Source organism: Rhineura floridana, chromosome 3 (genome assembly GCF_030035675.1).
Source record: "Rhineura floridana isolate rRhiFlo1 chromosome 3, rRhiFlo1.hap2, whole genome shotgun sequence".
NCBI lineage: Eukaryota > Metazoa > Chordata > Lepidosauria > Squamata > Rhineuridae > Rhineura > Rhineura floridana.
Genome location: NC_084482.1, coordinates 68,114,113 through 68,186,201, shown reverse-complemented (window position 1 = coordinate 68,186,201; position 72,089 = coordinate 68,114,113). Strand labels below are relative to the sequence as shown.

Sequence of the window (72,089 nt, the reverse complement as noted above, 5' to 3'; positions counted from 1 at the left end):
ATTTTTTTGTTCTTGGCAGAGATGAGGTGAGAAGTAGGGTCCTTGCAGCTCCTCCTCTCAGTCCCCCAGCTCTCAAACTCATGTTCTGTGAGAAAGAGAGAGATTCCCAGTCCCAGAGAGAGATAGACTGTTGACAATCTCTGCTAATATCTATACAAATGTACATAACATGCATCACCTGAACTCACATGATCTAGAGTTATCTTAGATCTTGCAAGATTTGCAAATGAGAAGCAATAGGGTTTTATATTAGTTCTGATTGTCTATTGGGCTATCATAGGTTATATGTTTTTTTCATTTTCTATGGCAAAAACTCCAACTTCAGTGGAATTTATGTGATGTGTACTAATCATTTGAATTTGGCTAATGAATGCTTTATTCTTTCATCAGAACTTTAGCAGTAGTACTAAAATATTAATAAAAAAGAAAAGGGAAAGAAAAAATACTTTACATACATCATTCAGCTGTATTGAATGTATAATTGAATTTAATTATAGATATAGATATAAAAGATAAACGGCATTTTGTCAAAAGTATTTTTGTCTACATTTTATACCTCATCCTTGGTTTTCCAAGCTTGGCATGGAATGCTTCTCATACAGAATTAATTTGAAATGTTGAATATTTATTATCATAATCATCATATTCAAAATAAAAAATATATGTACCGCCTTCAAGTTGATTCCAACTTATAGTGACCCTATGAATAGGGTTTTCATGAGGCTGAGAGGCAGTGACTGGCCCAAGGTCACTCAGTGAGCTTCATGGCTATGTGGGGATTTGAACCCTAGTCTCATTTTGTTCTCACAACAACCCTGTGAGATAGTAGGTTAGACTGGCCCAGGCAGGGTTATTCAGTGAGCAAAAATGATGCAAATAGGATCTCTTTTAATTGTGCTATCGACCTGCTTACTTCCACTCTGACTGGGGCATCTTGCAGCATGGGGAAGAGATGGGGGCACATCACAGCTGAAGTTCACCCATATAGGAGCATTATCTCTTGTTTATTACAGAGACGCCTGTTGCAGGTTTTGCTGCTGAGAGCAGCAGTCAGTTAGTGCGGCCACTTGAGTCACAGCTTGTTGATCCTGAGGAGGCAAAACTAGAAAGTGAGGTTCAGAAAGGAGGCCCTGTGCATGAGGAGGAGGAGGGCATGAAGCAGTGCCAGTTGCCCACAGCCACATCTGCAGAACAGCAAGTACCATGGTTCGGCTTTGAGAAAGCTTGTACATTTGTGAGCCAGAGTGGGAAAAATGTTGTTGTACGATGCAATTACTGCCTTCCAAGGATCAATTGCTCATATTTTAATTGTGATTTTATTTGTTGTACACCGCCCTGAGAGCTTTCTGCTATAGGGCGGTCTAGAAATGTAATAAAATGTAATAAAATAAAATAAATAAAAAAATAAAAATCTGAGATCAGCTGTTTCCTCTTCATCCAATGTGAAGAAACATTTTGAGGTAAGCCTTTGTCATGCTGGTCCTCAAAGAGTGTCCATTGTCTATTTATGTTTAAATTGTGAAGTTCCTCTTCCATTTTTTCTTGGATTCATGCTTTGTTCTTCTTCCTCAGAGGGCACACCCTGAGAAGCTGAGAGCAATTGAAGAAGCAATAAAGGCAAGGAGACGTGGCCTTCCTGAACCAATGCATGACACCCCTCCTCCCAAAATGCTGAAGCAGCAGCAGACAACCCTTGAGAGGTGGGGATCTGGCAGGGAGCCTGTCACCCAGAGCAATCTCGACAGGAGAATCATTGATTTCATTGTAGAGGAGACATTACCACTTCAGACTGTGGACAAACCATCATTCATTAATCTGGTTCGCATTGGACTCCCCAAAGATCTCACCATCATATGTGCCAAGACTCTGAGAGACAGAATTGAGAAGAGAGCATGCCACATGAGAGAAACTCTTGCAAACCGAATGGGTGCTGTGGCATATATAGCAACCACTGCAGATTGTTGGACCAATGGCAAGAAGAGTTACTTTGGGGTAACAGCCCACTGGATCTACCCAACTACCCTGAAACGTGAGGTCGGGGCCTTGGCTTGTAAGCGTCTGAAGGGGCGCCATACATACGATGTCCTTTCAAAAGCACTGTATGATGTACATGTGCAGTACAGGATCCACAACAAAGTTATGTGCACTACTACAGACAATGGCTCCAACTTTGTGAAAGCGTTCAGAGTTTTCATGGCCAAAGAACCAGTGGAAGCTGCAGGCACCAGTGACGATGATGGTGATAACCAGGAGGAGGAGGAGGCTGAGGTGGAGTTTGTGCCTATCTGTGAGATCCTGGACACAGGACCTGAGGCAGAGGAAGAAGCTGCAGACTCAGGAGAGGATTTTGTTTTACCACCACACCAGAGATGTGCTAGCCACACCCTCAACCTTGTGGCAACACAAGACATAGAGGCCATGCTTTCTGACTCCTCCAAAAGTAGTCTTCTTGGTCCTTTCAAGAAACAGTTTCGTTCCTTGATGGGAAAGTGCAGCAAGTTGTGGTCCAAGCAGAACCAGTCAGCCCAGATTGCTGAGTATATCCGTGTGCAATGTGGTGTGTATCTGAAGGTACCGAATAAGACCAGGTGGAATTCAACCTTTGATGCGTTGAAGCAACTACATGAGCTCCTGTCAACTGTGCCACTAAAAATGCATGCCATAATGGACCGCTGCTCCTTGTCCAGGATCACAGCTGCTGAGATTGAAGTGGTACAGGAATACACAGAGATTATGGAGCCACTAGCCCAGTCCCTAGATATCCTGCAACGGGAGAACGGCATGTTCATGGGGTATTTGCTACCAACGCTCTGCAATCTGGACTGCAAGTTAGAAGGACTGGAAAACAAACCTGAGAGGTACACATACTGTTTTCAGCTGCTGAGAGGTGTGCGCGAAGCCCTAAGAAAGCGGTTTGCAGCTATCTGGGAGGACAAGAGGCTTCTTCTGCCAGCCTGCCTACACCCTCGCTTCAAACTAGATTGGCTGGAATCGTGTCAGGCCACCACCCATACCAACAAGTAAGAACGTTAGGGAAGCCCTTTGGGTGGATTACTCCAAGGGAAATGTTGTCTCAAGGGAGGCATCAGAGGGCTTAAGGTGATAGGCAGGGGCTGGGTCTTTTCTTCCTGGGGCTCCTCATCACAACCTTGGGTTGCTGCAGGTAATCCTTAAGGGTCTGCTGTGCTGCCCCATGAGTGTGGTGACTTGGTCAGCTTCCTACCTTCCATGTCATCATCCACAGGCTCAGGCTGGACCCTGAACCAGGGGACATGACAAGCATCAGGAAATGAAGAGCAGATGATGGTTTCCTAACATATATGTGTTAACATATCCTCTCTCTTTCTTAGATACACAATGGAAGCCTTGTTGAAAGCTGAAATAAAGATGGGTGTACTTAATGAGGACAGTGATCAGTCTTCAGATAAAGACCAGGAAGGAGATGACTTAGAAGATGACTTCTTTAACTTTCTGCCCCAGGGCAAGAAGTCAGCAGTGGACACTGCTGAGGAGGAACTGGTGAGGTACCTGAGGTCTCCCAGCAGGGAAGTGTCATCACTCCATGGCTTTCCACGTGTGCTGCGGTGTTTTTTGCAGCACAACACAGGCATGCCTTCAAGCGCCGCAGTAGACCGCCTGTTCAGTACTGGTGGCAACGTAATGACTGTAAAAAGACATTCCTTGTCTGACATGCTCTTTGAGCATCTTGTTCTTTTGAGACATAACAGAAACATATTATAAAAGCATTTCAAGCGTAAAATTTGATTTCAAGAGTTGGGGTATCTTCATTGCTTGGGGGGATGTGAGATTCTGTTATGCCATTATGTTAATCTTATGGATAATTTTTTTATTCTACTACCCCCTGTGTGTGTGTGTTTATTTTTAATATTGTTTTAGGCTTCTTAGATGTGCAGCAGCCAAGGCCAGCACCTTGTAGGAGTTTTTTTTAAAAAGTAACTGAAATGTAATTGTAGTGATTACTTTTGAGAAAAAGTAAAGTAATCAGTTACTTTCAGAGCAATTGCAATTGTAACGGTAATTACTACTTTTTTGGGCCAAGTAATTGTAACTGTAATTTATTACTTTTTAAAAGTAATCTTCCAAGCTCTGGCTCAGAGGCACATCTTACCAAATTCTTCCAAGCTACATAGGATGTGAAGTTTCATAGAAATATCTATGGGCTATAGGTAGGTTCTTAAACCGCGAGGTTTTTTGCCTATTAGTGATTTTCTCTGCTTTTTAATCAGGGAGATAAGAACTGGGATCCTGTGCACGTTTGCTGAGAATGGATTGACAATTTGCATGCTTATTCAGTGAGATTTACTCCCCTGCAATTATGCTTTGGATAGGTGAGACTGACCACAGGGGGGGGGGAGGGGAGGGGGGGGAGGAGGGGAGGAAGGGCAGAGGGGAGGAGGGGGAGGGGAGCAGGCAGGAGGGGAGGGGAGAAGGCAGGTTTGATCATTTGCATGTTTATTGAGTTCAGTTGGATTTACTCCTGTGCAGTCATGCTTAGGATATGTAAAACTGACCAGGGGGCAGGGAGGACTGGAATGAGCAGGGGAAGAGCAAGAAGGAAGAGGGGAGGGGAGGAGGAGGGGAGAGGAGAGGAGAGGGGGGAAAGGCAGGTTTGATCATTTGCATGCTTATTGAGTTCAATGGAATTTACTCCCATGCAATCATGGTTAGGATAGGTAAAATTGACCATGGGGGAGGAGGAAGGGAAGGCGAGAGGAGAGGGAAGGAGAAAGGGAGGGGAGAGGGGAACGGAAGGAGGAGAAAGGGGAAGGAGGGGATTGGAAGGGGAGGGGCAAAGGAAGGGGAGGAAAGGGGCAAAAGGGAGGTTAGTGGAGGAGGGGAGGGCAGGTTTGCATGCTTATTGAGTTCAATGGTATTTACTCCCATGCAATTATGCTTAAGATAGGTAAAACTGACCATGGGGGGAGAGGGAGGGGAGGAGGGGATTCAAAGGGGAGGGGGAGGGAGGGGCAAAGAAAGGTGGAGGGAAGGGGCAAGAGGGAGGGGATAGGAGGAAGGAGAATGGAGGGTGGGTTTGATCATTTGCATTCTTTTTGATTTCAGTGGGATTTATTTATGTGCAATCATGTTTAGGATAGGTGAAACTGACCTGGGGGGCAGGGAGGGGAGGGGGAGGGGAGGAGATTGGGTGGGTGGGCACTGGGCAGAGGGGAAGCCCATTTCCTTTCCAGAAGGAAAACTGTGAACAGTATAATTGCTTTTCAGCGTTTTCCCCACTTTTTTATTCTACAGCAGGCACATGTAGCCTCCCACTAGGGTTGCCAGGTTCTTGGCCTGAGACTGATCCTGTATCTTTAGGAGAAGAGAAAGTCAGCCAAGTGCATGTGTTCTTGCAACCCTGTAATGAGAAAAACCACAAGGTGGAATTCTCCCTTCTCCCTGCACAACTTTTAAAGATACAGAAGACCTCTTGGTTGCCAGGCCCGGCCTCCAAGAGGGCTTCTGTATCTTTAAAAGTTGTGGAGGAGGGAGAGAGAATTCCACCTTGTGGTTTTTCCCATTACAGAGTTGCAAGAACACCTGCACTTGGCTGACTTTCTCTTCTCCTAAAGATACAGGATCAGTCTCGGGCCATGGACCTGGCAACCCTACCTCCCACCCAAATTTAAACCAAAGCTGTCCCTGGCCACATCTACACCAGACCTTTATTTCACTTTGGACAGTCATGGCTTCTCCCAAAGAATCCTGGGAAGTGTAGTTAGTGAAGGGTGCTGAGAGTTGCTAGGAGACACCCTGTTCCCCTCACAGACTTCAATTGTTTTATATTGTTTTAAATTTTTAAATTGTGTTTTAAATTGTTTTTAAAATATGTGTTTTAAATTGTATATTTGTTTTAATGTTTTTGATTGCTGTAAACCTCCCAGAGAGCTTCGGCTATGGGGCGGTATACAAGTGCAATAAATAAATAAATCAGAGTGGCTGACTGTGAAATCCCTCTGGCCACTGGAGCTCTCTCAGGGGAAAAGGAGTCTCCTCTCAGCACCCTTCACAAACTACACTTCTCAGGATTCTTTGGGGAAACCATGACTGTCTCAAGTAAAATAAAGGTCTGGTGTGGGTGTGGCCCCAAGATTAGCCAAGCCAAGCAGCTGTGAGTTTGGCTTTTAAAACACTGACAGATGGTTCTTACTGAGCATGCCCGACATTATCATTGAATTCAATGTAAAATTTCTTAAATTAATTAAAAATGAGCCGGGCATTTTTTTAACTTTTAAACTGCAGACAATGAAGGTCAGAGTATGGGGCAAGGTCAGCAATAGGATTACAGGTACTCTGTGAACATGGCTGATTTTTAATTAATTTCTACAAATTATAAGAACTGACAAAAAAAGTCCAAAAGGGGTCTGGGTTTTTTCTCTCTCTTTTTAGACTTTGAACTCTCTGTTCTCTTTGACTGTTTTGTGTATCGCCATGAAAATTGACAGGGTTGTTAAGCAAGCGTTTCTGACTTCAGGATGATAAGTTTTGTAAAGTTTTGTTTTGAAATGACCTTATGGGAAGCATCAGAATGGCATGGGAGGTATTTTCAATTTAACATTGCGGAATGCGAAAAATCCATGCTGGCTATAGCATACAGCCACTCTTGTGGCTGTATAATTAAGTTAACAACACTGGATTTTTTGGTAAATGATTGTGCAAATGAGCAAGGATCCATGACACATTTCCAACATGCCGCACACCATATACCACTAACTGATGTACCCAGTGCTGAGCAAAGACGTCTGAGGATGTGAACACTTGGCAATATGACAAAATGTGACTTGCTTTCACTTCATAAGGAACTGATGGAAGCATGCTGTAAGGAAGCAGTGGGCTCAAACCAGGGGACCTGGCAGGGCCCAGGCGCTATACTCTCCACACCGAAAGCATATAGGTGGAGGGACTGGCTGCCATCTGCCTTGCTGCTTCACAGTGTAACACAACACCACCCAGCAGCGGCAACAAGGGCACCTCAGATAAAAGATGACTTGAGAGTCAATACGGGTCCTTGTGGCCTTTTATAAGAACCCTTATAGGCTTTTGATAGTAGCAGATGCCAGAAGGGTAGCCTTGTCCGTCTGTTGCCGCAAGCACATCAAAGAGTCTTGCACACCTTAAAGACTAACACATTTATTAAGGCATAGGCTCTGACTCATGAAAGCTTATGCCATAATAGATGTGTCAGTCTTTAAGGTGACACAAGAGCCTTTATTGTTTTTCCTCTAGGCTTGGCTCCAATATGAGCAACTCGTCTGTGACAGAAGGTACAAAACAGATCCCTTTTGCCCTGTTCCCCACCCCTCAGATCTGAAACTTGCTCAGGAACCTGAGCACCACCCCATCTTAGATTACATTATCCGCATGTGACCCTCTAGATCCTTGTCTGCCTGCTCTGGAACTTGAACACCGACGTCTTTGGGCCATACCATTTGTCTCTGACCCCACTGGTCCCTAACATGCAGACAGAAGATTTTCAGACAATGAGGTTATCAAAATGGCTAATTTGGGTCCAACTAGCCCACCAGAGTAGCCAATGTGGTGTCCTCCAGATATTGCTAGACTCCAAGTCCCATCTGCCCCAGCCAGCTTGGCCAATATTTCAAGGAGAATGGGAACTGTAGTTTGGCAGCTTCTGGAGAGCGCCTGGTTGGCTACCCCTCATCTAGCTTATTATCATCCTGCAATAGCTGGAGCTGGTTGCTTTCAAAGAAAATGCATGACAACTAGGAGAGTTATGGAGTGATCATTTCCTACTCATGTTAGAGCCCAGATACCCATACTCCAACAAAGTCAATGGCCAAAAAAAGGGGGGTGGGAGTGGCTAGCATCACACCCAGCAAGAGGCTATCTGCCTATAGCTACCTCACCAAAGAAGGCAGGGTGGGAAAGGGAAAAAGAAGAACAAAAGAAGCCAGAGGGAGACAATCCTGGTGCCAACAGGAGCCCTGGAGCATCTAACAAATATAGCACAACAGTCAGCAATGGAAATGCAGATTCATACTGTTGATGCAAGCTGCCTGGCGCAGAGAAGCACACTGGCACTGGGCAGCTAGAACCAGATGGGTCTCAATCCCACCCTGGAGCAGGATCAGCTCTTTGCCAGCCTTTACTTGCCCTTTTCATCTCAAGCAAAGCAAGAGTGCAGAACCAGAATTCCCTGTATTTGCGGAGCCAGATTCTTCGGTCCACCTACATGAGGCAATCTGTTGGGAGTGCAATGAGCTTCCCGTATTGAGACAATGGCTTACATTCTAATTATAAGGAGAAGCAATGCTCACTTTGAGGTGTGCTGGATTGATAGTGGATAACAATCACTTGTGGGAAACATAACCATTTACAAATACGACATTTGACACCCAATGTTCTGGTTCTTTCACCATCTGCTCAGTGCTAGCCTAGGACATTTTGCTGCCTGAATTGGAGCCAGAATGTACCTCCCTCCTGCTATGGCCATCACTTTACAGTAGGGATGAGAAACCATCCTGATGTTGTTACACTACAACTTCCCATTATCTCTGACCATTGGCCATGCTGGCTGGGGCTGAAAGGTGTTGGGGAAGGGACACAGCTCAGTGGTAAAGGAACTGGTTTGCTTACAGAAGACCTCAGGTTCAAACCCCAGCACCTCCAGGTAGAACTGGAAATGTCCCCTATCTGAAACCCTGAAGAACCTCTGCCAGTTAGTGTGAACAGTACTGAGGCAGTTGGACGTGGACTATCTGACTTGGTATAAGGCAGCTTTTTATGTTTCTGATAGCTAGAGGGCCAGAGATTCACCAGCCCTGATTTATAAAGCCTTGCTGCACAACTCAGTAATCCTTACTAGGGTTGCCAGGTTCGGGGCCTGAGACTGATCCTGTATCTTTAGGAGAAGATACACAAGGTGGAATTCCTCTTGCACAACTTTTAAAGATACAGAAGACCTCTTGGTTGCCGGGCCTGGCAACCAAGAGGTCTTCTGTATCTTTAAAAGTTGTGGAGGGGGGAGGGAGAATTCCACCTTGTGGTTTTTCCCATTACAGGGTTGCAAGAACACCTGCACTTGGCTGACTTTCTCTTCTCCTAAAGATACAGGGTCAGTCTCGGGCCCTGAGCCTGGCAACCCTACTCCAGATGTTAGACTCCATCACCCATCAGTCCTAGCCAGTATGGTCAATAGACAGAGATGATGGAGTTATCGTCCAGCGGCATCTGGAGGGCCAGAGGTTCCCCATCCTTTTTTTTGCAGAAGCATGTAAAAATCTTTTTTAAAAAGACCTAACAGAATGGGGGACCCAAAAACTCCCAGTGGGGACTGAGCATGTTCACTGGCCACAGAATGCTGACTGTATGGGAGGGAAAATGGAAAACTGGAGGGCAGAGAACAGCAGATTAGAATGGGGTGGCTGGAATCCTGAACAGCAGCACCCCACACTGCGACTTTTTGTTGCAGGTCTTACCAGTTTATACAAAATGTCCTTTTGGTTAGTGTAGAAAAAAATTAATCTTTGCTGCCTCCACCATTGCTTGCATGTATCCTTATTCTAACAAAATGAATTATTTTTTTAAAGAAAAAAATTCAAATGAAATCTCAGTGTAAACTGGTTTCACTTTGTTTGACTCAGCATTTCCCTAATTAACTGGAAAGACCTGTTTTGGGAATTGGCTGCCGGTAGCTGGCAAATCCCACCTACCCATCCACCTCCTCTCCTTGGCACTTTAATTACTACTGTCAACAAACATGACTGCACAGGAAAACTTGTGCTTCTGGCTCTGTTAAGCATATAGACTCTCCTAGTCACCAGCTCTGCTCCACTAGTACATCATTCTCAAATTCTCTTTTGTGTCCAACACAGAGTGTTGCGGTTGAACAGCTCTACATTCAGTTCTAAATATTATATGTTGTGATAAACTCTCCCTTCTATGAATCTATTAAAGGAGCAGAAACGTCTGTGCCCTTCAGAAATAGGAAATCTTCTCTTTGTGTATGTTAACGTCAAATATGTCTAGTGCCCATTAATAAAAGTTGTGCAGGTGCTCAGAATGCCTAATAATTTCTAGGTGTGAGCCACATGACTGCATGAAGAGTGGACATCATACTATTTTGAGCTGCATCTGGATGGTAGTCATGAATTCTCCCCTAAGAAAACATTCTGCATGCAGTTAGTCATTGACCCATTGTGAAATATGCCACAGGTTAGCTCTGGCCCCTTTGAACTAAGCTAATCCATGGGACTTAGTCCTTAGAGAAACAGGGAAGGTCTGAAACACCGAGCAGAGTGCTTTGCAATTCTCATTCTAATTACCCTATGTGGTGTATTATGCTGAATGAAGAAGGCTCTTCAAGACCAGCCTCTAACTATCTCAGCTGGACGGGGATTTGCTCCCATTGAAGTGTGACATGCTACCCCCTACCTCACAATGCCCCATTAAAACAATTGCTTCAGGTTCTTTCAGTGCAGAATGTAGTGGCTAGATTATTAACTGGGACAAGAAGGCATGAACATATAACCTTGGTTCTGGCATGACTGCACTGGCTGCCAGTTTGTTTCCAGGTGCTGGTTTTGACCTTAAGGCAGAGATGGTGAACCCATGGCCCTCCAGACATTGCTAGACTACAACTCCCATCATCCCTGTCCATTAGCCATACTAGCTGGGACTGATGGGAGTTGGAGTCCAACAATCATACGAAGGGCCACAAGTTCCCCTCGGGACCCTATACTCAATGGTAGTGAGTGATGATACTCACTAGTAGAATACCATCACCTCTTTTTATATTGCTGCCTATGGCAGCCATTTTGTGCTGGCACCCACAACACTTTGAGTGTTTGATATGAGTGCCGGTATCTTATTGTTTACCAAAAAAGCCCTGCCTATACGTAAAGGACCACCTTTTCCCATATGAGCCTGCCAAGACTCTGAGATTATCATTTGAGAATCCCCTCTGCATGCTGTCTTCAAGGAAGGCCCAAAGAGTGGCCATGAGAGAATGGGTCTTTTCTGTAGTAGTTTCCCCTCTGTGGAATGCTCTACCCAGGGAGGCCCACTTGACACCAACTTTGTCATTGTTTTAGTTCCAGGTAAAGATGTTTTTGCTTTCCCAGGCATTTGGGCAACACCAATGATTGGATGTTTGTATTCTATGTTTTTAATATGTTAGTGTATTTTTATTACCCTGTTCTTTCTCATTGTAAATCACCTTGGGACTTTTTGTTGTGGGAAGCGATACATAAATTCAGTAAACCTAACCTTCCTAGCCTTATAGGTCTGTGAGTCTACATGCCTACACACTTTATGTTTCAGACACAGGTATCCTCCTGTTCTTGAAGCTGTGCTGTGGCTAGTGCATACCGTCTCTTGACTCTGTAGATGAAACTAGGTGGTTCCAGCAAGTCTTGAAAATCAAAGGGAGAACTTAGTGCCCTGATTCACCCACTAGCTTTAGGGCATGTTACATCATTCAATATATTGCTCCAACCCTGACTTGCCCAGTAATTAAAGTTACTGCAGGATGGGTGGTGGTGTGTTCTGCTTTATGCAGTTGTAATGTCTGCAGTCCCAAGTATTTGGCAACTGGACTTTTGCAGAACACAGAATGCTTAACTGTTCTGGCTGCATCCCATGCTTTTCAAGCAGCCTTGTAAATTAGCCCACAAAAATTACTAGACTGCTAGCCTGCTGGCAGAGAAGGAATGAAGACCCCCTCCTCTAGTAGTCCCCTGCATTTCTATACTAGGCATGGCGAATGTGGTTTCTCTCCTCTAGCAGCCTGTTGCAATCTTCCTCTCCAGTCTACTCACCCACCTGCATGGGATTCCTTGTTACCTTTGGCTACCAGGCGAGTGTTTAAATGCAAGGCTGTTTTAGATCCATGGGATGTCATACTATTATCTTTATTTTGTAGGGCAGATCACTGAGCTGCCTGCTGAAAACATCAACAGTGACACATACAGCATTCTCCACCAAGCTAGGATCCTTCCCATCCTGTAGAAAATAATATATTTATTTTGCTATAATAGACTTGTTGCAGCTTCATAAATGTTCATAAGATGTGTGCACATCCTGTTTGCATACATGTCCATCTATATAATGGGACTACTGAGTTTTACCATCTGGAAGGTAAAGAAAGGGTGGGATATAAATTTAATAAATAAATAAATATTTGATGGAGGATCTCCCTGGCACTCATAGTCCCATTGTACAATCCCAAGCCTAGAACTCCACATTTCATATGTGCATAGACCACCACAAAGAGATTCTACAGTTCCAGAACATCTCATAGAACTATAGGGCCTAGTTTTTTAAACAATGGTACTGGCTGCTCCACACAGCCTCTTTACACTCCTGTGAGGTCATACAGATGGAAATGTTATGACAAATTTGTGGACCCATGCAGATTTTTCATGGATTAATTAAGATCCTTTGTGTGGTTTTTCTCAGGGACTCACATGGGTACCCAGTTCCATAGCAATGCTCATGAGTTATCAGTTCTTGAATGTTCCAAACACTTCATTGACTTTAGTCCAGTTAGAGCAATATATAATACGATGTTAATATATATATGGCAATCTGAAGCAAACTCCCCCAGCCTTCCAAGACAAATTCGTATGTAACATGATCTACACATCTATTCTATGCTAAATATGACAAACATTTTTTCTTAGATGCATCTTAAGTCCACTGTCTCTTTGACTGCAACAACAATCTCTGGACTAAGCATGCACCCAAGCTGTGATCCAAAGACCAAGTTCATCAAACTGTACCTGTCCCCACCTTGTGAGCAGGTGCAAACTTTTTATGCTATATCGTATGCCTGTACGCAACCATCTAGTCACCTGGGATATAACTGCTGAGGGCATCCCACCAAAGCTAATGATAAATTCACTAATAAGCAAAAAAACCCTTGTGGTTTAAGAATGTACCTATAGCCAACAGATATTTCTATCAGACTTTGAAAAGCAGGGAAATTGGACAGCTATAGTGAATGCATCAGGGGAGCAGGAGACCTGACCTCCTCTCTGAGATATTGTACTGCCCTACAAAGTTGTCAAAATGCAAACACAATTTGGGTTGGTCTTTCACAGTCCAATCCACTTCTTGTGGAGCTTGGAAGAATTTGATGATTTGGGAAGAGATTGAGTGGGTGGGCATTGGGCAGAGGGGAAGCTCCTTTCCAAAAGGAAAACACTGCTAACGGTATTCTTTTTCAGGGTTTTCCCCACCTTTTTATTATACAGCAGGCACATGTAGCAAAGCTGTCCACACCAGACCTTTATTCCACTTTAGACAGTCATGACGTCTCCCAAAGAATCCTAGGAAGTGTAGTTTGTGAAGGGAGCTGAGAGGCCCTATTCCCCTCACAGAGCTACAATCCCCAGAAGAGGGGCTGACTGTAAAACCCCTCTGGCCACTGGAGCTGTCAGAGGAATAGGAGTCTCCTAACAACTCTCAGCACCCTTCATGAACTACACTTCCTAGGATTCTTGCATGCAGAATATCCCAGGTTCAGTTGCTGGCATCTCCAGGTAGGACTGGGAGAGTCTCCTGCCTGAAACCCTGTAAAGCCACTGCCAGTCATTCTAGACAATGCTGAGCTAGAAGGACCAATGGTTTCTATGTTCCTGTGTATATGGGGATTATCCTATTTAATCCTCACAACCGTGTGAAGAAGTTTAGACAAGCAGAGAGTAACTGGCTTTAGGAAGCTTCATGACAGAGCAGATTCAAACCCAGGTTTCCCCCAGAATGAGCAGATTGAAATTCAGGTTTCCCACACACAAGCCCAACACTTTGCTGGTCTCACGTCACTTTCTTTGTATGTTGCTGTAGGCTTTTTTTCCCCCCAGTTAGCAAGCAGCACAATAAAGGCAGAGGTGTAGGGCAGCAAAGAGCTGGGGATGAAATTGCAAAAGATTTCATTTGTCCACTCATCCTCTTTGGTACTCAGTAGCTACAGAACTGATCCTGTCTTCATAATCCCTCACATTTAGCTTTTGCCCATCAAATAGAAATTGCCAAAATGGAAGTGGACTGCCTTCAAGTCAATCCTGACTTATGGCTACCCTATGAATAGGGTGTTCATGTTAAGCAGTATTCAGAGGGGGTTTACCATTGCCTCCCGGGCCTGGCAACCAAGAGGTCTTCTGTATCTTTAAAAGTTGTGCAGGGGGAAGGGAGAATTCCACCTTGTGGTTTTTCCCATTACAGGGTTGCAAGAACACCTGCACTTGGCTGACTTTCTCTTCTCCTAAAGATACAGGATCAGTCTCAGGCCCTGAGCCTGGCAACCCTAAACAAGATGGATGCTGGCAGGATGTCTTACAACACAGAGACCAGAAAAGGAATGACAGAACAGAGCAACATTTTAGAAGGGCAACACTCAACTATCAAGAAAAACAGGACTCTCCCAAACATGGAGTTCTTAAGAGTATTAGAACCCCATTTGGCAACAGCCTTATTCTTATCTTGCAAGTGGAGGATACTGAACCCTTTGCTAAAATACATGAGAACTGGGTTTTTTGGGCAGAGGTCAAAACTCTTATGAAGGTGCTTGCAGGAAACCTGTCCCTTTTGTAAGCAACAACTGCAGTAGTAGCTACAGTACACAAAAACAAACTCATAATGCTATGCTCCAAACCTTCCCGCAGGGAAGTGTTGTTTACCACACCCTTACTATTCCAGTTCAGGGTGTGCACACACAAGTATCCCAGTCCACACAGCCCACTCATCTTCTGCAATGCACTCTCTAGACTCCTAATCAGAGAGCTAGCTAACTAAGGAGGAGGCTGTTTCTCTGAAGTATGATTTTGGCAGAAGCCATATTGAATTTACTGTTACTGGGAAATGGAACTGTTCCTTCATCCTACACTTCCCAGTTAAGATGTCCCTTTGCCTTCAGGGGAAATTACACTCATTTGAATCAACCAGAGGAACGAAGGTGAAAATGTGTGGATCCTACAGTCTCTCTTTATCCCAAGTGGCATTCACTTGGGGTCATTCACCCAGTCACTTTCTCCTTCAGATGTGTAGGCACAGCTCATATCCAGTCATGCACAAGTCCACAGCCACCTGATGGTGTGCCCACATGTACATAGATCACACTGAGCTGATCCACACAACATGGTAAGCCAAACTCTGGCTTAGTGAGACTGTACAAACATGCAGGCTCCCAGAAAGGAGCTTAAAGCTGCTTTATTCCTCCCCAGTCCTTTCTGTTCTTGGGCCACTCTAAGCTAAGCCAAGGTTTGTCTTTACATGTCATCCAGACCATGGTTAAGCTCTATCCTCACTAACAAGGAGCTGTAGCCAAGGTTTATATTCGAGATTGTTCCTTGACTACAGCTTGTGGTTGGTGAGAGAGAACTTAACCACAAGTCTTGGTTTAGACCACACTCAAAGTGTGGTGCAGCAGTAAAAAGTACCAGGGAAATGTGTGTGTGTGTACTGCCTTCGAGTCTATTCCGACTTATGGCGACCCTATGAATAGGGTTTTCATGAGGCTGAGAGGCAGTGACTGGCCCAAGGTCACCCAGTGAGCTTCATGGCTATGCGGGGATTCAAACCCTGGTCTCCCAGGTCGTAGTCAGAGCCTGCACATTTGCACAGCCTTGCTGAGCCATAGTTTGGCTTAACATGTAGTGTGAACCAGGTCACAGATAGCCATTTCCCCAATTCCAGCATCATCCCTCCCTGCAACATTTCTCATTATGACTACAGTTAAGATCTTGAGTCTAAAAAATGTGATACTTATTAACATTATTGCTTTAAACCCATTAACTACAACTTTGTGCTCAAATGAACAGTTTGTGTGCATTTTTTAAAAAATCCATCACTCAAATTCTGAAAGAGAAAATATGATCAGGTCCTAAAGTGTTGCCATATTTTGAATCCAAGCAAGAATCTATTTCCATTCTAGTACAAAGGAGAAGGAGGATTCATGATAGCCTCGCTTTCACCACTCTTCTAAGTTAGCATTCCCAAATAGGCTGAATACCATGATTTCCATCTCAACATCATCATACCCTTTTTAACTAACTCAAGTTAGTACTTACAGCCTTTGACAAGTGTATGGAACTAAGTCAAGTATAGGGAGCTGCCTTAGACCATATCAGACCATTGGACCATCTAGTTCAGTATTGTCTATGCTGACTGGCGGCAGCATTCCAAGGTTTCAGACGGGACATTCTCAGCCCTACCTGGAGACGCCAGGGATTAGACCTGGGACCTGCTGCACGCAAAGCCAATGCTCTAGCACTGAGCTATGGTCCTTCCCCATAAAGTACTAACCAGGCCCAGCCCTGCTTAGTTTCTGAGATCAGACAAGACTGGGCGTGTGCAGGGTGGTATGGCCAAAGACTTTGTATGTGTGGTTAGGAGATACCGTAAATTAGACAACATGCTGTGAAGGACAGCCTCATTTGCAATCCAGGATGGCCCAAGATCAAGACCAGGATAAGTCTTTTAAAAAAATAAAATAAAGACTTGGGCTGTGCATTAAATTACTGTTCCGTCAGTTCCTCTCTTACACACACTGTAATTTTAATGTGTGCACCTGCCAGGATTGTGATAAAAGGCATGTAGCAATGCATGTCAGCAATCTTTTTAAAAAAAAAAACACTTCCCACACAAAAGAGAACTTGCCATGTGGCAAAGCATAAGACGCAAGGAAAGATGAAGACCTCAGGGACATTGCTGGCAGCAGATACACAGCAGGCAGTGGAGCGTGCAGGGTGGCTGGCAGCATCAGGCAGAAAGCCAGACTCCAAACAGAGTTTATAGGATAAAGAAAGGAGCCAGAATCCTTCAGATCACAGAAGTGTGCAATGGACGAGGCTGGTCATCTTTGGAAAATGGATAAATAACTGGGAAAGGTGCCCCCTTGTTAAATGGGGGGGGGAGGGTACTGGGAAGGGATAGAGGGAAAATTCCTCAAAGGAATATTTAGTCAGAAAACCTGATAGGGAGATTTAAACAACAACCTGAGTAAGTTAAGTATCCCTCCTATCTGTAACTGTTTAGGTGCTAATTAAAAGGTAAAGGTGTCCCCACACCTATAGTGCGAGTCGTTTCCGACTCTTAGGGTGACGTCTTGCGACATTTACTAGGCAGACTGTATATATGGGGTGGGATTGCCAGTTCCGTCCCTGGCCTTTCTTTACCCCCCAGCATATGCCGGGTACTCATTTTACCGACCACGGATGGATGGAAGGCTGAGTGGACCTCGACCCCTTTTACCGGAGATTCGACTTCCTCCTTCCATTGGAATCGAACTCCGGCTGTGAGCAGAGCTTCGGCTGCATTACCGCCTCTTACCACTCTGTGCCACGGAGGGTCCTAGGTGCTAATTAAGGATTCACTTTATTTGCCTGTGCTTCAGTAGCACCAGGTTGATTCTAATCATTAATGCTGAATGTTTATTGGCTGTTAACTTGCTTCAGGTTGTTCTTGTAATCCAGGATTTAAAAACACAGCCTAGGGGTTAAATGCAGGCCTTCGGGCCTCTCTATCTAACCCTGAGAACACACTCCTCATGGGTGTTTTTGCCTGGCAGGAATGTATCCTTGAACTCTGATACGGAAGGTGCAGGTGGCTGATAGAGAGGGATGTGTGAGCGGGTGTAGAAACTGGCCTATGGCACAAAGGTAAATGTTACCCTCATTAGTCTGTTCACTTTTGCCTGCTGACCTGCTCAAACACTGGCAGGTTGCCCCTGGAAGACTGTTCACAAGGGAATGTGGCCCTCAGGCTACCAAAGATTCCCTATATCCATTTAAGAGGGCCCCATTCTATCTTCTTCAGTGGAACAAGCGTGCGCACAGCGTAGCATAATCACTATTAGTTCACAGGGATCTAAGGCTAAGTCTACTTGGCCATGACTATGCTACAAAAACACACAACTCCGGGGCTTCAAATGATGTCCCAGGGCTCCAAGTTGCCACACCCTTTCCTATGGAAACTGAAGATGCTGACAGCTAATATGAGCAGACAAGAAAAAAACCCAGTCCCATTTTACAGTATGAGGCCTCTGTCAAAGTCTTGGGCTCTTAGGCCCAGCAGTGAAAGATTCTTGGCAGGTAGTTCAGATCAGCAGCAGAAGCTGCTACTTCTATTTTTATAGCTATTAAAAGTGGCCACACACAACCAGATGAAACATATTATGTTCCGTAGTTGGGAAGCAGCGTACAGTTCAAAGGTAATCAAATCAGCTGGCGAGGATTTCATCCAAATCGTTATTTTTTAACACTTCTAACACTTATTACTACCCCATTTCACATGTAAATAGGACTAAGAATTCAAAGTAATGTCTGCATAGCATCTGCTGATCAGAATCTAAGATTTAATGTAGGTGTACAACTTTTCTACCCTTACGATAGGCAGAGGAGGAACTCGGGGGGAATCTACTGGAAGTTATAAAAGTGGGACATATGGCTTCCTCCTGACAGATGGTAGTAATGATACATCTGGATTGGTGAGGTGAATTAGAACTTTAATATATTTACATTTCCATTGTTCAAGCACACTTACATCCCCGCCCTATGCTGGAAGCTCAAGTAAGATTATTAAAAATGTCACTGCATACAATAAATGGCTGTTCCCTACAACACAAAACCCCATCTACAAGCTGTCTCTTCAGGCCAATTCAAATGTCAGTGCTTTTGAAATACACTCAAGAGTAAGGACCTGGCAAACCTCCAGCAAAAATCAAGTTCCATAAGCGTGGGACAGCTATCAAAGAGTCTTTGATTATATGTCTTTGATGATCAAACTTTTTGCAGGACTGGTAGAGTTAAGGTGGCATTCTTGGCTGATGTTGGGCATGTTGACTAAGGCACAAGATTGAGTATGAGTAAAAATATGTGAATTGCTTCTAAAATTATACAGCCACAAGAGTGACTGTATACTATAGTCAGCATGGATTTTTCGCATTCCATAATGTTAAATTGAAAATACCTCCATGTCATTCTGATGCTTCCCATAAGCTCATTGCAGAACAAAACATTACAAAACATGTATTGCTGAACTCAGAAACCCTTGCTTAACAACCCTCTATATTTTCATAGCGATACATAAAACAGAGAGAATCGAGAGTTCAAAGTGTAAAGAGAGAGAAAAACCCAGACCCCTTTTGGACTTCTTTCTGTCAGAGTTCTCATAATTTGTAGAAATTAATTAAAAATCAGCCATGTTCACAAAGTACTTGTAATCCTATTACTGACCTTGCCCCATACTCTGACCTTTATCTTCTGCAATTTAAAAGTTTTAAAAAATGCCTGGCTGATTTTTAATTAATTCCAGAAATTTTCCATTGAATTCAAAGATAAGCCCGGGCATGCTCAGTAAGAACCAACTGTCAATGTTCTAAAAGCCAGACTCACAGCTTCTGGGCTTGCCTAATAAGGGGGCCACATCCACACCAGACTTTGATTTCACTTGAGACAGTCATGGCTTCCCCCAAAGAATCCTGGGAAGTGTAGTTTGTGAAGGGTGCTGAGAGGAGACTGTTATTCCCCTGACAGAGCTCCAGTGGCCACAGGGGTTGAACAGTCAACTGCTCTGACTGAAGCTCTGTGAGGGGAACAGGTCCTCTCCTAGCAATTTTCAGTACACTTCACAGGATTCTTTGGGAGAAGCCATGGCTGTCTAAAGTGGAATAAAGGTTTGGTGTGGATGTGTCCAGGGACAGCTCTGTTTTAAATTTGGGTGGGAGACTACATGTGCCTGCTGTAGAAGAAAAAGGTGGGGGAAATGCTGAAAAACAATGATGCTGTTCACTTTTCCTTTTGGAATGTTTTCCTTCTGGAAGGGAAAGGGGCTTCACCTCTGCCCAGTGCCCACTCACCCAATCTTAATATTGTTGCTTTCTCCCTGCTAAAACAAGATGAGCATAGCACATGTCTTGTTTCTGTTATTTGGGTTGATTGCAGGTGTTGCCACTACTCACTATCGCTCAAAGTCACATGTTACCAAATTCTTCCAAGCTACACAGCAAGTGGATTGGACTGTGAAAGACCAACCCAAATTGTGTTTGCATTTTTATAAATTTGTAGGGCAGTCCAATATCTCAGAAAGGAGGTCAGGTCTCCTGCTCCCCTGGTGCATTCACTATAGTTGCCCAATTTCCCTGCTTTTTAAAGTTTGATAGAAATATCCGTTGGCTATAGGTATGTTCTTAAACCACCAGGTTTTTTGCCTGTTAGTGAACATCTATAACAACTTTAATATTTCCAGCATGGATATAAAGTTTCTAAAATGCAATCATTATGAACACAACAATATAAAATGATATTTGAACATTAAGTTCATGTGACCAACAATAATAATGAAAAACAGATGTGTTTCAGCCCAGAAGGGGTCTTCCTTAGTAGTCAATAAATGTATAAATATACATTATCAGAAGTAAATCATTTCATTGGTCTGTAAAAAATGAGCTGACCTATCTTATCCATAGATTTTTTGTGTGCATACAGTAAGTCTGGAGATAGTATGTATGCTAGGGTGGTATTTTTCTAATGTCCAATCGTGTATATTTCTAGGGATTTCTCCACATTTCTAGTTATCAAATGTCAGCCACACAAGCTGAATTATATTTTTATACCTATTTTAGTAGCAGTTCATACCCAACGTTGTGCCTTAGTCTACCTGTTTAGATTGGTTTTTTGTATTTCCTTATCTCTGAATCTTGCGATCTTGGGGATGTTACGCAGGAGATAGAAAGGCAGCTCTTTATCCAGTCCAAGGTGCTACAGTTCAAGACCGTCACTGTGAGTTACACCTAGATAGCAAAAAGAAGCCTGTGCAGACATCTGGAGTGTGTGTGAATACAGTGCATAAAACAAAACAAAAAAATCGAGTGTTAAAGTAGTATTTTTCTGACCTCCCTGATAGAAGAGAGCACCTTTGCGTCTTGAATTGTGAGGTTTAAACTGGGAAAGGGGAGAATGTGTGGAAGTCACAATAACATTGGCTCAAATCCAGGAACTTTTTATTTCTCTGGAAACAACTCACCAGCCTGAGCAAAAATTGCAGGCGGCAATTGTACATTCTTTTAAAAAAATTTTAAAAGGAAAGCAAGTGTTTGGTTCCATAAATTTCTGTCATAAGAAACAATTTCAATATTGTACACCAAGCTTTTTACAAAGCATCAATGTTAAGATGGTTTCACCGGCTTCTACCATGCTGTTGTCCTTTTATACCATGCAAAAATGCTACATCTGCTTAACACATTTTAAACATTAGTATTACAAAGATACAAAGTTTCATCGATCGATTGATATTTTTAAGACATGGAGATTGTGATGCAATTCTTCTTTCGTCATTTTCCTAAGCAAATTACAAAAAATAATAATTTAGTTCATGTGGACAAGATGTGGGATTGAATTCCAGCCTTGGGTGATTTAATTCGTACCTCAGTCACTTCCATTAGTGTAATAGTGCTACTGGCCACAAGGATTGGCTTGTGTGGTTCTTGTATTTAATAAGATCATGTACGGTACCTCAAGGTTCATGGAGTCCAGCCTCCTGCAGCAGCAGGAGTCCCTAGACTTGAACCCTCCCTGATAGATGCTCATCCAGTCATGTCTTAAGGGCCTCCCAAAAAAGGAGAACATTCACTCCTAACATCAGATTGTTCCACTCTCAGTTGTTAGTTCCATTTAGATCAGCACACCTGCAGCAACTAAGAATTAGTTCTGGCTGAGCCCCAGGAGTGACCAACAGTTGAGGAATGCCATTTCAGTCTGGGCCAATTTCACATGGATTTAGCCCTTTGTCCTTGGCCTCTTTGTACATCCTTTGGAAGTCTTTGAAACGAGGAGCACAGCCTAGCCTGGCCTCCCCAAAGTGCATGCGGCCCATGAAGAGGAAGTCTCCTTCTCCTGGTCTCACCCCACATTGCAGCAGGGTCTTGATCTGTCCTTGCCACCTATCACTCTCCTCTGCAGACTTGAAGATCTTGGTCTTCTGCCTGTAGATTCTATTCACACTCACTTGTATGATGGAATCTTGCTGTTCCTCCTCATTGATTACATTTTGGATGGTACCTCTGACAACTGGAGGGGGAAAAACATATATAATTAGATTGAGGGTTTATGCATGCAAATACCTTTATAGTACACACAGACACCTGCCATTCCCTTTAATCTCAATGGAATCCTATATAAAGAGTATGTTTGGGGCTACTGATTCAATAGCATTCTAGAAGACAAAAGAGGATAGCAGCAGCAGGATTCTAAAATCCAATAGAAAGCAAGGTACAATTCAGGTGGTGTTATCCTCAAAACACATTTCCTATAGAGAACTTGTTAGTCTCTTTGTATATTCCTGTACTGAAATCACAAAATCTGCATGTTTAGTTTAGGATTTAAAATGTTAAATGTATAATGGGTGGCCAGATTTGTCTTTTCTGAAGATGCTTTTACAGTTTTTACAGTCTACATGTGAGTGTCATATAAAACTCAAAATGCATGAAGCATAGCAAATTTTCTGCAGTGCTTCAGTAAATGTTCTCTCGGCATCCTTTCAGATTGAGTTGACTGCTTGTTTGTCAGTCACTAGGTCCCTTTTAAAATAACAAACCTCACAGTGTCAATAAATAATCAGGATTAAGAGTATATGTTTTAAACCTATATATATTGACATATATATACAGAGAGAGAGAGAGAGAGAGATCTTTCTGCTGCAGAAGACCACAAAATGGGAAAAGCAACAATTTCCTCCCTTTGCATATCACTAGGAATTCATCCTACAAAAGGTACCATCAAATAGGGTATGCATTGTTAAGATCATAAAACACCCCCAAGCAGAGGGACATTTCAGCTGCATGCTATTAATGGCCCAGTAAGATTTAAGTTGAATTCTCTGGCACTCTGCCATGGGGAAACATTTGTCACCTGTCTGGGCAACATTTTCCATCCAGAAAAAAATAGAGCAATCCCACTGCAATTTCTGAATGCTGCATCCTCTTGCCCGTGTTCAGAATATTGCCCATTCTGTTCACAACACTGGTTGGCTGTATTTATATCTGTAGCATATGTCCAAGACCAAACATGCCCAGCTGTTTCATTACAACATTTCCTCTAAATTCCAAGCGTGGGAAAATTGCTTTAATGCTCTTTAACTATCATTACGAGGAAATCAGCTACCTCACAAGTCATACTGGGCACAGCCACTTGTCTTTTTCAGTGGTGCCATCAGGATAGGACTTTAGGGCAGAAGTCTAAGGATCCACTGAGCAGAATGAGGAAGAGGGACCCCAAACACATTAGGCTTACCACATTTCGAATTAGTATCTAAAGGACAGGGGGCATAAGACCATTGTGTCCAAAGTGAAAATTACCTAACTACACCACTAGTCTCTTTGGGAGACACAGAACAGAAAGATGATACTGTACCTTTTATTGGCCCAACTCTTGAGTGTTTGCTACTATTGGGAGTTTGAAAATTTCTGTCAGGCACTCTTTTCAGGCAAAAGATATTCAGAGCAAAATAAAGGGAGCAAGCTTACATATCCCCCGCAAGCTCTCTTCTTACAAAGCTGATCAGGGCCATTTATGTCACAGCATTTCATATCTAGTCAGTACAGTTTCACTAGATACACACACACATGAAAGAGATGTGATTTTTCAGTGTTCATGGCTCAAAGACAATTCTCCAAATTGGATCTGTTTTGCTTTCAGCTTTCTGAGTCCACTTTTACCTCTCATAATGGACTTTTGGCATACTGAAAAGTGAGCCTTGTTGCAAAACTGGTCCCAAGATGGGGGGGGAAGGCCAGTCCTGTGGACCAATGTAAACTGCAATAGCACAAGGGCTAGGCTCAACACTCCCTGGCCGTCAGAATGTTATCCTCTTCCTGGTGAAGTCCCTCATGTCATATTCTGTTATACCTGATGAACCTTGAGGGCTGGCCTATTCTTGATCCTAGGAGGCAAAAAAGCCTATAGGATAGAGAAAAGCCGTACCACATCCACATCATAATGGGCTAACATGTAGAACTCATCCGTTTCTTAAAAAAAAAAAACCAACAACTTTAGATGAAACCAGGCTTTTGAGTATTTGGGCTTTTGTCAAGGGTCCATTTAGGAACATCAAGAGGATAATTCCTATTGCTTGTCCTTAAAAACCTTTGAACTTCTACCTCTATTATTGCCGCCTGCCCCTTTGCAGAAAAAAGCTAGCCAAATACAATGGCTTTAATTGAAGTTCTTCAGAGCTAAAACCCATAAAGCTGTTTCCTCCCTTGTTCCCTTTGTACTTCTTGGACATACTTTGTTTACTCCGAAATGGGGAGAAAAAGAGTCCCTTGTTTGTTGCAACCTGGGGCTTTCAGTTTGTTCACTGTTTGCAGAGGTTTCTGCAAGCCAAGTCCAGCAGGTTGTTTCAATAAGAGAAGAAAGAGGAGCTTGAGAGAGTGATGGCAAATGCAACAGTAAAATCAAGTAAACTTACCGAAGTCACTAGTGCAGACAGCCAAGAGCACTTCTGTGTCACTGCAAGGTCGGCAGGGAGCTAAGCAAGACAGAAAGGGCATCTCAGTGTCTCAAGAATGTAAATGCCACAGAAACAAAACATTTCCAATAGAAACTGCCCCAAAACCAATAATGTTAAGTGTTACTCCTGATGATGCACCACTGAAAAGAGCAGGCAGTTCAAATCTTTTGGTTGACATTAAGAAAGCCCTTTAAAGCAGGAAGGAGGGATCTGTTTTACCTTTGTGCAGTTGTTTCTGCACACACACCCCTCTGTCCTCCATCCAGGTAAGCAAAAGGCATTGTTAGACAGACTTCAAGAACATATTCCAGACTAGCAAAAACAATTAAGGATATGAAGCAGGAATGGTGAGGGGCATGGCCTGAGGATGGGGAAAGGCCCAATAATTTGGGGGGTACATTTGGCCCCGGTGCCAGAGGTTCCTATCCTCAAATTTAAAGATTTCATTTACTTTGACTTCTTCCCTGCTTCTGAATTCACTTGGCTATCAGGTTTCAAAGATAATATTTTCTGATAATTAACCTTTGGTAGGTTTGTTTTTTCTCTCACACATCTCTCATCTAAGTGGGAAGAACTTCAAGGGGTGGATGATATAGGAAGAAAGTGGAACAGTGGGAAAAATGGTTGCCTTTAATAAATTGCCACAGTGCAAAATGATTTGTGCCTAGAGTTTGTTTTGTTTTTAACATTTGCCACGTTTTGGGCTTCCCTTTGTGAACTTAAATCAAAACCACTCCCTTGCCTAATTACATGAAGCAAAGAGAAGCGTTAGGCAATCATAGTACAGAAAAGTGTAATAGTAACAAGCTATCAATTAAAGGGGCGTAAACCTTTTCAATGGCTTATAACTGGAAATGCAGAAACTGGACAGGCCCTCCAGAGTTGTTCTACGGGACCGTTTCTCACTATTCTTTTTTGTGATATTGAAATGTTTCCAGATAATCATGGCAACTGTGTGCCAGAGGATGGAAATCTCATGTGTAATTGTCAAATTCACATTGCACTTTCTCTGCAGAAAGCGCATGCATGGGAGCCAGTTCGCAAGGAAGAAAGCCACTGAAAACGTGTACGCATGCACAGCATCTCTTAGTTACTATGGTGACCTTTGTGATCGAACACAAACACATTGGAAAATCATTTGAAAATTGGGGTTGTGTTATGTAAAAACCCACATAGCCAAGTCTTTTGTAATTGGGCTGCTTCTAAAGCTCTTTAGTCTATGAAATGCCAATTCAAGTATGTTATAAGAAACAAAAGTGGTCACACGTGTCTGAGGACAGGAAGATCAAGTTGAAACTCAAGGCCAGATCTGTTACAGCCCCAAGAATCATGTAGGCTGGAAACAGTAGAGAGAGATTCTGAGCTTAATCTCATCAAGGCAAGAATGCAGCTGCTCTTTGTACTTGGCCAGCTACTTCTACGGAGAAGGTGGGTGCAGTTAGAAGTGCAGATGTTTCTATAATACCCTATTCAGTGATGGAATTCCTTTCTCTCAGAGGTCTGCCCTATCTAGCAACATGCTAATTAAATCTACCAGCTAGAGGCCCAGAGATCGTTAAGGGGGTAGGGTGAGGAACACGACTCCCTTTGTCATCCCAAGGCACTTGCATCCATCATAAACATGAACATCCATCCACTGTAGGAAGCACCCAACATTAATCTGATTGCTGGCTGAGACAATGCTGGCTGAGACAAGACAGAACTGAAGCACTTAGCAGGTGAAAGAATCAGAATACAGACACTTTGCCCCCATTCCAAATCATCTAGCGCTGAATGACTATATTTTTGCCTAGCCATGATCTTATTGAGGCAAAAGGGGAACAAGCAGTCTAGGATCCCTAGGATCGGAAAAGAGTCCAGCTGGTTTCAATGGAATTAAGAGCATGTGAATCAAGTGTCTTTCACTCTCCCCCACACACATTGTTTTACAGACACATGAAAAGTGTTAATGTGCACGCTGCCAACTCTCAGATTCTAGCAGTAGCAGCTTCTGCAACTTCACTGTTTTCTGCAAGTTTGCTAGCTAACACACTACTCTGTTACTATGGAGTACACCAATCAGAATTGGGGAGGCAGGGAGAGAAATTGATTTTAACCTTTGACCATTCAGATGTTGCTGGACTACAACTCCCATCAGCCCCAGCCAGCATGCCAAATGGTGCGGGATGATGGAAGCTGTAATCCAGCAACATGCAAGTCACAGGTTAGTCATCCCTGAATTAAGGAGCAAAATGTTTTGTTTTAATGTATTCTAAAGTTTGTTTTTATGAAGTTTTAAAGTTTTTAGTGCTTTTGTTTGCCGCCCTGGGCTCCTGCTGGGAGGAAGGGCGGGATATAAATCAAATAATAAAATAAATAATATTACAGAAATTGGACTTTCATTCCAGTAAATGTGGAATGAAATAGGATCACAATCTTACAGCCTGGACAGATACTCTTCTCCATGGAGAATTCTCAACTTGGTTAAGAGGTATCCTCATGTGGAGAGGGTACCTTGGTTATATTTTGTTAATTTGAATGGAAGTTTCCTGATTCTGATATCCATTTCTAAATCGATAGCGGGAGGTATGGATCACTGGATAGTCAAGGAAATGGTCAGCCCTGTTTGCTTATTACTTTCTTCATATGGTAACAGGGCAGAACAAGGAACTCAAGAGAGACTCACCAGATCAAGATTTCAGTCCCAGAGAACATCTGTCTAGACCAATGTAAGTAATTTTTAATGCCTTAGCTTAGACTTGTCGGATCAACTTTGTTTTTTATTAGAACCCCGAGATCCACCAGACACAGACTGCTGCAATAGACATACAGTTCTAGTAGCAACTTGTTTTCAGTATCAGAACTAAATTGAGCTCACCGTCCTTTCACATAAAAGTCCACTCCCAGTTAGCTTACTTCATTTCAGCAGCTTAATTTAGTTGGAAAAAAGTCATTCTTGTTTCTGCTGTTGTTAAACAATTGGGAGTCAGAAAGTCTTCCTAGTTTACTGCAAACCAGAGATCCACCAGGAGATCCTGATCTACCTTGTGTTCACCCCGGCAGCTAGTTCCTATAATACTTAATTTTCCTGCCTCAACTTAGAAGTCTAATATTGCAGACTGGCTATGGTCTAGAAATTCCTCACAGAAGGTCCCAGAGAAACACTGCCCCAACTTGCAGAATTATTTTTCCAAATCCAACCATTTGCTCCAGTCAGATGATTTATATAAAGTTCAGTACTTCATATAATAGAATTACACACAAAAAAAATCAGAGAAAGAAGCCTGGGTGCAGAAAGTGTCCCCTCTTTAAGGCAATACTGATTTCCTGATTAGTACAAGGATTAGTGCAAGGAACTAAGAGAGCCAGTGTAGTGTTGCAGTTAAGTGTTGGAGTATGACCTGGGAGACCAGGGTTTGAATCAGGGCCGGCTCCAGGCATGCGGGGGCCCTTGGGCATCAGCTTGCTCTGGCCCCCCGGTGGGTGGGTGTGCACGTGTGTGCCCCTGCACCCCCCCACGCACCCCTTACCTGTCTGGGCATTAGCATTGCCCTTAATGAAGGTCTGTTTTAGCATTGCCCTTAATGAAGATGGCGGCCGTGGCTTCCCTAAGGGGAATGAAGCCTCCGCCACCATCTTTGTTGATGGCACACATGCATGCTACTTGCACACATCTCCGCCATCAACTAAGATGGCGGCAGCGACTTCAGTACCTTAGGGAAGCTGCGGCCGCCATCTTCATTAAGGGCAATGCTAAAAAGCTGGCTGACAGGTAAGTGGGGGGCGTGCAGATCATGGGGGGCAGAGGGCCCCTCAGGGGCTCCTGTAGCCCCAGGGCCCTCAGGCCAGTGCCCAACCTGGCCGCCCTTTAGAACCAGCCCTGGTTTGAATCCCCACACAGGCATGAAGCTCATTGGGTGACCTTGGCCAGTCACTGCCTCTCAGCCTCAGAGGGAGGCAATTGTAAACCCCCTCTGAATACCGCTTACCATGAAAACCCTATTCGCAGGGTCGCCATAAGTCAGAATCGACTTGAAGGCAGTAATTTACATTACATTACAAGGAACTAACACTAGGGAAAACGCATACTGAATGCATATTTTAGATTTCTGTATACATTTTAAAAAAGAAAAAAAAGACAATGAGTACTTTAATTTAGATACCACAAGGAAGTGTCCAGAAGAAGTCCAAGTGATTTGTGTCTTCCTTTATCCATTTCTCAATCAACCATCTGAAACATGTACCTAGAACTCTCTCATGCCAGGGGAAATGGCAAGGGCCGGATGGGCAAATTACTTCCGTAATATCTTGATGTCATCAGCTTGCAGCAGAATTTTGATTCACAACATGCAGGTGCTTGAGTATACTCAACGTCACTGTTAAGATCACTTGTCGAAGGATAACAAACACGCAAGAATAAGTTCTCCCATCTTTATTACCTTGTGTAAAAATTTCACAGCATACCAGGAGCTATCTGCATTAAGGGGCGTGGGTGGGACAGAGACCAATACAGAATTGCTATGATTTGTTCTAATTCCTAAAACATTCACATCATCAAAACCGTGACAGTTTGTGCTTAAGGATTCTCATGAGGAGAAAGGATTCTGATGAACAGCACATTTATGCACTTTTATATTGATTTTCTAGTTTGTTGTGTTGCTATGAGAAGACATCTCTTACAGTTGAGATTTATGAATAGAGACCTTTTTATGAGCAAATCTCCCGCAAGCTTAGAAAAGCAAAGCCCTGCTTTTCCACAGTGTTGAGCAATATATATCTTATAGGAAGCAAACATCCATCACCTTTACTAATGCATTTTCTACTGCTGGCAGAGATTTAGATATCCCCAATGCTCAGAATTTCAAGCAAACAATAAAAACGACATAGGCTCCCCAATAATCCCATCTGCAAGAGAAAGAGAAGAAATTTCACTACATTTGCAAAGCCGGATGCTAACTCTACTAAAGAGGCCATGGCATAATGCTGGCATTGTGCATGCTTTGCTGCCAAATCAGTTGGGAATTCTTTTGATGGAGTGTCATGACCTTAAGTAACCTAAAGCAGCCCTTAGCCCCACTTGCAATCCCTTGACCCCCACTACCAACTAGTGCATCTGAAGGCCCTCTATTTACTTCTCTATTGAGGGGAGGGGGGAGAGAAAAGTGAACATATTTTTACACTCTGTCTTGTGACATTGCAGTGTAGGCCCAGCTGCCTTCAGCTGATTGACTTAGGTTTCTACTGAGGAAAGCATGGCGATTTATTTATTTATTATTAAATTTATATCCCATCTTTAATCCAAGGCGCTCAAGGTGGCACCCTAACATGGTTCTCCCCCTCCCAATTTGATCCTTACAACAACCCTGTGAAGTAAGTTAGACCTAGAGAGAGTGATTGGTCCAAGGTCACCCAGTGAGCTTCATGACTGAGTGGGGATTTGAACCCTGGTCTCCCAGGTCCCAGTTTGACACTCTAACCACTACACCACACTAGGAATAAGCTTCACCTACTATTAAGGAGAGCATTCCTTTCCTTTAATTACTCCTTTGCAACAGAAAGAAAATGCACATGAAAACATCACAGAAAAACTAAAATCAGGATTCCATATTATTTCCTACAGTTTTCCCTCTGTGGTTAATAGGTTTTACTCTGGCAGTATCGTCTACATTACGTTAGGCAATATGTGGATTTCCGTTATCCCATAGCACAGCCTCACCTGTCAACAGTGATTTACCTTCAGCTACTGCTTGGAGGCAGGTTTGCCGTTAGAGGTCCTCAAATACCAACCAGGGTGAAAAGTGCAATGTATATTATTAGGAAGACAAAAACAGATATCTGCACAAGGGGGGAAATAATTTGTGTGACAGTTCTTTTAAGCCATGTATGTTGTGATTACACAGCAAAGGATGCACCTAACAATAAAAGAAGCAGATCGACTAGATAATAACAAAAATATAGGTAACTGCATTATCTTCTCTAGGCTCAGGATCAAGCACCTTGGGCTCCAGCGGTAACACTTGCCCTGGGCTACATTTTAACATTTCATTCCAGGGCACTGTTTCAGAACTGGGTTTCAACAAAATTTAATATAACCAGAGGAGGGCAGCGAAGATGGTGAGGGTCTTAAGACTGAAATTCTGTGATTATCTCCAACAATGGCCAGTTTCCAGTATTAACACAGAGCTAAGAAAACTAGAAAAGGACTCTGTTCCTTTTTATTATCTCCTGGGATCTGAATACCCAAGATTATGAAAAGGCACACTGAACATTGGGTGCAGTAACCATGTGGATGTGCTGCTGAGCTAGATCTTGGCTGAGGTTTAAGCTGGAGTGAGGAGCTAGCTAGCCTCCATCCCTAATGGAACTTGGCAGGAGTGAAGAGCTGCCTCCAGAAACATGGGATTATGAAGCAGCTCCTAACCCACTCCTCACTCCAGGGCGAGCTCTGGGTAATCAGGGCCTCAAAACTGGAGATGTCCGACAAGATGTTGAGCTTCCTATATATTGGAGACATAAGTTCTTTGCATGCAGAGGGCTCAACAGATGGATTTATCAGCATTTTGGGACTTGTGGATGAATTGTGTACAGCCATAAATGGGTGATCTAAAAAATTCAGAGGTGAGATTCTTTTATTCATCTCCTTAAGTGTTCATATTGCAGGAGCAGCACTTCTAGTCAACGTTCTTTTATCTTTTAGATGTATTTTAAATTTTATATCATGTATGCTTTTGTAGCTGTAAGTTGCTTTGAGACATTTTTGTAGGAAGCAACAAATGATTGCTTGGTTCCTCAATCCTCCATAAAACTGTCTATTCCATAATTGCAGAATTAAGAAAGACGTCTGGCCACTTGAACAAAATGAACCAGCTTATCTCACTATGTTTATAAGGAATAGCTTAGTAAATTATAGGGTATGTCAGTAAGGGATAGACACAGTGGAAGCTTGGAGTCTTAAGTGGTTCCAAAATTCTATCATTCACTTTTAGGAAGCTAAGACAGAGATCCTGCACTTGGTTACATATGTACTAGCCTCATTTCAAAATCAAAGCAATGTATGCCTCCATTGCTGGGCGCAAGATCATAAATACAATCATATGTAGCAACTATTTCAATCCAAAATGAAGACAAGGGCAAACTAGTTGCTGAAATACTGGCAGTTGTTAGGGTACCTGTGGGTCAGGGTTTGATTATATTCATTATGGAAAGAAATCTGTTCCAACACTAGTAGTTCTATAATTATATATGGATTCAGAAAGTCCAATTTTCTCCAAGGTTGACAACAATTATGATCAAATCTGACTGGAATGAAAATGTTAGACGGGAGAAACTATGAACAGCTGGGATTTGTTTTAGGTAGAGTGCACTCAAGGGCCAAAAAGCCACAACTCCAAAACAAAAAAGATGCTCTGGTAAGCAGAAATAGGAAAAAAAACTTTTTTCCTGGATAGTTCTAGTGCTACAAAAACCAGAAGTACTTCTCTCCAAACAAACCACTTCAGTTCCTCTCAGCCCCAGCCACCATGGTCAATGATCATGAATGATGGGAACTGTAGTCCAATAACATTTGATGGGCATCATGTTAGCTATGCCTGTCCCAGAACAAGATCTCTCTTATGTTACCACACCAAGAGAAAATGGACTTCCCTCCAGCCTCATTCCAGATATGACCCAGAAGTCCCTTCTCTCACTGCTTCTGGGAAACATCCCAAATGTCACTATCTTCTTGAAAAGTGCACCCCTCCTGCCCAAACATGTCAATGAATTCATTATTTTAACAGACAAATGATAGTTTTAGACCATAGACATACAGGAGCTTGATATCGGCACATTAGAATATAAGATTTAAAAAATGAACATGCAGAATGTCTGCCAGACTCTGGCACAAGTCCAGTGGAAACCAGAACATCATAACACACCTGAGGAAAGCTTAAGGGTTCACTGCTGGGATCCTGGGGTTTGCTGCTACAACCAGGGCCTAAAGAAAACATAAATATTAACAAGGCTTAAGTGCTCTTGATGCTTCTTTTGGATTTGAAAAATCTATTAATCTAAAACTCTGCTTTGTTTCTGTTAAGGCTTGTGGCTTATTATCATAAAAAGAAAAAGCTGAGAAAAACAAAAAATCATCTCGTTTTGAATGTTCACGGGATAAAATTCTCTCTGTATCCTTAGCCTGCTGGGACTATGGTATTTCACCAAATGTATTTACAGTTCAATCGTTTTTAGGAAATTCAAGCCTGAAATCCCATATGCAGTGACTTGGTCTGTGCCAAGAGAATGGACCACTTTTCTTTCTTTTGCCTCTTACTAGGGGAAAATGCTTTGTGTAATACGGAAAAGCATTTGTGCATGTTCCCTAAGCTTCCCTGCATTCGGGAACCCTGTGCAGGATTACAGCCCCCTTCAGATCTTGCTGCTAAATGCACATGATCTCATGCCTCCAACACAGAAGAGGGCTACTATTTGCCTGGTTTGGAAGTAATAGCAAACTAGGTTTGCCTTGACATCAGCAGTCATCACATTCCTGACTGTGCTGTGAACCACAACTTGGTCACAACCAACATTCCCTGGCTCAACCAATCTACACTACATTGCACGTCCTTTATATTATGAACAAGAGGATCTTAGAATAATCTTGTTCCAGTTAGTCAGAAGGGAAAAAACTAGGTAGCACACCACAAGTTTCCTGCCCTTTTTTACTTGTAAGTTCTTATCTGGTATTCTGCTCAAGCACAAAAATAACTTTCTCCTGCCCTCTGGTATCAGGACAATAAAAACTAAGTACTGGTATATATTAACCTAGGCTGGAGCCCTGCCAGGAAAGTGTCTCAACCTCGTATGGAATCCAGATTGGAGTGGAATTGCATTAAATGACTAGGAGCTGGTTAAAGTTAAACTTGGAAAGCAAGTTAGTGAAAAAAGATCAAAGTTTAAGGAAGCCTTTCAAAATAACCTAAGCAATCCTTTATGAGTGGTTCCTAAAAGTGGTCAGCGGTGTAGAGGAGGAATGGATTTGGGTTCTTTTCAAACTTCTTCATTGAATCTTGGCATCTCACGAATTGCAGATGCCAGGAACTCTGTAACTAGAGTGTGGAATATACCATGGCCACTACTGACTTAAAAACAACAACCAGGTAGTTCTACCAGGCAGGTTTCACTGAAATTAATGGGAACTGCACAGAAGAACAATCTGAAAATAAACTTTTAGGATTCAGACACCAGAGAAATGTGACAATTTTTTTGCCTGAAACAAAGAATGCAGGTTGGGTTTTGTATTTCAGCGAAACCATAATTGACCCCAAAGCTCCATTATATAATTGTTCTAGACTCTCATTCGACCACTCACTCTAGGGGACATGCCTCTGTATACACTGTACCCAAACAATCTCAAATTCTGGTGCAAGGCAATCCAAATTCTACAACCTGAAGAAGTTATAAAACTAAGCGAGCTGACATGGATTTCCTTATTATGCAGCATTTATCCTGTTTCTGTGAAGCCCTAAGCTGGGAGGAAGAGGTATACTGAGCACTTAAGTCCCATCTTCTGGCAGTTCTGCTCATCAGTGCTCCCCTAATTCAAGAAGGCACACGCATTTAAATGAATCTCTCAATCATAAGTGCTAGAAACTTGCTTCTTCAACACTGCAATCCTTTACAGGACTACAAAGAAGTAAGTTCCTAGGTGCAAGTACAGGACTACAGCCAAAAATTCTCTCTCTCATTAAAACTTTACCCATATAATGGAGAAGAACAAGCTATGAAGCAAAGTGACCACACCTTTGAGAAATTCAGTGAGGCCCTTAATTGCTCCTCCTTAAGGGAGCCCAAAGTACCAGCGGTTGTTTATATGCCAAGTGCACGTGAATTGTTGCATGATTCATCCTGTAGATGAGACTTGGTAGCAAGTCATACAGCTGTGCAGGGCAACCACAAACATGAACCGGCCCTATTAAGTGGGCTTTTATCTGGAAACCATCTCAGAACTTCAGGGTGATGAGAACTTTGCACTAAATTCAGAATAGGGGCAGGTACCAGCCCAACCCAATGCATATTTATTCAGAGATGAGTCTCACCAAGTTCAGCTATATGCACCTTGGAAAAGTAAAAATCCACATTTCAGAGATCACAGCGATCCCACCTTCCTAAAGAGAATTTAAAAACAAACCACCCAGACATTTTGTGATGTTCTTTAGTCTCTTGTAAAGTGCTTATACCTCTGCAAAACAGGCATAAACATATCTGGATGGTCCTCCTCCCACTCCGGCCCCTCTGTAGTATTCCCCTCTTTGAGACATTAGTCCTCACAATTCCTCTTGCAGAGCTGTATTTTTGCCAAGCGCAGAAGGCTCCTCCTCTCCCACTCAGTCCAATCCCTATGAAAAAGAGACACAGCTCTCCACCTCTGCTAACCCTGTTAGATGGAATCCTGAGAAGGAATTGGCAAGCAATAAAAATTTTGCTTAAAAGTCTGAATCATTTATTCATCTCTTCTCCCTCCAAGCCAATGCAAAGTGGATCAGAATCCACCAGGACAATACACTACATGGCTGCTTTTCAGCTCTGGATCCCAAGTTAACAGGAAATTTGAGCTTATCTTCACTCAGTTTAGCAACAAAGGATTTTCTTATAGTCCTCCTCTAGCTGTGCATTTGCTCAAACTCAGTTGTCACCTTTGTGACTTTCTGAAGCAGAATGCACGCAGAAGTACAACTTCACAGGCTGAAGCAATTTGTGAACTGGGCGGCCTTGAAACAATAAAAAATAACCACACAAAATAAGTAATGCGGTGTGCCTGGCGCCGACGCTGCTATCTTTTTGGCACCAGGTGAAAACCTTTTTATATTCCCAGGCATTTTAATGCGTTTTATTATATGTATTGTTGTATTTTGCTGCTGTTTGATTATTTTTGTTTACCTTTGTTGGCTTGATTTTATTGTATTATTGTATTTATATATTCCTGACTGTTTTATTTTATGTACACCGCCCAGAGAGCCCTTGGGCTTAGGGCGGTATATAAATTAAATTAAATTAAATTAATTAATTAATAAATAAATAATGCATACTTAGGTCATTTTCTAAGTTACAAGATACCCAGGATATTTTCCAAATTTGAATGCTGTTTTTCAGCTTCCTCCGATATGGTATTTTACTTGGCTAATATCCGTGCTCCAACAAAAAATAAGTGCATTATGTAGGGCATTCAACCAAAAATATCAGGTAAGAAGATGCTGCTCTTATATTCCTGTTCCCTTTTGTTCTCATGATTAACCTAGTTTTATCCTCCGGTGTGCTTCTCCCTGCTGTATTCCCCTCCTCTCTCAAGTACTCGTGCAAAAATCCTATGATCCATTATCCCAGCTACCTCCCTACTTCTAATCACATAGATAAGGGTCCAATAGTTTACATCTTCTTAAGTTGTCCTTCCCAAATGGTTGTACAAAAGCCTTTGCCGACCAGTGCCCTCCATATGCTGATGGGAGTTGTAGTCCAAACTGTACGGAGGGCAGCAGGTTGGCAAAAGCCGTTGCACTAAGACAAGCACGCATCTCACCTAATCAGTAAAAAGGAAAAGACAAAAAGACATAGCAAGGGTGGGATGATAAATCAGCACAAGTTGACTTGAAACTGACAGGGCTTCTAAAAACAAGGATACTGGGTTATGTTTCCAGTAATCTGCATCATGTTATTCTGAGTACTGGCAGAACCAGTTAACTCTTTTTTAAAAAAATATGCATGTATGTCTGGAGGATTAGCAAAAGAAAGAAAATGCTCATTTTATTAATTTTAAATAACCTGTTTTGCCTCTACATAGTGGGATGCGTCACTCTTGGGAAGGCAGGACTTCTCTCTCTCCCTTCCAGCCACTGCTTTTGGGTGTAACCTCGTTTTGGCTCCGAAAATGTAGGGGTTTTTTTGTGAAAAGGTCATTATGTGCCTTTTGGCAGGCAAAAGTCTGCAAAGCAGGTTCCAGGGGCCTCTGTAGCTTCAAATGCTAGAGCAAGTGACTCTTTTGCTCACACATCCTTCCGTCCTTTCCTCTTCTGCCAACAAAATTTAAGCCCCAAAGAATGGGTAGGTGGGGGTGAATAATTCATATTCAGTTGAACTGAAATTGACATTGAAAGAAAATCAATGAGGAAAGGGGTGGGGTGAAATATGCTTTTAGTAATTGACAGAATTGTAAGGCTAGTGACTTTATTGCCATCTGGGGCCTGTTCAGAGTTTACTTTCCACCCCAAACAAAGTTTCTTTGTGATGAGAGGGACAGAGAAATTTCAAGCTCACAAAATCTCCTGTGCTCTTTTGTTGCATTTAGAATATAATGCTGGAACCAAGAGATGCTAAGCTCACATAGATGTAACCCTGGCTAAGACCTTGGAATCAGCCTGTGCACTCTCTTCTCCTGCTGTTACATCCCCACCAGGGCTAACCACAGTTAAAAGATGGAAAATATCACATATACAGTCAGAACAGCATAGTTATTTGAAAACAATTCTCCCCAGCTATACAATCCATGCTCCACTGAAAAAAGGGTGGGGATCACCAGGTCAAGACAGCCTCTGCTTGTCCAATAAATGCATGGCTGAAGGGAAGGGCTGTAGCTCAGTGGCAGAGCATCTGCTTTGCCTGCAGAAGGTACCAGGCTCTATCCCTGACAAATTCAGGTGGGGCTGGGAGAGACCCTGGCCCGAAACCCTGGAGAGCTGCTGTCAGTCAGTGTGGACAATATTGAGCTAGATGGACCAGCGGTCTGATTCATCATAAAGCAATTTCTTGATTTCCGCATCATATCAAGCATTATGCAACATTCTATGCTTGATTGGAGATTGTGGCCATTCAAAATCTGTTCCCAGTGGCATCATGTGCAGAGGTTTGGGGGGGGGCAATCATCATCTGCATGTCCTTAATCTCCTCACCATCACCCCAATACACTTGCATCATACCAGAGAAAACACTTTCCAAGGGCTATGCTCCTCAAACATTACCCTAAAAGAAATTGCCAGTTATTGTTCTCACTTAACTTGATTGGTGTTTGAATGCAGGCATTTATAAATGTTTTCAGCTAGCTACCGGACTTTAAAATATAGGAAACCCATAAACTAGCAGAACCTGCCTTATAACAAGTAGATCCCATCAAGATAGAAGAATGTTTGTTAAAGTTTGACTTGCTTAATGCAGAACAACCCCTGAAGGTAACAGGGGCTTATATTTATGAATTCCAGTAAATTAAGTTTGCAGATCTTGGCTAAGACACAGGGAAGCAGTTTTCCAGTGAAAACCAAGGAGCCTGGCGTTTAAAACACTGAATATACAGAGCAAACTCTCACGGAGTAAAGTGCTTTTCAACATGAGTAAGAGGATTGGAATCCTAGCTGAACAGCTGCAAAGAAAGATTATTCAAGCTCAGTGAGGGACCCCAACTTTCCTTCCTTTCATTAAAAAAAAGTTGAGGCAGCACTGTACTTTTTGTGCAGTGGTTACCTTTGAGCAAGCCTTTACTCCCAATCTTCTTTATTCTCAAGTGCTTTCGTAAAGCTCCCATTCCAGAGTTATATGAGAGAGAATGAATATAAAAAGGGAGGGAGGGGTGTTTGTAATTTTATTAGTTTTCCTCACAGTTGGCAGAAATGCCACTGGCAAGACAGCTTTCATGCTGATCTCTGAAGGTTTTTCTTTCTTCAGCCTAGTGCTGTAGAGGTCTACGTTGGCCTCTCTTAGAAGGAGCGACTGTTGCATCTCACACACTCAGAAACCCAATGCTGAATTTCCCCTCCTTTTCTGTAATATCTATTATGATTTATCCCATGCCCTGAATCATAATTATGTACCCCCACCACATATCATTGGCTGTTGAAGATGAGGGCAGGGAAATGTGTATTATAATGATGCAAGGGCAGAAGGTAAAAAGGTATTACTAGACATAAAATTCAACAAAAGACTGCCATGTTTGATGGAAGTCTCATGTTGTTTGTAATATGTAGCTGTGCCCTTAGATCCTATAGACCACATATAGGACCTGGCTCACACATAAGGTTAAGCCAAGGTTTGTTTTTTTTAAAAAACCATGAGTTAACAAGTTGTCCTACAGAAAGTTGAACAAACCATGTTGTTTCTCACCTGCTCTTGGTAGTCTGATGAGCGGAGGGAGGGGGGACAAGCAATGGTTAAGGAAGTGTGCTACATCTGCACATAGCACTAAGCCATAGCTCATGGGTTCATATGGCTTCAGATTGTAATTTGATAGCAATAAACAAGTCATAATTAAGCTGCTGGGCAGGGTGTGCACATTAATGCCTAAATATCAGAATGTGACACACTTTTGCCACATATATAGAATTTTTGAACATGTATTGCATTAATCCTTCCTATTATGCAACTCCAGCCTTAGGTCAGCATATATGAGTGAACCAGCCGTTCATTTTCAGCCACTAGGACCAAAGATGGACACAAGCCGCATGTAGATATCCCAAAAAACAGCATTCTCAGTCATTGCTCATCCACATAATGCTGTTTCAGACTCACTTCTATAGTGGAGTGAACCAAAGTAAAGTGTATTTACATTGGAGATTATGTGTCCCTGCTTCTGCCAATCATATGCACTGGGATTTATCATGTGCTCAAATGACAGCAAGTCCACTCTACATAAAGTATTGGATTGAAATGACCATGGTTTTTACTTGCAGCATATCCCTTATTACAGTTTCCTTTCTAGTACTTACTACAGAAGAGAAGACACAGAAAATGTGGATAAATTATGCTGCAGCATTGGTTGGTTATGTGTCACAGCAAAATGGCTAAACCAACAGAACCTGGTTTACAGCACAATGCTTATTCCCTGCTCCAAGAAGCTTGCTCAGAAAGTTTAGCTTCATGGCATTGTTTGCAAAGCCCAGATTGAGTAGAAAGGAGGAGTGTAAACTAATAAAATGCTGGATCTACTAATTAAATCCCTGTCACTCTGCCAAGCACTGCTTATGTGCTTATGTACTCTGCAATGTCATGATTTTGGGGGCACAGCAGGTCATTAAAGTATTACTATGATGACTAGCAAGCTTTGATCACACCTAGGTTAGGAAAAGTAGCAGAAAAAAATTAAAGGCAGGGTTCAATATCATTGGGGTGTAGAAAAACAGGCAAGGAGTCATTTAGCTGATGAGAGTACATGACGGAAGAAAAAAGGTTGTTGCGCTATCATTTCAATGCTTCACAGCCACCTCCTCTTAGTCCTTAATTATTTTTTTTTTAGGGTTCTAGTCCAATAAACATAAAAAAGAGACGAATCACAGTAACTCTCAGGCTAGGATCCATGCATGCCTTTCTTGCACAACTGAATTTGATCTATCTCCAGTTATTCAGTAAGACAGATTATGGCTGCAATCATACACAAACTCACCTGGAAGTAAGTCCTATTTAACCTATGGGACTTATGCCTAGGAATGTGCTGTAAATGTGGGATGTGAATCTAGTATATCTATACCCAGCTTGTGAGAATCTAACTAAGGCTCATATCTACCAAATCATGTGCAGTGTTTGTGTACCATAGTCAGCCACAAACCATGGTTTACCTTGCATGAGCCAAGGTGATCACACTCATTTCACTCTTCCCTGTTCACATTTGGGAAAAACAAACCACAATCCCTGACTTAGTGCTACATCTGAACCAAATATTGTTCTTGGCTTAACATGGTTTGTTGGAGTGAAACAAACCATGATCCCTTGTTCGGATGCAACGCTAAGACATGGAACATAGCTCCTTTCTCCCCAATGAGAGTGGGGAAGAGCAGTGCAAAGGGCTTATAGTTTATCGCTAAATCTGCAAAAAGATTCAGCAGGTGGCTTGTTAGAATATAGGTAGTAACATGCAGAGGCTACCATCTTACATCCACTTACCTGGCAGTAAGTCCTAATGAACTCTGTGGAAATGAATTCTGAGCAAACATGTGTAGGATTGCACTGTAATGGATTTTGCTGCAGTCTCGAAATATTTTGAGATCCCAAAATATTCAACTTTAAAATATCTCAGAGAGTGCAAAGAAAAACATCTGAGAGCAAAATATTCCACATGCAGTTGTAATGCCACATGCGCCACCTATCAGCTACTGCAGGGAACTGCAACAGCTGCAGCAGCAGATCATACTACACAAGCAAGGTCACCAAAAAAAAGCAGATGTCTATGCACATTTTGAATTGACAGACAGCCAACATTACTTTGCAGAACAGAAAACATCTACTTGTTTTATGTAAAACTGACTGTGAAACACAGATTTTTAAATGGTGCTTCAGTAGTCATACAATATTTGTTTTATGTCCCATCAGGATCAAGTGATAGCAGTTGACTTAGTATGTTGTCAGCTTTCAGCCCTGAGGACTACAACTCTGCCAACCTGTCTCTACAAAACCAACCAATCATAAATTGGTCTGAAAGTAGGTAGTAGTCCCTAGGAGTTCTCTGGCCTTTACCTACTTGCTACAAAAGGTGACAATGCCCCCTAGGCTGCTGTTAATTACTCAGATTGTATTATTTATCCCATCCAGCTGGTTCAAGACAGTGGAGAAATAAAAGACATAAAGTTACAAACTATTTAAAGGAATAGTTTTTGAACTAGACCACTGTTCTTCAACCGTGGGTCCCCAGAAGTTGTTGGACTACAACTCTCATCATCCCCAGACAGCATGGTCAATGTAACCCAAGGTCCGAGAACGATGAACTAGACCAACAGAGGCACTATTAAGTTACATGGCATAGCAAAATGCATATCACTGTGCATCACCACTGTGATGAGAAGATCTCAAGATAGTGATAAGGCAGACCTTGCCCCAGGAGGAACACCTTTATAACCTTGTTATAAACTCCTTTATAACAAATGAGTAATGAGGTCAACGAATAGATACAGCTACAGGAGGAACAAAAGCCAAACAATAGGAGTGAAACAATCAAGGGAGTCTTTGCCCAACAACAAATGGTTGAAGCTCTTGCAATTCAACCACTGTACATGCAGAAAAAGATGTCTGTGATATTCTCCCAGCTGGGTACATGCAGTTTCTGACTTGGAAGTGAGATCTACACAGAAGCCTACCATGTGTGAAGTAGCTCAGAGTTTAGGTTTTGAAACATTCATGTTATTAACTTGCTTTGGGGCCTGTCTCACAATTTGCAGCTATACAATAAGGTTGCAGCGGGAGGGATTTGTGACTTGGAACCTCAAGGTAAAAGTTACACTGAACACAGGTTGCTAACTTGAAGAACAAGCTAAGTTGCATATGGCAACCTGCTAGGAAGGTAAGAGATTCTTAAGTTATTTTTTAACACTGTCAACTCTTTCTGCCTAGAATGAACTCCTCTTCACTATAACAATTTCTGAGGAGTACAACTTTCTTAACAGAGGGCAACCTAGAAGGCTATCACTCACATGTGATTAAATAGCTTTCTTTTCCTTCCAACTCCTAATAAACTGTAGGACCCCAGTGTACTATTCTCACATTCATTTTGGCAGGCAATAAGAATTCAAGACCGGGAGAGTGCAACTGCAATCAATCATCTCATAACTCACCAGAAACCATGTGCAAATCAGATGCCGTCCCCTTGTTTATTAGTTCATACTGGAAGCCTGTAATCTTCCGACTAATGTCCTGCTGAGGAGTGGCCTCGACAAAGAGACCACCCTGATCAAAGCTGAAGCAATGCACTTTAGCAGGGCTGTGATCTCCATCTTGGACCAGCAGTTTTAATTCTCCAGTTTTTTCCAAATAAATATTTGCTCCTGCGGAGTCCTTGAAGGGCTTTATGCAGACAGTCCAATGTCTGGGAGAGGAAGATACAATACTGGGTCGTAGATTGACTATCAGCGCTCCTGTGGGATACATCCATTCTATTGCTCCTTCAGAGCAGCGGAGGTAGACCTGTTCAACATCTTTTCTGTGAGACTCATGTGTTAACCCACTAGGGAAAAAAGAAAGATGGAGAAATTATTGTAAAAATGTCTGCACATTTTAATGCTGTATATACTCAGATAAAGATGTTGTGGAAATTTATATAAAGGTTGTGGAAACTGCAATAAAGTATGGCTTCAGACAGACCTTAAGAATGTGAAAAGGCTTTCAGCTATACATTCAAGTATTGGTGCTTATCTCAAAAAGGTCTAACATGATACTCTCCAAATGTTGTGGACCACGACTACCATCATCCCTGGACACTGACAGTGCTGGTTGGGACTAATGGGAATTGTAACCCAAAACAACTGGAAGACGCTATGTTGGCTGCCCCTGGGTTACAATAATAATTAACTGAAGCCATGCAGCATTTTTGGGAGGTTCAGATTATTAATGTTTATGATAGGTGTTATGTGACAAGGCCAAAGTCACTCACAAAATCTGTGGATGAGGAGTAAGACTGAAGCTCATTGAGCCCTACACTGCATTCACATCAGCTACCACAATCTCCCTATGCTTATATAAATCAGCCTTCCCCAACCCAGTGCCCTCCGGATGTTGTTGGACTCCAGCTCCCATCCTCCCTGACCACTGGCCAGATCTCACAGACGCTGGAGTCCAACAACATCTGGAAGGCACCAGGTGGGGGAAGGCTGCTTGAAATGTTCTTATCTAGTGCCATAATTGAGAATAAATCCAGATTTCCAGCAGGCCTTATGAAAGTGGCCTTCTGCTGGGAAGAAGGGCAGGATATAAGCCAAATAATAAATAAATAAAAATGAGTGAAACAATCTTGATAAAATATAAGAGATGCTAAACCCTAGGAGGCAAACAACTTTGTTGCTACTCAGAGAGGAGGGGAAGAAGATGGGCACATATCGAAGATCAACCAGCAGTTAAAATTAGTTGTGGGAGAAAGGGGAAGAGAAGAGAGAACAGGAAGAAACATACAGGCCAACACATGGTTTCAATTTAAGGGTGAAGTGATTGACATTATTGGGGATGTCAGTGTAACATACTGTTCAGAGGTTACATGAGGAAGCTCCAAAAAACTCAAATTTTAACCATCATCATCATAATTCTGTCTGCAAACATACACTACTGAATAATCCTGAAAGCCACATCAAGAGCACAGAGGCTTGGTTCTTGACCTCTGTGCTTTTGCCTCCAGCACAAAGAAACACTTGATATATTTGAGGCAATGTTATTTGTCTTAAATACACACACACACACACACACACGTGATCAGCTTGCGTGTATTACCCTCCTAGACTGCTATTCTCAAAATGAGAGTGAGAGTCTAGTGGCACCTTGTTAAACTGAGCTACCCACACTGTTTAATTCAAAGGTCAGACATGCATGAAAGCTCCACTCCTTTTATCCCAAATGTGTCTGTCATTTCTCAATGATGAGGGCAGAGCAACTGACAACATGGAGGCACTCCTTTTACGGCTGCACATGTTCCAAGATTGGAACCCTAGAAAAAACTGAGCTCTGGAACCCGTCAAACCTCAGATAATCTACATTTTAGTAATGACTTTCCTGCAATTACAGCAAGGTGCTGAACTTCCCCCTAAAATAGGGTGCATCATTAACATCATATGAGTGAAATACCAGTACCAGTATATCATGCCCCTTGGAACTATTCCTGCTCCAAAATGTGACCACTTTTCAGAGAGAAAGTATAAAGCCATTGGAGAAGAGAATGGGAATTTTGCTTTGAAGTTTGCACAGCAAGTGACCTTCACATTGAAACAATGGATTTATGAATCAGTAGATGTCTGTGAGCTTTTCTTGTTGCTGAAAGGAAAGCAGGAGCACTGTAGAAGTCTTCACTGAGCCCAGTTATATCCCACAAGCCATAGAGGGGGAAAGGCAAAGCTGAGAAGAGCAAGAAGTTAGGGTACATGCCAAGTTCCTAGCAGAATGGAGAATACTGAATGCAATTTCAAGAAACACACAAAATGACATGGCTAAATCCTCCTGAGCTAGTTAACACTGCCATTCACTAGAGCTGGCCACAATGGAAAGACATCTTAGCGTTGGGAGTTCAGAAGATTCATTATCAAAAGGTATTAAACACAAAATTAAACATGCAGGAGGTCAGACAGGACAACAATGCATTTCATTTTACTACAATTATTTTCTGGCAAATATAAATGGAAAAAAGACAGGCAGAAATCTTGGGTGGGGATAGATATACAGTAAGAACTAGGTCTGGCATTTACATACCTATGATTATTATTTTAAACAGTTTAAGGCTTTTGTGATCCAAGTCCTTGAAATATGGAGATTGGCCACCAAAGCTTAGAGAGTACAGGCACCGATCCACTACATCTTCTTACAGACTGTAGGCAGTACCTTACATTTCACTTGCTGTTACAAGGCCATGGAATGCTTAATGCCTTGGGTCACACAAAAAGTGACTTCCCCCCCCCAACAGAATCCTGTACCTAGGATTATATGAAAAGATCCTTTTTTGGACAGCATGAAGAGCCGTAACACTCTGTGGAAACAAGTTTCTTTTGAAGGCAGACAATTAGGGTTCAAATGGAATATGTAATACTAGACTGGACACAGAGAGTCTTCTTGATTCAAGGAACTTGCCTGATTGCCCCAAGATATGCAAGGCTCAATTGCCCCAGGCTGCTTAAAAAAAAGCTAGTTTACAAAATCCACCAATTAAGAATTATTATACAAAATTTATTAATTACATTAAATCTTCTTTCAAAGACCTCAGCAAAGAAGCATTTTAAAGAGCAATCCTAACTGGTAATAGAGAGGAGCAGAGTGGCACATCCATTGGCTCATGGAGGGCGGGTGGGCACTTCTTCCTTCCTTTGTGCTATGCCAGCTCCAGGCTGGTATAACTGAGGAGCCCAGGGATTGAGCCATTCAGGGGATCTGTGTTATTTTGGATCCAAAGCCACTTGGTCTCCTGCCCCCAAAATGGCCCACTACCAATAATCTTTTCCACCAGCAGACAAGCACTGGCATAATATCCTACCTACCCCCGTCAGCATGGTGGGTGGGCAAGGTTTCGCACTCTTAGTCTCCCAACAACCATGTGTGGTAGGAGTAGGTTAACCTGAAAGTGCAAACCTTTGCCCATGGCTACCCAATAAATTTCAAAGCAGAACAGGATTCTGAACTTGGTATTCCAGTTTCCAAACTCGCCTCTCTAGTCTAGCCATTATACTAAAGCAGTTCTCCATTCAACAGTAGCCAAGGCCCACGTTAGGCAACATGGTGCCCTCCAGATGTTACTGGACAGCATCTCCCTCCTTCCCTGATAGGAACTGGAATCTAATAACTTCTAGAAGGTACTACATTGGCCATTTGTTATGCATGTACCTAGAGGTAAAAAGCATCAGAATAGCCCCTGCTGAATCAGACCAAAGATGTGTAGACCAGCATCCCGTTTCTCCCATTGATTGCCTACTTTTCCATGAATTGGTCTAGAAGAAAAGCTGCCTTAAATCAAGTCAGGCCATTGGTCTGTTGATACTGACTGGGAGCAACTCTCCAGGATTTCACACAAGGCTCTCTCCCAGTGGTTTATGGAGATGCCAGGGGTTGAACCTGAAACATTTTGCATGCAATGCATATGCTCTACCACTGAGCTAAACCCATTCCCACAAGCCTCTGCAGCTTAGGCTGTATGGCTCAGACCAGAGACACCTGTTTTGGTCAGTTCCACCTATTTTTCAAAAGTCAAATGTTCTCTTCTTGTGCAACCACAATAATGTGTCATTCCGTGAAACTAAAATACATGATGACAGATGGGGGGGTGGAGGGCAGAGAGAAGAATGGTTGGGTCAGCCCCACAACAAGGAAGTGAGTCATGTTGCTTACACACATCCCCTGTGGCTGGCACCTAGAAGAGAGACTTCATTCATTAGTGTCGCAACATATTAATGAGAGCTGGTCTAGGGTAGTTGCTGAAAGACCAAGTACAAATCAAGAAGCCTTGCATTTAAATCTTGCCTCTACAGTATATTCATGAGACAGCCTTAAGCAAGCCACTCTTTTGGAGCCCAATCTAGATAGGATTATGCTACTGTCCTACCTTATAGGTTTGTTGTTATTGCTGAATTTAGGGATAGATGATCCAGATGACTGCCAGCAGCTCCTAGCTTTTTTTTGTGTGGTAAACAACATTTATGTTAATATTAGATGCTTCTATTCCAGGTAGATTTATTTAGGATCACAGCCTGAGAATGGGTTTTGAACACAAAGCTATTTCAGCAAACCACAGTATCAGGAAAGTGGCAGTGAAGTTGTTAAAACTGTAAATTATGCTGCAAAGTTGTATGTCTTAGGTACAGGCCATGTCTTTAAGTACAAATTATCTGATGGCATTCAGCAAGTGTCCCATGTCACTATTTTCAGCTATTATCTTTCCAGATAATGCAAGTATTTTTTGCCACTATGCATGTGACAATTCTTGACACTTGAGATAATTCTTGACTATCTGGATTTCCCCCCCACACCCAAAAAAAGAAAGTGAACAGTTACAAGAAGTGTCTGGATTCTCTCTCCCACCCTCACCATAAACAACAACAAAATGCAGCTAAAAAGAATGTAACAAAACCTTATTTCCACCATTTTGATCTTTTAGTTATTCCCAAAATATAGTCTGCTACTCCAAGCTGTTGCTTAAAACCATCCAATTTATTAAAGTTATGCTCGTTTTAAAGTCATTCACTGGTTCTCCATTTTGTTTAAAGTGCCCCAAAGAAGCCAAGTATAGATTACAGATGCACTCCATTTAGCTATGGTTTCATGTCTGAATGAAAATCTTTTCCCAAGTGTCATGATCTATAAAAGATTTCAAAAACCATAAAGACACATTAAAATGATTACAGCGGATTAAAGTGGGGGGAGGGGGAGGAAAGAGCTTTGGAGCCAAGCGCTTTAAAGATTTCACAACCAGAACGATTAGCATAGCTGTGACAGACAGTGGAACACTGGGTAAGAATTTGCCATCAGCAATGCTGATTTAAATCTAAAGCAACAGCAATGACGCTATGCCACAGGTGTAACTGAGACCAGACTCCAATATCTTTCGAGATCAGTATTGTACAACAGCAGGTGAACTCCAGATGAAGTCAGGGAAATGTTAAAAACACCCACTCATAACCCTCCTTTCCACATGCATGTGTTTTTCAGTTTCCAAGGACCAGCTACCAACCCGACCCAGGAAAGTAATGAGACCTCTTGAGTAGGATTTGCCCCCTTCCCAAAACAAAACTCGAAGCTGAGTAACCCAACATGGCAAAGACAAACAAACAATCCTTGTACTAATAATCAAGTGTGTTCAAAAGGGGTAGGGATGGGGGCGGCAAGCAACCCTGTACTAATCAGATGTATTCAAAGCATTTTTTAAAAGAATATGTTAAAGACGGAGGAAGAATAGTCCCACTTGGGCGATTTCAACAAAACCAGTGCGATCCCAGCACTACAGCTTTGACGAGCGCGAACAATGCTCACCCACACTGTCAACTCGCCTCATAAAAGGAGGACTTGCAAGCCTATTGTGTTACAGTGAAGTGAATGCTTGAATGCAGAAGGTCACCAGTGAGGAGTTACAGAGTGTGTTATTCTGGTGTTGGGTTGCACAGATGTGGAGGGTGCTGCGTGGTCAGTCGAAAAACGCTCTACCTTTGTCTGCGGAAAGCCAAACCGCCTTCCCGCTCCCCCTTTGCCCGTTGCTTTGGCAATACTCATCCTGAACACTCCTGGAATGTTAATCAAACTGTCCCCTCCTTCTTCCCTTATCTCCCCCCCTCCAAACTTCCAATAAATCAGAGCAAACAGCAGAGGAAGAGGAGGAGAGATTGCTTTTATCTTTTTGCAACAATCAAATCCATGTGTCCATGAGCCGCTGGAACTAGGGCAAGCCCAACACGGGACTAAGAGCTTCTCCCTCCCCCCCGACTGAAACTTCAGTTGACAAAACGGCGAGAAGAACTAGCCAAGCCCCCCCCCCGACACATAAAGCTACGAGAAGGCAGAAGCAGCAAGAACCAAAAAAGACCGCCCTCTCTTGGTATGCTTCGCTGTTCAGTCCGATCCAAGCCGCAGTCCTCCAAGAGCAGCAAAGGGGAAGAAATGGTTGTAAAACAGAGGTGCTTGAAGGGGGGGGAAGAGCTCAACAAGCAGCCCATAAAAGTGGCCCGAGAGAAACATACAGAGGCTGATCGGCGCAGCATCTCCCTGCCCTTTCTGCGCCCCTAAGATAAGAGGAAGAGGGAGCACCTCTAGAAGGGTGCGCGCTCGGTTTAAAAGGAGCATTAACCCCCTACGATCTGGCACCGAGAATAGCCCATTTGGGGTGGGGGCGGGGATGGAATGGATCGGGCGGAAGCAGCATTGGGGAGGGAGCGGCGAAGAGAGAAGGGGGTAGCCGAAGTTGTGCAGTCCTTGCAGGAACGCATCTTGGGAAGCGAGTCCTAGGCGCGGGGATATGCCCGGACAAAGACCAAACTCCTGGCAACGCACATGGAACAGCGGGATGATCCGCGTCCCCACCGACCGACCGACCCCCGAGCATTCCCACAGAGCCCCTACCAGGCACGTTCTTACCTCCCCTTCCAGCTGCACAAATCGCTGGAGAACTGCGCCGTGCAGCCCCTGTCCAGTACCAGAAGCCCGACGAAAAGCAGTAGCGGGGACGGCGGCGGGAGCAGCAGCCCAGGCGCCGGGGCTCTCCGCATGGTCCCCGCCGCGCTGCTCTGGAACGGATCCACCCGACGAGGCAAGAGGAAAGCGCCCGTAGCCAGCACTACATGGCGAAGGGGAAACCCGATCCGAATCCAACCGCTAACACCAGCCCATCCCCACCGACCGGCCACTCGGCTCAGCAGCCTACTAGCTCTCTAAACCGGCGCTCGCTCTGGCTTAGCAGAGGGCGGGCAGCCACCTCGCCTCAAAAACCACCCACTCATGCGTCACCTGCGAAAACCTGCACTGGATTCTTTGCGGAGCGGACTTTATTCTTTCCTATACTTCTAAGCTGCTCCTAAGTACTATGAGGGGATGCTCTTTTTGTCTCAGGAACTTCATAGCCAATAGGACACAAAAGGCTTCCCTCCTTTGAGAACATCACAGGCCCCCCATGAGAGGCCCTAAAATGTCGCCGCTCTGCTATCTTTTTGTTGCTGTCTTTTGACGACAGACAGGAGCTCTGCGCTTTTCAACAAGCACAAAGTCAGCAATTCCTGTGAAGGTATAGTGAAGGGGGAAAGCAGCATCAGTTAGATGTCTACCTGCCAAACAGATATCACATCTGGACCCAGTCACTCACTTTTAATGTTAAACGGGTGTAGTTGCATAAAAACATGTTCTTGCTGGAGGAAACCAGTACAAGAAGCCTGAAGGGGCACCAAAGTTTATTATTGCTATTATTATTATTAGTTGTTTTGCTTCATAAAAATGAATCCAAACTGACATACAATAAAAATATTAAAACCAATATAAAACTCACACAAATAAAAAGTTTTTTTTTACAAAAACACAATACATTGATAAGATGGTGGCGCAACCCACCCCCTAAAAGAGGTTACAACATCAGAAACTCTCCAAAAAGTTAAAAGCCAAATGTCTGGGAGAAAAGGAATGTTTTTGCCTGGCACCTAAAGATAAATAAAGACTGTGCCAGGTGTGTCTCTCTGGGGAGAGCATTCCATAAGCAGAGGGTCACCATTAAGAAGGCTTGTTCTTGTGTCACCATCCTGCACACCTTCCTCAAAGGAGGCACACAAACAAGGATCTCAGCTGAATGCAGGATCCAGGTTGGTTCATATGGGGAGAGGCTGTCCTTGAGGTATGGGGTCCTGAGACATATAAGGCTTTATAGCTCAAAACCAGCACTTTGAATTGAGCCTCAAAACTAATTGGTAGCCAGTGCAGGTGTGCCAGAATTGGTGTTTTATGCTCAGACCGTTTTGCCCCTATGATCTGGCTGCCAAATTCTGCACCACCTGCAGTTTCTGAAAAAAAGTTGATTGGAAGACTGGCAGTGCAATCGTATGCACCGGCCTCCGCCAACCTGGTACCCTCCAGAGGCTTCAAACTACAACTCCCATCAGCCTCGGTCAGCATGGCCATGCTGGCTGGACCTGATGGGAGATGTAGTCCAAAACATCTGGAGGGTACCAGGTTGACAAAGGCTGCCATGTGCACTTACTTTGGAATCAGCCCAATTTAACTCAGTGGGATTTACTTCTGAGTAAACATGCATAAGATTGCACAGCCCTTTGTAAGGGCAAATCTAATGCTTAGGTCAATAGTGTGAACTTTAAAGTGTGTATTTGAATACATTTGTGCTGCAATCCTAAATGTGCCTGCCTGGGAGACCTGTTGAATTCACTGGGATGAGTAGACATCCATATGATTGTGCTGTTGAACCTTCTCTTTAATTGTATATTGGGGCTTCTCTCTGTCACAAAAAACATAAGAACATAAGAAGAACCCTGTTGGATCAGGCCAGTGGCCCATCCAGTCCAGCATTCTGTTTATACAGTTGCCAGTCAGAGGCCCATGGGAAGCCCACAAGCAGGGCCTGAGCACCTCAGTAAAGTTTGAACACTAACAGAAACACTAGTTAGAGAGGGACGCAGGTGCTTCAGACCATATGTTATTATTCCTTCGGAGCGCTTAAACTTCTGGTTATTATTTATTTATTATTTGATTTTTATCCCGCCAGCAGGAGCCCAGGACGGCAAACAGAAATGCTAAAAACACTTTAAAACATCATAAAAACAGACAAAATACATTAAAACAAAAGTCAAAAACATTTTTAAAAAGCTTCAAAAACATATTTTAAAACAAAAAAAGGGTTAAAAACATATTGTTAAAGAAAACATATTAAAAGCAATTCTAACACAGACGCAGACTGGGATAGGTCTCAGCTTAAAAGGCTTGTTGAAAGAGGAAAATCTTCAAAAGGTGCCGAAAAGATAGCAGAGATGGCGCCTGCTTAATATTCAAGGGGAGGGAATTCCACAGGGTAGGTGCTGCCACACTAAATGTTCGTTTCCTATATTGTGCAGAACGAACCTCCTGATAAGATGGTATCTGCAGGAGGCCCTCACCTGCAGAGCGCAGTGATCGACTGGGTATATAAGGGGTAAGACGGTCTTTCAGGTATCCTGGTCCCAAGCTGTATAGGGCTTTGTACACCAAAACTAGAACCTTGAACTTGGCCCAGTAGCAAATGAGCAGCCAGTGCAATTCTTTCAGCAGTGGGGTGACATGTTGGTGATACCTTGACCCAGTGAGCAGTCTCGCTGCCGCATTTTGCACCAGCTGCAGCTTCTGGACCAGCCTCAAGGGCAGCCCCACATAGAGTGCATTACAGTAATCCAGCCTGGAGGTTACCAGTGCATGGACAACAGTAGTCAGGCTATCTTGGTCCATAAATGGCCACAGCTGTCTTATCACCCGAAGCTGGTAAAAGGCACTCCTAGCCACACAGGTCACCTGGGCCTCTAGCGACAAAGATGGATCCAGGAGCATCCCCCAGACTATGTACCTGGTCTTTCAGAGGGAGTAACTGACCAATTATCCGAACTTGGGAACCACCAAGCCACAGCGCCTCCATCTTGCTAGGATTCAGACTCAGTTTATTGGCCCTCATCCAGCCCACCACAGAGTCCAGGCAGCGGTCCAGGGCTTGCACGGCCTCTCCTGTTTCAGATGTTATGGAGAAATGGAGCTGGGCATCATCAGCATATTGCTGACATCTCACCCCAAATCTCCTGATGACTGCTCCCAAGGGCTTCATATAGATGTTAAATAGCATGGGGGACAAGATGGTACCCTGTGGCACCCCAAAGCACAACTGTCAGGGGGCCAAACGACAGTCACCCAATGCTATTTTCTGAGAACGACCCTGGAGATAGGATTGGAACCACTGTAAAACAGTGCCTCCAATTCCCATCTCACCAAGTCGGTCCAGAAGGCTACCATGGTCAATGGTATCAAAAGCCACTGAGAGATCAAGTAAGAATAAAGGTCATCCATCAGGGCAACCATGGCCAATTCAGTCCCATAACCAGGTCTGAACCCAGACTGAGATGGGTCAAGATAATCTGTTTCATCCAAGAGTACTTGCAATTGCTGCGCCACAACCCTCTCAATCACCTTCCTTAAAAGGGGATATTTGCAACCGGTCGGTAGTTGTCACTAACCAATGGGTCCAGGGTGGACTTTTTCAGGAGTGGTCGGGTCACCGCCTCTTTCAAGGGGGCTGGAACCACTCCCTCCCACAATGATGTGTTTACCACACTCTGGATCCACTTAGTCAGACCCCCTCGGCAAGCTTTAATAAGCCAAGAAGAGCAAGGTCAAGAGGACACATTGCTGGCTGCATCATCGCAAGCACCTTGTCTGGTTATTGTAATAAATGTAATAAATAACTACAAAAATGTTCTTAAAAATACATTGGGGGGGTTAGTCCTGTGGAAATTCCCTCTTCTGCACAACTATTAAAGGTGCAAGAGCCCAGTTCCCTTTTTCACCTGGGCACCTCAAGACTACAACCCTATTTCAACCTGGGTGTGTTTGAAATATATATTTAAAAAATTGGGGTGCAAGTAAGGAAGAGATCCTAGAGCTCTGGTACAAAATTTTTGCAATCATTATGTATGATGCTTCATAGGAGAGACCACTTCCTTATAAAAGAAGACAGTGACAATCTGCAGACCTATTCACCCACTAATTGGACCTATAACATTGTGGGTCGCTACTGTGCCTTTGCAGGCATGGCTTATCTAAATAAATGTGTGTCTAACACTGAAGTGCTTCCTCCACAGGAGCATATTTTAACAAATAAGAAGCATATGAAGTAGCCTTATACTGCACACCATACATTTAAAGCACACGAGTTCTTGCAAATAATCCTTCAAAGTGTAGCTTAGCCCTCACAGAGCTACAGCTCCCAGCACCCATAACAAACTACCATTCCCAAGATTCTTGGGGGGATGTCATGTGCTTTAAATGTATGGTGCATACATAACTTGAACTAGTCCATTGGTCCAGTAGCCCAGTACAGTTTATATTCTGTCTGGCAACAGGCCTCCAGCACAGAGCCTTCCTAGCCCTGATCTCTGGACATGGAGCTGGTTTCTGGTCCTGGAGCTAGGAGTCATTTCAAGGCCCCATTCAGCAGTAGAACTGGGTCCTTGTGTGTCTTTAACAGGAACACAGAAAACTGCCACTAATTCATCTACCACAATAGTGTGTACACTAACTGGCAGTGGCTCTCCAGGGTTTCAGAGAGAAATCTATCCAAGCCCTACCTGAAAATGCCAGAGAACAAGTCTGGGACTCTTTGGATGCAAAGCATGTGCTCTACCATTGAGCTACAACTCCCCACCCACCCATCCTATGGGTGAATCAGGTTTACACAGCCTTAACAATGACCTCACTCACAAGTATGGTTGTGCAGTCAAGGAGCGTAAACAGCTTGATTCGAACAAACCAAATAAAAAGGTTGTGTCAGCATAAAAAGGAAGGATGATTGCCAGTTATAAGAACATTTCCAGGTGCGCCAGTGATGCACCCAGCTGAATGTTTGAAGATATTCAGGCACATCTTAGCATTCCTGCCTTGTTGCAGCACAAACATTTATTAGTATATAGAAACTGGCATGACATTGGAAGAGTAGTGAAAGTGAACAGGTATGGTCAGGTACACAGTACCAACATAACGCTTTGTGGTGGTATGGAGATAGTACCAAATGCTTTTATTTATTTATTTATTTGTATTTGAATGCCATTATCAGAATGGTGTAAAGCAACCACGGGCCAGGAATCTATTTCAACCTGAGGGGCAACTGTCTCGTGTGGTTAACCTTCCGAGATAGGAGGTACATGCCGGCGGTGGATAGGGCCAAAGCAAAAGGGGGTGGGATCTAAATGAAGTGGGCAGGCCACCCAACATTCTCTCAAATACATACACACACACACTTATTCATACATATCCACATATAAACATATACACATCCACTGTAAAGAGAGGGAAGGACTGTGCTTAATCCTGTCAGAGTGAGGTGCTAGAGCTCATCATACATAGGAGCCAGAGACTACGGAAGGCAAATGTATTCCTCCATTCAGGCAGGGTGGGAACCTACAGCTAGTCACTGGGGAAGAAAATGTTATCTAAACATGCTCAGAAATACTGTGCTTACATTATTTCACATCTGTTTCTTTAATGAAGTGGAGTGGCCACAGATGGGAGAGGGGTGCTAGGTGTGTGTGCATAAAAGAAGATGGGGTTCCAAGAACAATAAGATCTGCAAGAGATTATATTTACGTACATCTCTGCATCAGAGGCTCTGTCCAGTTTTTGTTTGTGTGTGTGTGTGCAAATCGGGGACAATTCTTGCAACTGCCAGTAAATTAAACTAACATATTAAAACAAAACAATGCATTTCACATATAAAAATAGCAATGTGTGGTTCCTCATACAGAGAATATTTCCCAACCCATGTTTTAAATTTTAATATATGTGAATGCACTGTGTGCAGTATTCTCTTTTGAGAGGAGGGGCAACTCTATCCCATGCTGTTAAACTGATAGCTGGAAACCTCAAAATCACCACACGACAGGGATTGTCATTAGCATCCTGTGCCCATTATCACAGTGGGGAAAGCCAATTGTGTGAACTTGTTCTTGCACTGTAGTTCAACAGCACGGGTATTCCTTTGCAAAGACCCTCTTTACAAACCTGGCTGTACTGTAAATGCCTGAGATATGCACTCCAGTAGGTTCTGGTTTGGGGGTTATGTTCCCATAGTGCTTGTGATGGAGAAGGTTCCAATCTCCCAACTGTATTACCATCCATTTGTGGATTGTTTTTCCTGTGTCAATTTTGTTTTCCAAATTAGGGTTTTTGTTTGTTTGAAAAACCAAATCAGTTGATTGCAAAGTTCCAGTGTGGTTTACAGTAATTACATCAAATGATGATGCAGCAGCTAAAACATCTAATTACTGGGCTACAACAACACTAAGAGGCATCATTCTGAGATAAAATATTGCAAAATTCTTCATTTTCTTGGGCATGTACTGTAATGTGAACTTACATTCTCAGGATCTTAATTTTTCTTACATGAATGTTTATTCACCACAAGACTCTGTCTGTGAGTATTACATGGAAGAAGAGATGACCAGAAGAAATGTGCTAGGCTTTCCAGTTCCCCTTAAGATTATTTTTGTTGTTACTTGCAGCCTCTGTTTCACTGCAGTATTATCAGACTCTACTTCAACAACAGATTGCTTCTCACAAACATCAGCCTATGTCATCATTTTGCACACAGAGGAAGGGTCTGTACAACAAACAGATCCTGATCACCTGAGTATTATGCAAAGGGTGTACCGGAAAATTTCTACAGTTGACTGACTGATCCATTCCACATTTCTGAGGGACTATCTCTGCAGCCAGTAGTGATATTAAGGTAAGGAGGGCCTGATACATCACTTCTTGGTGTGCCAAAAAGTTTCATAGAGCTATAGCCTATGCTAATCACTTGATCTTTTTCCAACCCACTTTTCTTAAGAGCACTCTAGTGCTAGAATCAAGAAATCCTGCACCAGGAATGACCCAAGCCAGTTATTCCTAGAGACTGATTATTGAAGAGGCGGACACATGGCCTTCAAACCTCTCTGTAATCCAACCCACAAATACCATGGTGCTCCCCCAAATCTTCTTCCTTCTCTTTTAGTAGTTGCACTCTGCTACTAACAGACTGAGGAAAAGGTCTTCCTTTCTCCACCACACTAAAAAAAAATAATGCCATGAAGCAGCAAGAAAATGGCCAAACACATGCCTGTATCTGAATGCTCCGATGCAATTTTGAGGTGTGTGAACCTTGGAGAACTTGGGAGTCTTACAAGATATGCACACCCTATTTATTTATTTATTTATTTATTTATTTCTGTTATGTGCATTATTGTGGCTTTCCTACATGAATGGCATGAGATGGAATCTGTCAACAACATATTCTGGCTGTGAGAGGGAAATAGAGCCTCGATGTTTAGAGGCAGTATACCTCTGAATACCAGACACTGGGGACAACCAATGAAAGTTCCATGTAAAAAGACACAGAGAGAGACAGAGAAACAAAACAGGAGAGATACACAAACCAGGCAGAATGCAAAAAGAGAAACTCGTTCTGAAAAGTGCCAGATACTAGGATTGCACAAACACTAGCAGTCTATCTGGTCCTCCTCATGGTGCCAGATAGACTGCTAGTATCTGTTGCAAGCTGCTTTAGCTGTTTCACAGTAATCAAAAAGTTAAGAGTACTCCTGGAGAAAGAACCCAGGGTGTACAGTGAGATGTAAATCCTTGTATTTGGCACTTTTGAGAGCAAGTTTCTCTTTTTGCATTATTTCCGTTATGTCCATCCCCTGCATGCAGGCTTCCCAAAAGCATGTGGTATTATTGATATTTTTAAGGAAGATTTTATATTGTTTCATGCAAATCACTTAGAGTTTTTTCTCATTGAAAATGGAAATGGACTGCCTTCAAGTCGATCCTGACTTATGGCGACCCTATGAATAGGGTTTTCATGGTAAGGGGTGTTCAGACAAAACCGAGGTACTGTTTGTGGGAGACAAGGGAAGGTTGGGGGATGTTGACCTGGTGCTCAATGGGGTACAATTGCCCCTGAAAGACCAAGTCTGCAGCCTGGGGGTCATTCTTGACTCCCAGTTGTCCATGGAGGCTCAGGTTTCGGCTGTGAGCTGGGCGGCGCTGTATCAACTCCATCTGATACGGAGGCTGCGCCCCTACCTTCCCAACCATCTGCTCCCATCTGTGGTACATGCCCTGGTCTCCTCTTGCCTAGACTACTGTAATGTGCTCTACGTGGGGTTACCCTTGAAAACGGTCCGGAAGCTGCAACTGGTACAGAATGCGGCGGCTCGCCTGATTAAAGGCAGCCGCCAGTGAGATCACATCACTCCAGTACTGAAGGAGTTGCACTGGTTACCGGTTGTTTTCCGGGCCTAATTCAAGGTGTTGATTCTGACCTTTAAAACCCTATACAGTTTCGGCCCAGTCTGTCTGAAGGAGCACCTCCAACATCATCAGGGATGCCGCTCAACAAGATCAACCTCAAAAGGCCTTCTCTCTATCCCACCAGTTAAAACAGCTAGACTGGTAAGAACTAGGGAGAGGGCTTTTTCCATTGTGGCCCCCACTTTGTGGAATTCCCTCCCAAATGATCTCCGCCATGCCCCCTCTATGATGAGCTTCTGCCGGGCCTTGAAGACCTGGCTCTACAGGCAGGCTTTTGGGGTGGATTAGGTTTTATTATTATTGTTGAGATTTTTAATGTTTTAATGTATTTGTATGTTTTTATTTTGTACGTCGCCCAGAGTGGCTGGACAGCCAGCCAGATGGGAGACTAATCAATTTAATAAATAAATAAATAAATATGACTGGCCACTGTTGGAAAAACAATGCTGGAATGTATAGTCTTGATCCAGCACGGTTCTTTTTAGGCTACATCTGCCTTATACATTTAAAGAAGTATCATAACACTCTAAGCAGTCATAGCTTCCCCCAAAGACTCCTGGGAACTGTAGTTTGCTAAGGGTGCTGAGACTTGTTAGGACTTTCCTATTGCTCTCACAAAGTGAATAATTTGTTTCTTGCAAACACATTTTTAGAGCAACCGCTTCAAATGCAAAGATGGATCACTGAACACTAAAGCCAGGATCATTCAGACCATGGTATTCCCGATCTCTATGTAGGGATGTGAAAGTTGGACAGTGAAAAATCGGATAAGAGAAAAATCAACTCATTTGAAATGTGGTGTTGGAGGAGAGCTTTGCAGATGCCATGGACTGCGAAAAAGACAAATAATTGGGTGTTAGAACAAATTAAGCCAGAACTATCACTAGAAGCTAAAATGATGAAATTGAGGTTATCATACTTTGGACACATAATGAGGACATAATTCACTAGAAAAGACCATAATGCTGGGAAAAACAGAAGGTAGTAGAAAAAGAGGAAGACCAAAGAAGAGATGGATTGATTCCATAAAGGAAGTCACAGACCTGAACTTACAAGATCTGAACAGGGTGGTTTATAACAGATACTATTGGAGGTTGCTGATTCATAGGGTCGCCATAAGTCGTAATCAACCTGAAGGCATATAACAACAATATTGCTCTCACAGAGTTACAATTCTTTGGGTGGGAGTTTCCACAATACTCTTTAGGGGAAGCCATGACTGTTTAAAGTGGTATGATATTGCTTTAAATGTATAGCACAGATGGGGCTTTTACATATAATGTGGGAAGCAGTGTGTAGCAGGTTTGCCATGGACTCAGATAATCAGCTGAGTCTTTTCTCACACAGTGTTATGATCTGGTGGATCTTGAACCAATTCATACGAACACTTCACCTATGTGGTAGGATGGTCATTTTTTATCCCGTGAATTTGACCTGTAGTAAATTGGTGTGTTGCAGTTGGGTGTACTAATGCAGACTTTTTGGCTGCAATCCAACACACACTTACCTGGGAGTAAGTCCCATTGAACCAAATGGAGCTTAATTCTGAGTAGACATGTATTGGATTGCAACCTTAGTGAAGTGAACAACAGCAATCCAAGTGTGGGTGAAGTGAGCATGTGAATTGTTTCTTTTGACTTAGTGGAGTAATCTCATGCCTGGTTGGGAGTGTCCAAGTATCAGAGTGACTTGGGGCAAAACGTTACTTCCTAGCTAGAGCTGAGCAAAAAGCAGAAAGCAGCTGGCTGGGGCTGATGGGAGTTGTAGTCCAAAACATCTGGAGGCACAAGATTGACAAATGCTGGGACAGGGTTCCTTTTCTCCCAGTCCCATCACACACACACTAGGTAGGAATAAACTTTTTTTGATAAAGAAAGACAAAATATGAAAAGAAAAGGAAACATAACGGTGCAATCCTACACATGTCTATACAGAAATAAGTCAAAATATATATAGGGTGTGGACATTCATTAATATCGAAAAAAGAGAGGGGATGTCCCCAGAATGTCAAGGAGGGAAGTTCCAAACTGTATAGATTTATTTGTTTATTTTCTTTAAAAGAGAAAAAAAATTCTTCTTAAAATACCCAACGCATTTCAGCCTTATAACTAGGCTTTCATCAGGGGATTTATGTTGTTGAAATGCTTTATTCAATAGAGTACTTCTCACTTTCACTATGGATGGCTGGAATTATTTCAGAGCAAACATGGAGGACTGCACTGTACAGCTTTGATCTTGCTGTAACTTGCAAGAAGGTACAAAGTAATTGGGACTTTACAGAAGGAAAAGATCAGACAAAAGAAGTGACTTAGTCTAAAATTTCAGTTTCCTTATTTTGGGGGGGGAATTCTCTGTAATTTCCCATGAAATGTTTTCATTTTGAAAATAATCTTTATTTTTTTTAAAAAAATCCCCAGGAACTTTTTGTTCAGGAAAGATGAGTGAGATGAGCAATTGTTTAGCTCTACATCTAGTAAACATTAATTTCCTGTTTTAAAACCTTAATTTTTGCAACTGTTAAGGCAGTTTTGTCTCTCGATGCCCATCCCCTTGGCAAGCTTAGTTATTTATTTGTCCAAACTCTCCAGCTCGCAGGCACAGTGCAACCTGTGGACTTCGGCGCACGAGATCAGAAAGGCTGCAGATAAACAATGTTCTGCAATTTCAGATGCTCAGCAAGGGGCTCTAACAGCAGACGATCTAGACCAAAGACCAAATATGTATGCAGACACACATCCCACAAAGTTACACTGACAACAGTGTTCTCAAAAATCCTTGGCATGATTTAGACAAAACAAAAGCAACAGTAAGCTAAACAAATGTGATACTTAACCAAAACAGACAGTCACAACAATGGGAGAAAAATAATCTTGTACTATAACAGTTGCTAAGTTACCAGAAAGGAAGAAATATTTTTGCAGGGTCTGTGGCATGTAAATTTGTTCAATGGTTTTAATATTGCATACATACTTTTCAAGAGCACGTCTGAAGAGCATCAGCTAAGTTCCAATGTTTGTACTGTTCAGGTTAGGCTGGCTGAAGTCAGTGGACACCCAACAGTCACAGTCACAGTCATAGGCTGCTTTCCAGGCCTTCCACCATCTTTGTGTTTGACTATCTGCTTTTGAGATCAGTGCTGAGTTACAAGTGAATCTGTTGACACAGCAATGAATTCTCCTGTGCCAAAAAGATTAACCATACACTTTCTCTGTGGTGCTTTCTTCACACTTCCACTGATTTGTCGTGTGTGTGCTGTTGTTGGTTTGCTTATCTGTCACCTTCATAGCCTTTTATACTTCAAAAATATGACAGAATTGTTCAATTGAAAAAAATAAAAAAAAACCTGTAGGGATCAGAAGAAAACTCACAATGATAATCTTGCAAAAATCCCATTAGCTAGAAAATAGACCTGCCTGGAACTATCAGTCTAAGAACATAAGAACATAAGAAGAGCCTGCTGGATCAGGCCAATGGCCCATCTAGTCCAGCATCCTGTTCTCACAGTGGCCAACCAGGTGCCTGGGGGAAGCCCGCAAGCAGGACCTGAGTGCAAGAACACTCTCCCCTCCTGAGGCTTCCGGCAACTGGTTTTCAGAAGCATGCTGCCTCTGACTAGGGTGGCACAGCACAGCCATCACGGCTAGTAGCCATTGATAGCCCTGTCCTCCATGAATTTGTCTAATCTTCTTTTAAAGCCATCCAAGCTGGTGGCCATTACTGCATTTTGTGGGAGCAAATTCCATAGTTTAACTATGCGCTGAGTAAAGAAGTACTTCCTTTTGTCTGTCCTGAATCTTCCAACATTCAGCTTCTTTGAATGTCCACGAGTTCTAGTATTACGAGAGAGGGAGAAAAACTTTTCTCTATCCACTTTCTCAATGCCATGCATAATTTTATACACTTCTATCATGTCTCCTCTGACCCGCCTTTTCTCTAAACTAAAAAGCCCCAAATGCTGCAACCTTTCCTCATAAGGGAGTCACTCCATCCCCTTGATCATTCTGGTTGCCCTCTTCTGAACCTTTTCCAACTCTATAATATCCTTTTTGAGATGAGGCGACCAGAACTGTACACAGTATTCCAAATGCGGCCACACCATAGACTTATACAACGGCATTATGATATCGGCTGTTTTATTTTCAATACCTTTCCTAATTATCGCTAGCATGGAATTTGCCTTTTTCACAGCTGCCGCACACTGGGTCAACATTTTCATCGTGCTGTCCACTACAACCCCGAGGTCTCTCTCCTGGTCGGTCACCGCCAGTTCAGACCCCATGAGCGTATATGTGAAATTAAGATTTTTTGCTCCAATATGCATAATTTTACACTTGTTTATATTGAATTGCATTTGCCATTTTTCTGCCCATTCACTCAGTTTGGAGAGGTCTTTTTGGAGCTCTTCGCAATCCCTGTTTGTTTTAACAACCCTGAACAATTTAGTGTCATCAGCAAACTTGGCCACTTCACTGCTCACTCCTAATTCTAGGTCATTAATGAACAAGTTGAAAAGTACAGGTCCCAATACCGATCCTTGAGGGACTCCACTTTCTACAGCCCTCCATTGGGAGAACTGTCCATTTATTCCTACTCTCTGCTTTCTGCTTCTTAACCAATTCCTTATCCACAAGAGGACCTCTCCTCTTATTCCATGACTGCTAAGCTTCCTCAGAAGTCTTTGGTGAGGTACCTTGTCAAACACTTTTTGAAAGTCTAAGTACACTATGTCCACTGGATCACCTCTGTCTATATGCTTGTTGACACTCTCAAAGAATTCTAATAGGTTACTGAGACAGGACTTTCCCTTGCAGAAGCCATGCTGGCTCTGCTTCAGCAAGGCTTGTTCTTCTATGTGTTTAGTTAATCTAGCTTTAATCATACTTTCTACCAGTTTTCCAGGGACAGAAGCTAAGCTAACTGGCCTGTAGTTTCCGGGATCCCCCCTGGATCCCTTTTTGAAGATTGTCGTTATGTTTGCCACTTTCCAGTCCTCAGGCACAGAGGAGGACCTGAGGGACAAGTTACATATTTTAGTTAGCAGATCAGCAATTTCACATTTGAGTTCTTTGAGAACTCTCGGGTGGATGCCATCCGGGCCCGGTGATTTGTCAGTTTTTATATTGTCTATTAAGCCTAGAACTTCCTCTCTCGTTACCACTATTTGTCTCAGTTCCTCAGAATCCCTTCCTGCAAATGTTGGTTCAGGTTCAGGGATCTGCCCTATATCGTCCACTGTGAAGACAGATGCAAAAAAATCATTTAGCTTCTCTGCAATCTCCTTATCATTCTTTAGTACACCTTTGACTTCCTTATCATCCAAGGGTCCAGTCGCCTCCCTAGATGGTCTCCTGCTTTGAATGTATTTATAGATTTTTTTGTTGTTGGTTTTTATGTTCTTAGCAATGTGCTTGTCAGCTCTACACTGCATCAGCAGTGTCAGGGGGGGCTGGAAATTCCTGGGTCTTTGGCAGGGAAGGAAAGTCCTTAGCCAGCAGTCGGGTTGTAAATCTGCCAGGCCTATCCGAAGCGTACTTGCCAAGCCAGAAGTCCAGAAGCGAGGTCAGTGGAGGTCCGGGATCAAAATATCCAAGGAGGTCAGTCAAAGAGATGCTGCAGGGAAACTAGGTCTACACAAAGCCACGCCTGACGTTGCAGTCAGCAACAAGCTGCAGCCAAGGTGTGCCTTATAAAGAGCAGGATGGACAGCAGGTGTGAGCCCTCAGCGTTTGGGCCTTAAGGAGACAGGCCTGCCTCTCTTCTGCCTGACCTTCTGCTGTCTCCGTTCTGCAGGTGAGGGGGGAGTATCCTGTTCACTGTCTGTGTCTGGCTGCAGGGCCTCTGCTGTCCCTGGGGTGCTCTGCAGCTGAGGGGCAGAAGGAGCTGGATTCTCAGGAGGCTCCTCCGTGTCTCCTGCTGCTCCTGGGTCTGCTGCTGTTACTCCCGAGTCGTCCTCATCTGAGGAGTCCTCTGACGGGGCCATGACAGTGCTCCTCAAATTCTTTTTTAGCATCCCTTATTGTCTTCTTGCATTTCTTTTGCCAGAGTTTGTGTTCCTTTTTATTTTCTTCATTTGGACGAGACTTCCATTTTCTGAAGGAAGACTTTTTGACTCTAAGGGCTTCCTTGACTTTGCTCGTTAACCATGCTGGCATCTTCTTGGCCCTGGCGGTACCTTTTCTGATCTGCGGTATGCACTCCGGTTGCGCTTCTAATATAGTGTTTTTAAACAACTTCCAAGCATTTTCAAGTGATGTGACCCTCTGGACTTTGTTTTTCAGCTTTCTTTTTACCAATCCCCTCATTTTTGTGAAGTTTCCTCTTTTGAAGTCAAATGTGACCGTGTTGGATTTTCTTGGCAATTGGCCATTTACATGTATGTTTAATTTAATAGCACTATGGTCACTGCTCCCAATCGGTTCAACAACAATTACATCTCGCATCAGGTCCCGGTCCCCACTGAGGATTAAGTCCAGGGTTGCCGTCCCTCTGGTCGGTTCCATGACCAACTGGTCTAGGGCATAGTCATTTAGAATATCTAGAAATTTTGCTTCTTTGTCGTGACTGGAACATATATGCGGCCAGTCTATGTCCGAGTAGTTGGTCACCCATTACTACCACATTTCCTAGTTTGGATGCTTCCTCAATTTCATATCTCATCTCCAGGTCTCCCTGAGCATTTTGATCAGGGGGACAATAGATTGTTCCCAGTATTAAATCCCTCCTGGGGCATGGTATCACCACCCACAATGATTCTGTGGAGGAGTCCGCCTCTTTGGGGGTTTTGAGCTTGCTGGATTCAATACCTTCTTTCACGTATAGAGCGACTCCGCCACCGATACGTCCTTCCGATATAGTTTATATCCAGGGATAACCGTATCCCACTGGTTTTCTCCATTCCACCAGGTCTCCGTTATGGTCACTATATCAATGCTCTTCTCTAAGACCAAGCACTCCAGTTCTCCCATCTTCTCTCAGCAGAGGCAGTCTCTAATCAGCAGAAGCATGCCTCAGCCTTCCCCCAGTTGGTGCCCTCCAGATGCTTTGAGACAGAAAGAGAGGAAGTGCACATACCAGTAGTATAGTGACAAATTCAGAAGTGTGGGGTCCCTTCAATTAGTCACAGCCATGCCCAGGTCTGGCATCAGTAGGCAGCCAGGTCAGGCCCTGGCTTAGGGCCCCTGAAGGGCCCCTCCTTAGGGTGGGTGGGTAGTGCTCCCTTCCACGATCCACGGCAGCATCGGCTCCTGAACCTGCCACGGATTGCAGAGAGGGAGCTCCCAGGCACCCTCCTACTACCATGCATGTGATACCCACCTGCATGCCCCACCTACCTCTCCCTTGAAGTAAATGCTGGCTGCGCTATGGGTGCAAGCCTACCATCAACCAAGATGGTGGCTGAGGTTTCCCTAAGGGGCTAATGCCCCTGCCACCATCTTGGTTGATGGCAGGTATGCGCACACGTAGCACGCATGCAAGCCATCAGCCCCTTAGAAAAGCCTCGGCCTCCATCTTGATTGATGGCAGGCATGCACGCACAGCGCGGGCAACATTCACTTCAAGGGAAAGATAAGTAGGTGTGGTGTATGTGAGGGTTCCGGGGCCAAGGGCAGGCTGGTGCCCAAGGGCCCTGGCATGCCTGGTGCCAGCCCTGGCCATGCCCCCTTTTTTGCTGCTGGGTTGAGAATGAGATCCTTGTTAATGCCTTCTCCCACAACAACATATATCCCTTGGAGCCAATAAACATGAAATGGGAGAGTGTTAGCTACTGAGAAGAGTCTTCTCCCTGGCTGACTCACCTCTTCTCTGATTGGCTCGTAGGATGCTGGAAACATAGGGATCCTGCTGGGACCCTGATCCCAAAAAAGCAACAGGTCTAAGACCACTCCGAAACCCTGGAAGACTACACTCTTGGCACATACACACACTTCACTTTTCCAAGAGATCTGAGTAAAAGTCTACTTTAATAGAATTAAACTGAGCCTTGAAAATTTCATAGAGCTGAAAGAGGGAGTAGGAAAGAGGAAGTGGGAAAGTAACCACCTCACCTCTTCATGACCAAGTAAGCAGTGAGTGGAGGGAGTTCAGAGGCTTCAGGGCACCAGCGGACAACATGCAGGGTGGAAATGTGTCCACAGGCACCATGTTAGCAACACTTGACTTAGTTGTTAATCTCTTTGTGTATGGTACCAATGGTGGCTTTCCTCTCAATATAAATAGCAATGGACTTGAGGTGAGTGGGATTTTCATCAGGACTAAGGTATGGCTAACCTCCCCTCCTTGCACCCTGCAGGCCTGATCCTGATCCCCCCTAACATACACACTGACTGCTATTTACAGTGGGGGGTGGAAAGATATATAATTATAAACCATGTATTTAATGTGATAGCATTCAAAAGTTTCATATCACTAGGCAGGCAAACAACACCTAACCTCTTCAAGAAACTGACTAAAGAAAAGCCACTGTGGCTCTTCTCACACACACTGTCTTGTTATCCTTTTTTTATTTTCACATTGGTTTTATGAAACAAACATTGCTTCCATTTTCAGTCCTTGCTTTGCAGAGTTTAGAGCTGAAAATTGAAATGGATGCCTACAAACCATAAGGTTTTTACAGTGTACAAAAATTACAGGATACTTTTTACAAAACACTAAGCCCCATTATAAAAATCACATGAGCTGAAACCACTACAGAATCGGGGTGGGGGGGTTGGAACATAATGATTGTGGTGCAGTACTGGATGTCATAAGTTCTTTGCCCTAGGAGACACTTTTGCCTGCAAGGCAACTCAAGCTTGATTTCCAGAAAGCAGAAATGTTGCTGATTTCTATTTTCCAAGCATTGTCAAGTCTACTTGCCTTCTTTCCAATATGCACGGCTATAAAGGGAGTTCAGTGATATTACATTACCATCCAACTCTAGTCGCTGAGAATTTTATGCTGGGGACTTTACATTATGCAGACTTTTACTGCTACATTTCTTTCCATTGTGATGGCTTGTTGCACTTTCCTGCTTCTCGAATTTTTTAGCTCTGTGCACAGAGCGATTCATCTTTCCAAGTCAGAATGTATTTTGGTCATGCTAATGTGCCTCTCTTTTATGCCTGTGTTTGACCTCCAAGGAGCCAAAAGTGGCATGCATGGTTCTATCCCCTCCCCATTTTATCCTTGCAACAACCGTATCAGGTAGGTTAGGCTGCTTTGACTTCCTTGGAAAAAATGTGAGATACAAATATTGAACATAAAATAAATAAAACAGGGTAATATGAAGGAACCTACATTCCAGAAAAGACCATAGCATACTGTTGGGGAGAACAGAAGTGAGGCTGTTTGAGCCAAGGCCCCAGTGAGCTTCTTGGATGAGCGGGGATTTGAACTTGCGTCTCCCTGGACCATCTCATACTCAGGCTGTGAGCACGCTAGTCACCTACAGCAAAGTGTTTCTGTTAGCCACACCTGGAGGGGCAATTGGTTGATCTGCCAATCGATTGCAAAATCTCTTTGAAGCTGATTTTTTTTTTAAAATGCACTCAAGCTGCTCCCAGGGGCAGGGTTTGACTAGTGTGCACCTGTTTTCAGGAGACAGATGGAGAAGCACTGGAAATGGCAGAACAGTAAGCATGTCTCTACCCTAACACTCTACCATACTGGCTCTGTTCTTTCAGTGTGAGGGAGTACAACATAATTCTTGTGTGTAGTATACTGTTTAGTGCAAAATTGGGATGGGAACTGTACTTAAATGCCACTAGAGCTCTACAAACCTATAGACACAAAGTATTTAATGCTGAAGTTGCCATGGACATGGAGTCAGTGTTTTTAAAAAGGTGCTTGCACAAGGAACCTTTCTCTGAACATGTCCTTAGAAGAAACAAGACCTTTAAAGGTGCATCCAGCCTGCTATCAGTTGCACTTGTGCTTTAATTTAATATTAAACTGGATGACTCATTCAAAGTTATTTACTAAGTAAGGCATGGCAGGGGATGGTGGTGGTTGGAGGGTGGTAGTGCCATGGTACACGGCCTATTAAATAATGCTCCATTGAGAAAGAGAGATTAAAGGATTCCTGAATGCATTTCAAAGGCGAGACTACAATCTGAATCAGTCATCAGTATGTCAGGGGGATATGGGAACTTCCCCCCCAGGGTACGTGTTGCACAGAATGTAATTATCTTCTAATTAAATGAAGAAATTGGATGCTCATGGAATCTGGTTATATATTGTCTAATGAAGGAGTGTGGGCTGAGACTCTGAAATATGGCTTATTAAAAATATTTGTGCCTAATCACATATGCCCAGTATAATTAAGTTATCCTGCATGTGCACATTTGACCTGTTTACCATATAACCCTACCACCAGCCTTCGCAATTAGCCACTCAGACAAGACAAATAGTTCTTTTTGAGGCAAGTTCGCCAGCTCAAGCCATTGTATGACACATGATTCCATGTTGTCAGATATACTGGAAAAAAGATTTTAAGTGCTTACCTGCCCAATTCCTCCACAAGAAGTTTATGGAGGAGAGTTAGGCTACATCCCTGTAGACATACATGCCTGGAAATAAGCACAATTAACAAGAGAGGGTCTTATGTGTGAATGAATATGCATAGGACCAGGCTGTTTGTTGGCCTAGAACAGGCTTGGAAACTAAGGATGAAAAATTTATTGTACATGAATTAATTTTCACACTAGCTTGGTCAGTTGGACTATTGTTAGACTTATGCATCAGAAATCAAAAGTCTTAGTAGCTGGTAAGTATTATTGTCATGTTGATCTCCAAAAATGTTCCCAAACAATTGCCAACATTGGGGCTACTTGACCCAGCATTTGAAACATGTCAGCAATTATGTTTTGATGAACATAGAACAATACATGAAGACAGAGAAGAATGGGAGCAATTGTCTTAATCCGATTACATCAGCACTCCATATTTACAGAGGGAGATCACTCTTCCCTCCTGGTAAGTGGCTGATTTTGTGACACCTTAAAGTTAGAGAGAGAGCGAGAGAGTGAGAGAGAGAGCGAGAGAGAGAGAGAGAGAGAGAGAGAGAGACTGGGAAGCATTCAGTAGCAACTTTCTAAGTAAAATTTGGCATCACCTAGACTGATGTGTTTCCACATTTGTCACAACATTTTGTTCCTTTTTCCAGATCAATCCACGATCTTAACTTCAGTTGAATCTCCCTTAAGCACACGTTCTGAAATATGCAAAGTCTTTGTCATAAATCATAGAATCATAGAGCTGAAAGGGACCTCAAAGGTTGCATCAATGGTGATGGTGGGCATTGTTTTGTCTTTGACTTATTCTCCCAAGATACCCAGCAGTTCTCTCAGTGTTCATATTGTGACAAAACAGACAGTGGCTTTTATTTTTTCTCCAGTGAGCTTTGCCATGATCATGTGTTTCCCATAAAATTACTGGTAAACATTACACAGAAATCTGTTCCATGTCTAACTTGAGCCATGAAATACCTGACTTTAAAAACTGATAATAAAGGTAGAAATAACTCCCATCATCCCTGAGTGTTGACCATGCTGGCTGAGACTTATTGGAGTTGGAGTCCAACAGCATCTGGAGGGCCATAGAAAAGTCCATGATACAATAAGCAAACGTAATGTATGAGCTGGGTGATCAAAGACACAATGAGTAGCAATGGCCATGATTGCAGTGACTGACCACAAGTTCCACTATGATCATAGAAAGTGCTGCTTCCCCTATCCCAATGACTTTGTTCACATAGAATCATAGAGTTGGAAGGGGCCTATAAGGCCATTGAGTCCAACTTCCTGCTCAATTCAGGAATCCAAATTGAAGCATACCTGACAGGTGGCTGTCCAGCTGCCTCTTGAATGCCACAAGTGTTGCCCATCACCTTCCTAGGTAATTGTCATACCACTCTAACAGTTAGGAAGTTTTCCCTGATGTTCAGTTGATATCTGGTTTCCTGTAACTTGAGCCCATTATTCAGTGTCCTGCACTCTGGGACAATCGAGAAGAGATCCTGGCCCTTCTCTGTGTGGGAACCTTTCAAGTACTTGAACAGTGCTATCATATTTCCCCTCATTCCTCTCTTCTCAAGGCTAAACGTGCCCAGTTCTTTCAATCTCTCCTCATAGCACTTTGTTTCCAGTCCACTGATCATCCTTGTTGCCTTCCTCTGAATCTGTTCCAGTTTGTTTGCATCCTTCTTAAAGTGCGGTGTCCAGAACTGGACTCAGTACTCAAAATGAGGCCTAACTAGTTCCGAATAGAGGGGAACCAATACTTCATGCAATTTGGAAACTATACTTCTGTTAATGCAGCCTAAAATAGCATTTGCCTTGTTTGCAGCCACATCACACTGTTGGCTCATATTCAGCTTGTGAGCAACAACAATTCTAAGGTACTTCTCGCATGGTTTGATTTGATTTGATTAATTACGGTCGGAGACCAGCATAAAAATACAAAAGATCGAAACATCATAAAGATATTAGTACAGTACAAACATTTTTCATGCTAAAACAAACGCTGTTTAAAAGCTGATTCTCAAGTCTGTATGAGCTGTTAACAGTGCTCTTCGGCATGTAATAGCTGCAGCACAGAAACTCGCAACCTTGATTGAGACTTGGGGAATTTGGTCAGATAAAAGGTAACTAACATAAAATGCAGCATCCCTTCTCACATGTAGTATTGCTGAGCCAAGTCTCCATCTTATAACTGTGCACTTGATTTTTTCCCCTAGGTGTAGAACTTTGCACTTATCCCTGTTAAATTTAATTCTGTTGTTTTCACCCCAATGCTCCAGCCTATCAAGATCACTTTGAATTTTGTTTCTGTCTTCCAGGGTATTAGCTATCCTCCCAGTTTTGTATCATCTGCAAATTTGATAAGTATTCCCTGCATCTCCTCATCCAAGTCATTAATAAAAATGTGGAAGAGCACTGGGCTCAGGACTGAGCCCTACAGTACCCCACTGGTTACCTGCCCCCAGTTTGAGAAGGAACCATTGATAAGCATTCTTTCAGTAAGATTATGTACCCAACAGTGGATCCACCTGATAGTTGTTCTATCCAGCCTACATTTAGCTAGCTTGCTAATCAGAGGATCATGGGCACTTTGTTAAATGTTTTGCTGCAGTCAAGATATATTATGTCCACAGCATTTCACAGTCTACCGGGGAGATTACCCGATCTAAAAATGTGGTAAGATTAGCCTGTCAGGATTTGTTCTTGATTAAATCCATGTTGGCTTCCAGTAATCACTGCATTGTTTTTGAGGTGCTTATAGATTGACTGCTTTATAATTTTTCCAGAGATTGATGTCAGGCTGAGTGGTACTTTCCAGGTTCCTCCCTTTTGCCCTTTTTGAAGATAGGGACAACATTAGCCCTCCTCCAGTAATCTGGCACTTCACCAGCCCTCCATGATTTCACAAAGATAATAGACAGCGGTTCCGAGAGTCCTTCAGCCAGATCCTTCAGTACTCTAGGATATAGTTCATCAGGCCCTGCAGATTTGGACTTGTTTAAAGTGATTAGATATTCCTTGATCATTTATCACTCTCAAGTTGCAATCCTGCCCCTTTAACTTGACTGTCCTGAGTTATTCTTAAAGTTAAAACATCCCATTTCCAATCTTCTATGGAAATTTGGCTGCCCTTTGCTCTCCTTTTGAGGGGGAGGTGCAAAATATCTCACCTTCAGACTTACCTGATAATCAATTTGTCATGGAGTACATGTGTACTAAATTACACCTTTTTGGGGTGGTTAAGTACTTTTAAGAATTTGGAATTTGTGGGGGAAATGTACAAACCTCTGATTCCCAACATTTCTAGTAATCAGGCTATATTGGGCTCTATGTGTGCACCAAATTTCATCAGTTTTCTAAGACATGTGGAAGTAGTTTATCAATTTTGTTACTCAGAATTGACTCAGTGTATCAGTCAGTCAGTATACTCCAAGTATCTAAGTGTCTGTCCATCCATCCATCCTGTGATATTTGCTAATACAAAACTGACATTCTTTGGGATTTGTTATTTCTAATTCCTTTCTAGTTTTCCGGGATTTCACACCTAGCCCCCACATTTCTCACTGTCTGCACTCTTTGATTCATTCTCTGTGATATCCTGAACTTGCTCTGTTGACTATAGCTTGCTCATTCATTGCTTGTTGGCTCAGCTGGGCGTTAAGAAATGAGCCTTTGTTATGCCTTCTGACCATCTGAAATCATAATATTGAAGCAGCACAAGGTTGACTTCCTTTACTACTATCCTTCTTTTACATTATTCCTTCCTCCTTCTGCAGTTCCTAATTATATATAGGGAGGCTTAAAAATGTGTCATGGTTGCTAACATTCTTACATGAAGTTGTACTGCAAAGCACTGTTTTCTACTGTACCACAAGGTAAGATTTAGGTTGCCAAGAAGCCAGTGTTGCTTTTGTTTTCTCTACTGGTCCATGGAGGGAAGTAGTTTGTTTACTTTGCACAAATTATGAGCTCAGTTTCTGTTTAGAAAAGCTCTGTGTTCTGGCTGGAGGTGTTTAATAAATCACATTTGCCTTTAAGATCTCTCACTCCATTTAGTTTTTTTGGTTGAAAATGTATGGATTTTTTTTTCCTTTTTAGACTAAGCAAGTGAGATAATATCCAGCAGTGAGCGAGGTGCAAAGGGGTAATAATATGTATCTCAAT

The 72,089-nt window shown here is 42.9% G+C and overlaps 1 protein-coding gene across 1 annotated transcript; it reads right to left on the bottom strand.

Annotated features, from left to right (window-relative positions):
* Positions 1-20,963: 20,963 nt before the first annotated feature.
* On the bottom strand, positions 20,964-49,313 carry METRNL (meteorin like, glial cell differentiation regulator). The gene is made up of 4 exons (XM_061616469.1): positions 48,985-49,313; positions 42,018-42,406; positions 24,445-24,504; positions 20,964-22,046 (listed from the first exon to the last, which is right to left on the bottom strand). The coding sequence occupies exons 1-4, from the start codon at positions 49,113-49,115 to the stop codon at positions 21,730-21,732; spliced, it is 897 nt and encodes a 298-aa protein (XP_061472453.1). The 5' UTR covers positions 49,116-49,313; the 3' UTR covers positions 20,964-21,729.
* Between the last annotated feature and the right edge of the window lie 22,776 nt (positions 49,314-72,089).

Coding starts and splice junctions, on each gene's coding strand:
- METRNL (XM_061616469.1), bottom strand. CDS start 49,115: ATGCGGAGAGCCCCGGCGCCTGGGCTGCTGCTCCCGCCGCCGTCCCCG. Junction 42,407..48,984: donor TTGTGCAGCTGGAAGGGGAG/GTAAGAACGTGC, acceptor TTTTTTCCCTAG/TGGGTTAACACATGAGTCTC. Junction 24,505..42,017: donor TGATTTGCACATGGTTTCTG/GTGAGTTATGAG, acceptor TGTCTTGCTTAG/CTCCCTGCCGACCTTGCAGT.